Source organism: Somniosus microcephalus, chromosome 22 (assembly GCF_052327205.1).
Source record: "Somniosus microcephalus isolate GS21.2 chromosome 22, FLI_Smic_1.0, whole genome shotgun sequence".
NCBI lineage: Eukaryota > Metazoa > Chordata > Chondrichthyes > Squaliformes > Somniosidae > Somniosus > Somniosus microcephalus.
In genome coordinates, this window is record NC_141008.1 from 19,303,218 (window position 1) to 19,375,306 (window position 72,089).

Consider the following 72,089-nt stretch of genomic DNA (forward strand, 5'->3'; position numbering starts at 1 on the left):
TATGGTTCCTCAGCTGGTGGGCACTCTATGGCGCATCACACAAATGGCCACACTTCATGTGTGAGCCTAGACGGTGAACCCTTGGGGGAAGGGGGGCATCAAAGCCGAGGTCAGTCCCATACAGGCACAAGTCACTGAGGTCGATTTACCCTCCCTTCTCCGAATGTTAACGGGACAGTGACGACCTCAAAATGGCGTTGGAGCCTTACCGCCTCGTTAACACCGCCGATGTGGCAGGCCCCACTATTGAAAGGGGCCCACCGCCGTGTGTCCAAAGCACTGCCCGTTCCAGGCGACAAGCCCCTTTTAATATGGAAATTGCGGTGCTAACCCGTAAATAGGATCCCGATTGGCATTTTAGGTCAGAACTGGTCAGAGCCTGCTCCGTGCCCACCCCAACCAGTCCCACAGGCGATGGAAGCGAAGCGGCCCGCCAAAGGCAAGTATCAAGTTATTTTTGTGGGCTCCAGAGTAGCATGAGTTCTCCTCCAGGGCCCACAGAATGAAGCTGGGCCACAGCCGCCTCAGGAAACTTTCCTCCTCCCCCCCCCCACCCCTCAGGAACATTCCCTTCCCTCCTCCCCCACCCTCAGGAAACTTCCCTCCCCCACCCCCCGACTCAGGAAACTTTCCTCCCCCTCCCCCCGACTCAGGAACCTTTCCTCCCCCCCCCCAGTAACCTTCCCTCCCCCCCCCCCCCCGACTCAGGAATATTTCCTCCCCCACCCCCACCCCCCCCGACCAGTAACCTTCCCTCCCCCACTCCCCCCCCCCCCACACCACCAACCCCCCCCCCGACTCAGGAAACTTCCCTCCCCCACCCAAACCCCCACCCCCCAACTCAGGAACCTTTCCTCCCCCCACCCCACCCCCCCCAGTAACCTTCCCTCCCCCCCACCCCCCCTCAGAAACCTTCCCTCCCCCCACCCCCCCCCCAGTAACCTTCCCTCCCCCCCTCCCCCCCCTCAGGAACCTTTCCTCCCCCCCCTCCCAGTAACCTTCCCTCCCCCCCTCTCCCCCCCCCTCAGGAACCTTTCCTCCCCCCACCCAGTATCCTTCCCTCCCCCACCCCCACCCCCACCCTCAGGAACCTTCCCTTCCCTCCGCCCCCCCGCCACCCTCAGGAACCTTCCCTTCCCTTCCCTCCAATCTCCCCCCAATAACTTTTCTTGCTGGCACCCACCCCAGCCCAATACTGAGGCCTCAATGCGGTGAATCACACCAGGACGCCTGATTGGCTCTTCTCATCAAGCCTGCCAAATTGAAATGGGGGTCGGGGCCACAAAATGGCGGGGGTGGGGGGGGGGGACTTTTCGCCGCCAGAACGGGCGGCTGACCAAACGTCAAAATCAAGCCCATTGGGTGATTAGGAACGGGAGCTCTGGCTGAATTTCCCCACCCGAGCCCAGGCCAGGTGTGACACCCCCTACCATCACTGCACAGATCACCCGAGCCCAGGCCAGGTGTAACACCCCTTACCATCACTACACAGATCACCCGAGCCCAGGCCAGGTGTAACACCCCCTACCATCACTACACAGATCACCCGAGCCCAGGCCAGGTGTAATACCCCCTACCATCACTACACAGATCACCCGAGCCCAGACCAGGTGTAACACCCCCTACCATCACTGCACAGATCACCCAAGCCCAGACCAGGTGTAGCAGCCCCTGCCATCACTACACAGATCACCCGAGCCCAGGCCAGGTGTAGCAGCCCCTACCATCACTGCACAGATCACCTGAGCCCAGGCCAGGTGTAACACCCCCTACCATCACTGCACCGATCACCCGAGCCCAGGCCAGGTGTAACACCCCCTACCATCACTACACAGATCACCTGAGCCCAGGCCAGGTGTAACACCCCCTACCATCACTACACAGATCACCCAAGCCCAGACCAGGTGTAGCAGCCCCTGCCATCACTACACAGATCACCTGAGCCCAGGCCAGGTGTAACACCCCCTACCATCACTACACAGATCACCCAAGCCCAGGCCAGGTGTAGCAGCCCCTACCATCACTACACAGATCACCTGAGCCCAGGCCAGGTGTAGCAGCCCCTACCATCACTACACAGATCACCTGAGCCCAGGCCAGGTGTAGCAGCCCCTACCATCACTACACAGATCACCCGAGCCCAGGCCAGGTGTAACACCCCCTACCATCACTGCACAGATCACCTGAGCCCAGGCCAGGTGTAACACCCCCTACCATCACTGCACAGATCACCCGAGCCCAGGCCAGGTGTAACAGCCACTACCATCACTACACAGATCACCTGAGCCCAGGCCAGGTGTAACACCCCCTGCCATCACTACACAGATCACCTGAGCCCAGGCCAGGTGTAACACCCCCTACCATCACTGCACAGATCACCTGAGCCCAGGCCAGGTGTAACACCCCCTACCATCACTACACAGATCACCTGAGCCCAGGCCAGGTGTAACACCCCCTACCATCACTGCACAGATCACCCGAGCCCAGGCCAGGTGTAACAGCCCCTACCATCACTACACAGATCACCTGAGCCCAGGCCAGGTGTAACACCCCCTACCATCACTACACAGATCACCCGAGCCCAGGCCAGGTGTAGCAGCCCCTACCGTCACTGCGCCGATCACCTGAGCCCAGGCCAGGTGTAGCAGCCCCTACCATCACTACACAGATCAGCCGAGCCCAGACCAGGTGTAACACCCCTTACCATCACTACACAGATCACCCGAGCCCAGACCAGATGTAGCAGCCCCTACCATCACTGCACAGATCACCTGAGCCCAGGCCAGGTGTAACACCCCCTACCATCACTACACAGATCACCTGAGCCCAGGCCAGGTGTAACACCCCCTAACATCACTGCACAGATCACCCGAGCCCAGGCCAGGTGTAACACCCCCTACCATCACTGCACAGATCACCTGAGCCCAGGCCAGGTGTAGCAGCCCCTACCATCACTGCACCGATCACCTGAGCCCAGGCCAGGTGTAACAACCCTACCATCACTGCACTGATCACCTGAGCCCAGACCAGGTGTAGCAGCCCCTACCATCACTGCACTGATCACCTGAGCCCAGGCCAGGTGTAACACCCCCTACCATCACTGCACAGATCACCCGAGCCCAGGCCAGGTATAGCAGCCCCTACCATCACTGCACCGATCACCTGAGTCCAGGCCAGGTATAACACCCCCTACCATCACTGTACAGATCACCTGAGCCCAGGCCAGGTGTAGCAGCCCCTACCATCACTGCACAGATCACCTGAGCCCAGACCAGGTGTAGCAGCCCCTACCATCACTGCACTGATCACCTGAGCCCAGGCCAGGTGTAACACCCCCTACCATCACTACACAGATCACCCGAGCCCAGGCCAGGTGTAGCAGCCCTTACCATCACTACACAGATCACCTGAGCCCAGGCCAGGTGTAGCAGCCCTTACCATCACTACACAGATCACCTGAGCCCAGGCCAGGTGTAGCAGCCCCTACCATCACTGCACAGATCACCTGAGCCCAGGCCAGGTGTAACACCCCCTACCATCACTACACAGATCACCCGAGCCCAGGCCAGGTATAGCAGCCCCTACCATCACTGCACCGATCACCTGAGTCCAGGCCAGGTATAACACCCCCTACCATCACTACACAGATCACCTGAGCCCAGGCCAGGTGTAGCAGCCCCTACCATCACTGTGCCGATCTGCTACCTCTGTGCAGACAATGGAATGTATCCAGAGTTCACTAACTGATCTCAGAGTTTGAAACTTTGCAGAATGTCACAGCATTGTATGATTCTATCCACTGAGAATGGAAAAAACTTGCAGAGCGCTGGTGAAAGAGCAGGGGGGTTGGAACTAATTGGACAGCTCTCTCAGATGGGCCAAATGGCCTCCTGCTGTGCTCTACGATTCTAACATTTTATCAATCATTCATTGCGGAGTTTTTTTTAAAAGCCTTGTTGTACTCCGCTGTTCCTCGGCCACCTACTGATTTTCTTTCTGGGTCCAATATTGGACCACTTGCCTGGATGAGTGCAGCTGCAACAACACTCAAGAAGCTCGACACCATCCAGGTTAAAGCAGCCCACTTGATTGGCACCCCACCCACCATCTTAAACATTCACTCCCTCCACCACCGGCGTACCATGGCTGCAGTGTGTACCATCTACAAGATGCACTGCAGCAACTCGCCAAGGCTTCTTCGGCAGCACCTCACAAACCCGCGACCTCTACCACCTAGAAGGACAAGGGCAGCAGGCGCATGGGAACACCACCACCTCCAAGTTCCCCTCCAAGTCACACACTTAGAAATATATCACTGATCCTTCATCGTCGCTGGGTCAAAATCCTGGAACGCCCTCCCTGACAACACTGTGGGAGAACCTTCACCACACGGACTGCAGCGGTTCAAGAAAGTGGCTCACCACCACCTTCTCAAGGGCAATTAGGGATGGGCAATAAATGCTGGCTTTGCCAGCGACGCCCACATCCCATAAGCGAATTAAAAAATTATCTACCAGCAAGGTATCTGTGACAGGTTTACCAAACAGAATCATTCTACAGGGCCATCGATGGTGCAATGCCTGAAGCGTATTGGGATAGACTGGCATCACAAATTGAAGCTCAACAAAGCCCGTTAGTATCACTGCCTGTGGGAAGATAAATAATTCACCCGCGTGGGACTCAAAAGTGCTCGTTATGACCATACCAAAATAAAGCTTTAAAAATGGAAAGGAAAGCAGTGGCGAGCGAATGTGAGAATCTATCAGGAAAATCATGGAGGCGGCTATGGTCTTACTGGACAATTTGGAACTTGGACAGTTGTAAGTGATATGGGTATCCAACTCCTTTGGGGAAAATAAAACTAGTGGAGAAACCCAAGCGATTTTTTGTTCTGTTAAGAGTTCCTAAAACTCTTACCCATCTTTGATTGTGTTTTTCTGTACATGTGGACTGTATTTCCATTTATAAGTGCATATTGAATTATTCTTGCAAAAGTTTGTGTGAAGTGTACATTATTTTATATATCTCTCTCTCTCGATCGGTCAAAATATGAAATAAAAACAGAAAATGCTGGAAATAGTCAGAAAGTGAAAGACAGGTTAATGTTTTGAGTGAGATCCTTCATCAGAAATCTGCGCTCTTCTAAGTTTGCCCTCTTGAGCATCCCTGATTATAATCGCTCAACCATCGGTGGTCGTGCCTTCTGCTGCCTGGGTCCTAAGCTCTGGAATTCCCTGCCTAAACCTCTCCGCCTCGCTACCTCTCCTCCTTTAAGACGCTCCTTAAAACCTACCTCTTTGACCAAGCTTTTGGTCACCTGCCCTAATTTCTCTTTATCTGGCTCGGTGTCAAATTTTTTTGTCTTATAATACTCATGTGAAGCGCCTTGGGATGTTTTACTACTTTAAAGGTGCTATACAAATACACGTTTTTGTTGTTGTTGTATACAGGGTGTTAGGACTGATTTCCACTGATACACAGTCCTCAGTACAAAGGGGCCAGCATATTTAGTTCACCAAAGGCAATCATTGGATTCAGATAAACAGGAAATGTACAGCCAGAAACGCAAAGGGCGAGCATTATAAGTCAGGAGTGTGATGGAATACTCTCCACTTGCCTGGATGAGTGCAGCTCCAACAATACCCAAGAAGCTCGACACCATCCAGGACAAAGCAGCCCACTTGATTGGCACCCCATCCACCACCTTAAACATTCACTCCCTCCCTCACCGGCGCACCGTGGCTGCAGTGTGTACCATCTACAAGATGCACCGCAGCAACTCGCCAAGGCTTCTTCGGCAGCACCTCCCAAACCCACGACCTCTTCCACCTAGAAGGACAAGGGCAGCAGGCACATGGGAACACCACCACCTCCAAATTCCCCTCCAAGTCACACACCATCCTGACTTGGAAGTATATCGCTGATCCTTCATTTTCGCTGGGTCAAAATCCTGGAACTCCCTACCTAACAGCACCTTCACCACACGGACTGCAGCGGTTCAAGGTGGCGGCTCACCACCACCTTCTCAAGGGCAACTAGGGATGGGCAATAAATGCTGGCCTTGCCAGCGATGCCCAGATCCCATAAGTGAAAGTTCCACAGACTAAGGTTTATACTCCAGGGAGGGGCGGTGCCTTTCTTTAACCGAACACGTCCAGCGCTAGGACACAGCGGACAAGTGGCGCCTGCAATGAGACAGAATCCCAAATTTGTACATAGAAGATCGTTCCTGGGCTATCGGGCCAGGGGAACTGCGGCAAATCTTAGAAAAGCTTTTCAAAATATATATATATATACACAAGAGGACAACCGACAGGCTGCATTCACTGTCTTAAAACATCAATAGTCAGACGCTCGACAGCGAGAGGGTTTCCCAGCTGATCACAGGAACTCGAGCCTGTTTTAAAGAAACACACACCAGAATACAGCTCAGTCAAAGGGTACCTACCACTGGTGCTTCTAGCTGAAGATCTTTGCTGCCTGCAGTCCTCTCGGGTTTCTGGTCCACGGGTACACACGGGGTAGAGGTAAATAAGAGAAAAACGACACAGAGTATTTCCAAAGTTAGGAAGCGCTGGGGTGAACTTTCCAAACTCATCCTGCGCGCCACCCAGAAAAACAAGGTTGTTCAAAGGAGTCGATTTATTTCTAAACGCTTCAGTTGTTCCGCAGAGTGTGCAGTCATTGCTGAGAGAACAGTCTTGGCAGCACCTTTTTTTATCATCCACTCTCCTTAGGATAACCTAGAATCCTATTTCTCCCTTTCGTAACTCGGGGTTGACTTTTTAAGCACTCGGAAAGCCAGGGGTGTGTATTTTGGCTGCAGGGAGACTGTAATCAGAAAGAATATGAACCAACAGCAGTTATTAGCGCCACCCATCAGCCTGCCGGCTAACGGGGACCATAGGTAACCGCCCAGTCTGCATTTAAAAGGGCAATGCTTCAGTGTGTGTGTGTGCGTGTGGCATAACAACAGGATGTACTATAGCAAAATACTGCTGATGCTGGAAATCCGAAATAACAACAGAAAATGCTGGAAAAACTCAGCAGGCCTGGCAACATCCGTGGAGAGAGAAATAGAGTCAACGTTTCAGGTCGAAACCTGTAACTCATTTGGATCACAGTTATACTGCACATTGCGATCTGAGGCGGGTGCACTTCTGAGTTTACAGGTACGCAGTCATCCTGCTGCTCACAGATTTTTTTCAACTAGTGATTCCAGTTCCAAGTCCCTGGAAGGAGGCATACTAACACACCATTCATACCCACATCGGACCACATCATAAATTGAGAGTGAAAACTGAAGGAAGAAACTTTTGTTTCCTTCAGCCCTACAACCCTCTGCGATCTCTGCGCTCCTCTAATTCTGGCCTCTTGTGCATCCCCTAGTTCCTGCGCCCCATCATTCGCGGCCGTGCCTTCAACCATCTCGGCCCTACGCTCGGACATTCCCTCTCTAAACCTCTCCATCTTCCTTTAAGGCTCTCCTTAAAACCTGTCTCCTTCTAAGACGCGAGTTAATTTTTGTCTGATTACACTCCTGCAAAGCACCTTGGGACGTTTCACTGCGTTAAAGATGTTGTATAAATGCAAGTTGTTGATGTTTAACAAAGATGCACTGCAGCAACTTGCCAAGGCTTCTTCGGCAGCACCTCCCAAACCTGCGACCTCTTCCGCCTAGAAGGACAAGGGCAGCAGGCGCATGGGAACACCACCGTCTCCAAGTTCCCCTCCAAGTCACACACCATCCTGACTTGGAAATATATCGCCGTTCCTTCATCGTCGCTGGGTCAAAATCCTGGAACTCACTCCCTAACAGCACTGTGGGAGTACCTTCACCACACGGACTGCAGCGGTTCAAGGTGGCTCACGACCACCTTGTCAAGGGCAACTAGGGATGGGCAATAAATGCTGGCCTTGCCAGCGATGCCCACATCCCATAAAAAAAACGAATAAATAAAAACTTTAACTTGCAGTGCTGATGTCATCTCATCCTGATGTCACATGCAGCTACTGTATAACTGAACCCCAGGATATGATCACAGAACAGAATCACAGAAATCTCACAGTGCAGATAGAGGCCATTTCGGCCCATCGAGCCTGCACCGACACATATCCCACCCGATCCCCGTAACCCCTACACCAACACATATCCCACCCTATCCCCGTAACCCCACGTATTTAATCCCCCTAACACTAAGGGTCAATTTATCATAGCCAATCAACCTAACCCGCACATCTTTGGACTGTGGGAGGAAACCGGAGCACCCGGAGGAAACCCACGCAAACACAGGGAGAAATGTGCAAACTCCACACAGACAGTCACCCGAGGCCGGATTCGAACCCGGGTCCCTGGCGCTGTGAGGCAACAGTGCTAACCACTATGCCACCGTGCTGGAATAAAAACAGAAAATGCTGGAAACACTCTGCAGGTCAGGCAGCATCTGTGGAGAGAGAAACCGAGTTAACGTTTCAGGTCGATGACCCATGGTCAGAACTGGCCAATTTGGATTTGAAATCCCCAGCTCTCAGCAGTTTCACTCCTTGTGCTGCAGAGGGCGCTGCGGAGCCACATTACTGGTCTGATTCTGCAGTTACACTGACAACTTGGCAGCAATGCTACAACCACGACCCAGCGGCGGCCAAGGGCAGTTATGTTGTCACAGAAAAGCTGATCCCGGTGTTTGTAAAACGTGTGTTGGGTCACTGTTGTACAAGGCATCTGTACATTCAGTACATACTCTCGGTTCGCATGAAGTCGCCTCCGTGGAAAACGTGGCTCAGTCATCGGATTAAGGGAGGCGGATTTTGCAAAGTAAACACAGGGAGTCAGTCAGAGCACGGATAGTGATCTTCTGCAACCCAAACTACCAAAAGCACTAAATGCAGAACCGCTAACAGAATTCACAATGTTCAACGGGTTTTAGGTAATATTTTGTTTCATGTATTTTAAACAGCTCACGGGTGATTCTATCCATACTTCCTCTCGTGTTTTTTCCCTCGCCCTTCCCATTTTCCTGGTCCTATTTAAATGTTCATTTTTCAGTTCTGATGAAAGGTGATACACGAAACATGATCTTGTCTGTTTCCTCCACAGATGCTGCCTGTTAAAACCGGGATAATGCTGGAAACATTGCATGACTTAATTAAATAGACAACTGTAACAATGCCATCATATTTCCATGGCTATATTTAACTTTACAGTGTAAAGGAAAGTGTATTTAAATGTTAATAGTTCACAAGAAACTTACAACAGTAAGAGCTATTTTGATAAATGACTGGTCAGGGATGAAAGCCTTGCCCTTAAGAATCCGGAGTGAAATGAGTGTGTGGATTCTTGGAGCATGAGTTCACAGCACAATCTGGCCGTTGTGTTCTGCCCTCAGGAAAGTCCAAACTCAAGTCTCACAGAAGCCGAGTTCGTTTCCTGTTATCTTCTCTGGGTTTTCAAATCTTTGGAGCACCCATTTCTAAGTGGGCTGCAACCACGGCTAACAAGACCCACCTACTCCACACGCTGAGGAGGGAGGGTCACCTGCACTGGTCGGACACAAGTACCCCTGCTCGACACCCACCCAGTATTCAGAGCCAACGCTGCTTGCTGGGGTTGTCTGGATTGGGCCCAAATTCAACCCAGCCCTTCTGACTCAGAGGCTGTAGTCACTCCTTACAGACACTAGTACCCCGCTGGCTGTCAACCCGATGTTTAAGAGATCATACAAAAGCTGTAGGGAGTGAGCCTTTTGGGTCAGTAGTACCTGAGGGGAAAGGGTTCGACGAAAGGTCATCGACCTGGAAAGTTAACTCTGTTTCTCTCTCCACAGATGTTGCCGGACCTGCTGAGTATTCCCAGCATTTTCAGTTTTTATTTAAGAGATCATGGTCTAGTCTACGCACCAGGGCTGTCTGGCGTGGGACTGGAGCCCTTTCACCTCAGATACTGCTCACTCCCCACAGCACAGTGCTACCCCTAATTTGTCACAATTCGGTGTAAAGCTGGAAGTTTCAGCCGAGAAGCCAGATTTTTTTTTTGGCGGGTGGGTGGGGTGGGAAAAGAAACATCACACTGGTTGCCCGCTTGAGATTGCAGTGAAGGTTAAAGCGGGGGCAGTGTGAAGGCAACTGGTTATTCATTTAATCAGCACGCTACCTGGCCTGAGAGTGCACTAAAAAAGTTGTTTGCTCAGCCCTGAAATCCCTGCAGGGTAGAAAAGATACCACACGTCCCACCTTGCAGGACGGGAATGAATAGTGCTTTTATGTTTGCAAATCAAGAGCACTTCCAATTTCTGGACCGTGCCGATATTTCACATTTTACTGCCGTTTCTGGATTACTGATGCAGAACCACCGCTGCATTCCACGAGTGGGAGAAGTACTTTGAGACATGACAAAATGTTCTATAAATCCAAGTATGTATAATCTACAACTTCAAGTACAAATGAGGCAGTCTGCCGAGAGGGCGCAGTGGAGCTTCCCAGACGTATAATCATCGGTGCCCTGCAAATACGTGCAATCATCTCACTGTAGCCCCAGAACAGCAGTGGAAACAGGCTGTTCGAGGCTGGAGGGAGTCTCAACTTTAAATGATAGTGATTTTATTTAAAACACTCAATATATTGAATTGCCAAATTTAGTGAGCACCTAGCTATGTTAAAGGTGACCTACAAATACAAGTTGTTGATTGAAAGAATGCAGAGGTCCTGTGCCTTTAAGCTGAACTGGAACAAAAATAGCAATTTGTAATAGCAACTTTACAGTACACCTAGTACTATGCAGAATTATACTCTCAAAAAAGGGGGATATTCTTCAATGGGATCACAGGACCCAGGCTCAGTCTAAGGCTCTATTTATACTTCATAACCCTTAATTTCACTCCCCTTCACGGTGGCTCAGAGTAATTTCCCCATGATTTATACAGATTTTTGCCAATCAGGAATATCCAGTTGCCTATGGAAAACATAGTTATTCACGTTGAATGCACAGAGGATCTTTTATACCATCCTGATGAAACCTCCCATTACTAAATCTAAAGTAAATCGGAGAGGAAGAGGCGGGAGCTTTTGGTCCCTCGTCTGACAGGAGTCATTAACTCCCTCCTATTTACACTGGTATAGTTCTAGCATCCTGCTGCAATTTAAAGAGACCCAGAGCTGTAGTGCAAATATCAGGTTTAAACACAAATTGAGGAGGGGTGGAGGGACTGGCATCATCCAAATCTCTGAGAGTTTGGGGGCTTTGTAAAATATTTCACTACTTTACATCAGCTCACAACTTGGGTAGGGCAGGGCTTGGGGATATTTCAAAGTTTGCAAAACTAGAATCATGGAACAGTTATAACACAGAAGGTGGCCATTTGGCCCGTTGAGCCGGTGCCGGCTCTCTGCAGGAGCACCTCAGCTAGACCCACTCCTCCGTAGCCCTGCAAACAATGTTTCCCCTTCAGGTACTTATCCAACTCCCTTTTGAAAGCAGTGATCGAGTCTGCCGCCACCAGTGCATTCCAGATCCTAACCACTCGCTGCGTAAAAAAGTTATTTGTCGCCTTTGGTTCTTTTGCCAATCACCTTAAATCTGTGTCCTCTGGTTCTTGACCCTTCTGCCAATGGGAACAGTTTCTCTCTATCTACTCTGTCTAGACCCATCATGATTTTGAACACCTCCATCAAATCTCCTCTTAATCTTAACTAGCTCAACAAAAAACAATCTGAACATATAAATTGCTGTTATGAAACAATCATCCACAACAGCAAATCTGCAATTTCTGGGAATTTCAGTTGGGAATAGAATCAGTAGATTTGGGTAGGGGTGCTGAATAAGCAATAACACCCTCTTGCCTCAAGACTGCTGAAAATAGAGCATTTGTAAAGAGAAGAGATAGAGTTGACACAGCGAGTATAGACTTTGATCAGAACTAGAAACCGAATAAGCTCCTTTAAATGAGCTGAAAGAAAGTGTAGGGAATGCAAAATAAAAAATCACACCGCTGGGTTACACTATCCTATAGTCAGATATTGGCAAGGCAGGTCCAGGAAAATGCAATATATTTATGCAAGTGATTCGCACTAAATTTGTAATATTTGGTGGAATACTGAACTACACTTGACAAAGTGGTTTTTCAACTGCCGAGACAGGCCAACATATTGCCTAGTTCTAATTTATGGGGAAACTAAACTAGTTCTTAACTACCTATTGCCTTAGCCTTTCTAAAAGTGTTTCACAAGTTAAAACCATTAAAACAGTAGCTCTACCACCACCACCCACACACAACTACCAAGAAAAAGTCCCATGAAAAGTAGACAAGGTTATTTAAAAAAAAAATAAAAGTGAGTTTAAATAACCCAACACAAACTATTTTCTAGAAAGAGTGCAAGGGGAAAAAAAAAATCATAAAATGGGTTAGATTCCAAAGGCCTACTCATACCACAGAGGGTCTATTCCAAGAACAAAGGCATATGCATCTTCCAGGCACTCGACACCACATCAGGAAACATTTGAGCAACTTCATGTCGATGCATTTGAGTACAAGAAATACAGGTCCATCAGTCTATAGGTCAAAATAATGGCCATACCCCCAGTTGGCATACATTTCCACTTAGCAATATGAGCCTTTAAAGTAGAGGCTATCCCTGCTGATTAATAGCATGACAAAGCTAACGAGCATCAAAAGTACTGATGATTGATGTAGTAAATTTGGAGTTTCTGGGTCAGGTCTTTCTTCCAGTCTTCTCTGGACTGTTGGTAAAACTATTTAACTGTAGTGTAATTAGTGGGATTGATTGATTTAATTTAAACTCAATTAATTAAAGGGTAAATCATGGCAGGACCGTCCGGCCCCGTGATCTGCTCCTCCTGCGATATGTGGGAACTCAGGGACACTTCCTGTGTCCCTGACAACTACGTGTGCAGGAAGTGCACCCAGCTGCAGCTACTGACAGACCGCATTGCAGTGCTGGAGCTGCGATTGGATGCATACTGGAGCATTCACGATGCTCGCGACATCGTGAATAGCACGTTTAGGGAGTTGGACACACCACAGGTAGAGGTTGGACAGGAAGAAAGGGAACGGGTGACCAACAGGCAGAGTACTAGGCGCAGGCAGGTAGTGCAGGGGTCCCCTGTGGCCATCCCCCTCTACAACAGATACACCACCTTGAGTGCTGTTGGGGGGGATGGCTTATCAGAGGAAGGCAGCAGCAGCCAACTTCCTGGCACCAGGGGTGGCTCTGCTGCACAGAATGGGAGGAAAAAGAGTGGTAGAGCTATAGTAATAGGGGATTCAATTGTAAGGGGAATAGATAGGCGTTTCTGTGGCCGCAAACGAGACTCCAGGATGGTGTGTTGCCTTCCTGGTGTAAGGGTCAAGGATGTCTCCGAGCGGCTGCAGAACATCTTGGAAGGGGAAGGTGAACAGCCAGTTGTCATAGTGCATATAGGCACCAACGATGTAGGTAAAAAGCGGGATGAGGTCCTAAAAGCGGAATATAGGGAGTTAGGAGGTAAATTAAAAAACAGGACCTCAAAAAGGTAGTAATCTCAGGATTGCTACCAGTGCCACGTGCTAGTCAGAGTAGAAATAGAAGGATACTTCAGATGAATACGTGGCTAGAGGAATGGTGCCAGGGGGAGGGATTCAAGTTCCTGGGACATTGGAACCGGTTCAAACCGGACGGTCTGCACCTGGGCAGGGCTGGAACCGATGTCCTAGGGGGTTTGTTTGCTAGTGCTGTGGGGGAGGGTTTAAACTAAAATGGAAGGGGGTTGGGAACCTGAGCAGGGAGACAGAGGAAAGGGAAACAAGGATAAAAGCAAAAGATAGGAAGGAGAAAAACAAAAGTGGCAGCCAGAGAAATCAATGGTTTAAATCAAACATGGCCACAGTAAATAATAATTCTAATAGGTCTAAGAGCGTTAAAAAAACAAGCCTGAAGGCTTTGTGTCTTAATGCGAGGAGCATTTGTAATAAGGTGGATGAATTGGCTGTGCAAATAGAGGTAAACGAATATGATTTGGTTGGGATTATGGAAACGTGGCTCAAGGATGGCCAAGACTGGGAACTCAACATCCAGGGGTATTCGATATTCAGGAAAGATAGGCAAAAAGGAAAGGGATGTGGGGTAGCATTACTGGTTAAAGAAGGGATTAACACAATTGTAATGAAGGATATTAGCTCTGATGATGTGGAATCTGTATGGGTAGAATTGAGAAATACTAAGGGGGAAAAAACATTAGTGGGAGTGGTATATAGACCTCCAAACAGTAAGGCGGAGGTTGGGGATGGCATTAAAAGGGAAATTAAAGAAGCGTGCAATAAGGGCACAGCAGTCATCATGGGTGACTTTAATCTACATATAGATTGGGCTAACCAAATTGGTAACAATACTGTGGAGGAGGAATTCTTGGAGTGTTTACGGGATGGTTTCCTGGACCAATATGTCGAGGAACCAACCAGAGAGCAGGCCATCTTAGACTGGGTATTATGTAACAAGAAAGGATTAATTAGCAATCTTGTTGTACGAGGCCCCTTGGGTCGGAGCGATCATAATATGATCGAATTCTTCATTAAGATGGAGAATGAAGTAGTTGACTCAGAAACAAGGGTCCTCAATTTAAGTAAAGGAAACTACGATGGTCTGAGGAGCGAGTTGGGTAGGATTGATTGGGGAATGGCACTCAAAGGGTTGACGGTAGATAGGCAATGGCAAACATTCAAAGACCGAATGGATGAACTACAGAAGTTGTTCATCCCAGTTTGGCATAAAAATAAAACAAAAAAGGTGACTCAACTGTGGGTAACAAGGGAAATTAGGGATAGCATAAGATCCAAGGAGAGGACATACAAATTGGCCAGAAAAAGCAATAATCCTGAGGATTGGGAGCAGTTCAGGATTCAACAAAGGAGGACAAAGGGATTAATTAAGAAAGGGAAAATAGAATATGAGAGTAAGCTTGCAGGGAACATAAAAACTGACTGTAAAAGCTTTTATACATATGTGAAGAGAAAAAGATTGGTGAAGTCAAGCGTAGGTCCCTTGCAGTCAGAATCGGGGGAATTTATAATGGGGAACAAAGAAATGGCAGACCAACTAAATACATATTTTGGTTCCGTCTTCACAAAGGAGGACACAAATAACCTCCCAGAAATACCAGGGAACATAGGGTCTGATGAAAGGGTGGAACTGAAAGAAATCAGTATTTGTAGGGAAATGGCGTTAGGAAAATTGATGGGACTGAAGGCCGATAAATCCCCAGGGCCTGATAATCTACATCCCAGGGTACTTAAGGAAGTGGCCCTAGAAATAGTAGATGCATTGCTGGTCATCTTCCAGAACTCGATAGACTCTGGAACAGTACCCATGGATTGGAGGGTAGCTAATGTTACCCCACTATTCAAAAAAGGTGGCAGAGAAAAAGCAGGGAATTATAGACCGGTAAGCCTGACATCGGTAGTGGGGAAAATGCTAGAGTCCATTATAAAAGATGTAATAGCAGAGCACTTGGAAAGCAGTGACAGGATTGGACAAAGTCAACATGGATTTACAAAAGGTAAATCATGCTTGACTAATCTACTGGAATTTTTTGAGGATGTAACTGGTAAAATAGATAAGGGAGAACCAGTGGATGTGGTGTATTTGGACTTTCAGAAGGCTTTCGATAAGGTCCCACATAAGAGATTAGCGTGCAAAATTAAGGCACATGGGATTGGGGGCAAGGTATTGACTTGGATAGAGAACTGGTTGGCGGACAGAAAGCAAAGAGTTGGAATAAACGGGTCGTTTTCCAAGTGGCAGGCAGTGACTAGTGGGGTACCGCAAGGATCGGTCCTAGGACCCCAGCTGTTCACAATATATATTAATGATCTGGACGAGGGAATTGGATGTAATATCTCCAAATATGCAGACGACACAAAGCTGGGTGGGAGGGTATGCTGCGAGGAGGATGTCATGAAACTCCAGTACGATTTGGACAGGTTAGGTGATTGGGCAGAAACATGGCAAATGCACTATAATGTGGATAAATGTGAGGTTATCCACTTTGGTGGCAAAAACAGGAAGGCACATTATTATTTGAATGGCAATAGATTGGGAGAAGGGGAAGTGCAAAGAGACCTGGGTGTTCTTGTGCACCAGTCGCTGAAGGTAAGCATGCAGGTGCAGCAGGCGGTTAAGGCGGCAAATGGTATGTTGGCCTTCGTAGGAAGAGGGTTCAAGTACAGGAACAAGGATGTCTTGCTGCAGTTGTACAGGGCCTTGGTGAGACCACATCTTGAGTATTGTGTGCAGTTTTGGTCGCCTTATCTGAGGAAGGACGTTCTTGTCATGGAAGGAGTGCAGCAAAGATTCACCAGGCTGATACCTGGGATGGCAGGAATGACATATGAGGAGAGATTGTGTCGATTGGGCTTATACTCACTGGAGTTTAGAAGATTGAGAGGGGATCTCAGCGAAACCTATAAAATTCTGTCAGGCCTAGACAGACTAGATGTTGGAAGGATGTTCCCGATGGTCGGGGAGTCCAGAACCAGGGGTCATAGTCTAAGGATAAGGGGTAGGACATTTAGGACTGAAATGAGGAGGAATTTCTTTACCCAGAGAGTGGATATATTTCTTAAGGCTAAAGGGATCAAGGGATCTGGGGAGAAGGCAGGGATAGGGTACTGAATTTGAATGATCAGCCATGATCTCATTGAATGGCGGAACAGGCTCGAAGGGCCGAATGGCCTACTCCTGCTCCTATCTTCTATGTAACAGAGAATGGGTACAGGCCATCTACACAGGATGGAATTATTCTGATTCAATTTAAGTGGAGGTTTCCACTAGTCACTGGGTGGTGAAAATGGAAACAGCAAGCTTTTCCATCTGGCATAGCCAGTTCGTTCCCAAAAATAATGTCTTTGAACCAAAAAATACATATTGTACAGCTCCTTTTGAAGGATGCCACCATTATGGCCCACATGTAATTCCTGAAGCTTTTAGCATCTTGACGGGGTTGGAAAACAGGTCACTTCCCAAAGGGAAGCTCCAAACAAGTCTTTTTTGGTAAATGCCAAAAATTTAAGCCTGTTAAAGCAGGATAGGACAATAACAGGAGCCACCGATTTAAGTGATCCTTCCACACATCATTGTTAACTGTTGAAGCTTCTCTGACATTTGCTTGAACCATCTCAAATTTCAACTGAGTAGCTAAGTGAATCATGACTTAGTGTATAAACCTGACTCAATTTGCCTAGCAAAGGGCCCTATGCAGCCAGAACATTCTTTGGACAAAAAGCACCACTACTAACCGAGTCCGTGGACTGGAAATACAAATTAAAGGGTAAGAAAGTTGAAATGCAGTGGCGGACATTTAAGGAGATATTTCATAACTCTCAATCTTTATTTCTCACTGGAATATTTTTGTTAAGAGAAGGGAGCACCATCCGTGGCTAACTAAGGAAGTAAAGGATGGTATCAAATTGAAAACAAAGGCATACAATGTTGCCAAGATTGGTGGGAGACCAGAGGATTGGGAAATTTTTAAAAACCAGCAAAGGATGACTAAAAAATTAGATGAATTATGAGTGTAAGCTGGCAAGATACATTAAAACAGATAGTAAGAGCTTCTACAGGTATATAAAAAGGAAGAGGGCAGCTAAAGTAAATGTTGGTCCCTTAGAGGATGAGACTGGGAAACAGGGAAATGGCAGAGACTCTTAACAAATATTTTGCATCTGTCTTCACTGTCGAAGACACTAACAACATCCCAATAATGGATAATCAAGGGGCCACAGGGAGTGGGAGACTAAAGACAATCACTAAGGAAATAGTACTTGGTAAAATAATGGGACTAAAAGTCAACAAGTCCCCTGGACCAGATGGCCTGCATCCCAGGGTCTTAAAAGAAGTGGCTGCAGAGATAGTGGATGCATTGGTTGCAATATACCAAAATTCCCTGGACTCTGGAGAGGTCCCAGCAGATTGGAAAACCGCAAATGTAACACCCCTATTTAAGAAAGGAGGGAGGCAGAAAGCAGGAAACTATAGACCAGTTAGCCTAACATCTGTTGTTGGGAAAATGCTTGAATCCTTCATTAAGGAAGCAGTAGCAGGGCATTTAGAAAAACATACTGCAGTCAAACAGAGTCAGCATGGTTTTAGGAAAGGGAAATCATGTTTGACAAATTTGCTGGAGTTCTTTGAGGACGTAACAAGTATGGACAAGGGTGAGCCAGTGGATGTGGTGTATTTGGATTTCCAGAAGGCATTCGATAAGGTGCCACATAAAAGGTTACTGCATAAGATTCTCAAGGAGTTGGGGGTAATATATTAGCATGGATAGAGAATTGGCTAACTAACAAAGCAGAGTCGGGATAAATGGGTCATTTTCTGGTTAGCAAATGGTAACTAGTGGGGTGCCACAAGGATCGGTGCTGGGGCCCCAACTATTTACAATCTACATTAATCACTTGGAAGAAGAGGTCGAGTGTAATGTAGCCAAGTTTGCGGATGATACAAAGATGAGTGGGAAAGCAAGTTGTGCAGCGGACTCAAAGAATCTGCAAAGGGATATAGACAGGGTAGGTGAGTGGGAGCTATTCACAATATATATTAATGATCTAGACAAGGGAACTAGATGTAGTATCTCCAAATTTGCAGACAACACAAAGCTGGGTGGGCGTGTGCGCTGTGAGGAGGATGCCGAGAAATTCCAGGATGATTTGGACAGGTTAGGTGATTGGGCAAAAGCATGGCAGATGCAATATAACGTGGATAAATGCGAGGTTATCCACTTTGGTGGCAAAAACAGGAAGGCAGATTATCTGAATGGCAATAGATTGGGAGAAGGGGAAGTGCAACGAGACCTGGGTGTCCTTGTGCACCAGTCGCTAAAGGTAAGCATGCAGGTGCAGCAGGCAGTTAAGGCGGCAAATGGTATGTTGGCCTTCGTAGCGAGAGGATTTGAGTGCAGGAACAAGGATGTCTTGCTGCAGTTGTACAGGGCCTTGGTGAGACCACATCTTGAGTATTGTGTGCAGTTTTGGTCGCCTTATCTGAGGAAGGATGTTCTTGCCATGGAAGGAGTTCAGCGAAGATTCACCAGGCTGATACCTGGGATGGCAGGAATGACGTATGAGGAGAGATTGGGTCGATTGGGCTTGTACTCGCTGGAGTTTAGAAGAATGAGAGGGGATCTCATTGAAACTTATAAAATTCTGACAGGACTGGACAGACTAGATGCAGGATGTTCCCGAGGGTCGGGAGTCCAGAACCAGGGGTCATAGTCTAAGGATAAGGGGTAAGCCATTTAGGACAGAGATGAGGAGGAATTTCTTCACCCAGAGAGTGGTGAACCTGTGGAATTCTCTACCACAGAAGGCAGTAGAGGCAAATATATTAAATATATTCAAGAAGGAGTTAGTTATATTCCTTAAAGCTAAAGGAATCAAGGGGTATGGGGAGAAAGCAGGGACCGGGTACTGAATTTGGATGATCAGCCATGATCGCATTGAATGGCGGAGCAGGCTCGAGGGGCCGAATGCCCTACTCCTGCTCCTATCTTCTATGTAACTATTTGGCAGATGGAGTATAATGTGGGAAAGTGCGAGGTTATCCACTTTGGCAGGAAAAATGAAAAAGCAAACTATTATTTAAATAGATGATAAACTCTACAGTTCAGGGGGACCTGGGGTCCTTGCGCATGAAACACAAAAAGTTAGCATGCAGGTACAGCACGTAATCAAAAAGGCAAATGGAATGTTGGCCTTTATTTCAAGGGGGTTGGAGTATAAAAGCAGGGATGTCCTGCTACAACTGTACAGGGTATTGGTGAGACCACACCTTGAGTACTATAGTCTGTCTCCTTAAGGAAGGATATACATGCATTGGAGGCAGTTCAGAGACGATTCACTAGGTTAATTCCAGAGATGAGGGGTTTGACTTATGAAGAACGGTTAAGCAGGCTGGGCCTCTACTCATTGGAATTTAGAAGAATGAGGTGTGATCTTATCGAAACATAAGATACTGAGGGGGCTCGACAGGGTAGATGCAGAGAGGATGTTTCCCCTCATGGGGAAATCTAGAAATCGGGGGCAGTCTCAGAATATAGAGTCGCCCTTTTAGAACTGAGATGAGGAGGAATTTCTTCTCTCAGAGGGTCGTAAATCTGTGGAATTCTCTGCCCCAGAGAGCTGTGGAGGCTGGGTCATTGAATACATTTAAAGTGGAGATAAACAATTTTTTCCAAGGTAAGGGAGTGAAGGGTTATGGGGAACAGGCTGAGCCCTAGATCAGCCATGATCTTGTTGAATGGCACAGCAGGCTCGAGGGACCAAGTGGCCTATTCCTGCTCCTATTTCTTATGTTCTCACCAATCTACCTGTTGCAGATGCAACTGTCCATGAAAGTATTGGTAGCAGTGACCACCGCACAGTCATTATGGAGACAAAGTCCTGTCTGCACACTGAGGACACCATCATGTTGTGTGGCACTACCACTGTGCTAAATGGGACAGATTCAGAATAGATCTAGCAGCTCAAAACTGGGCATCCATGAGGCACTGTAGGCCTTCAGCAGCAGCAGAATTGTATTCCACCGCAATCTGTAACCTCATGGCCCAGCATATTCCTCACTACCATTATCAAGCCAGGCGACCAACCCTGGTTCAATGAAGAGTGTAGAAGAGCATGCCAAGAGCAGTACCAGGCATATCTAAAAATAAGATACCAACCTAGGAAAGCTGCAACACAACAGAAGCAGCATGCTATACACAGAGCTAAGCGATCCCACAATCAACAGATCAGATCAAAGCTCTGCAGTCCTGCCACATCCAGTTGTGAATAGTGGTGGACCATTAAACTGATGGGAGGAGGCTCTATCAACATCCCCATCAACGATGGCAGAGCTCAGCATGCAAGTGCAAAAGACAAGGCTGAAGCGTTTGCAACTATCTTCAGCCAGAAGTGCCAAGTGGATGATCCATCTCTGCCTCCTCCAGAGGTCCCCACGACAGAAGCCAGTCTTCAGCCAATCGATTCACTTCATATGCCATCAAGAAACGGCTGAGCGCACCGAATACAGCAAAGGCTGTGGGCCCAGACAACATCCCAGCTGTCATGCTGAAGACTTGTGCTCCAGAAATAGCCGTGCCTTTAGCTAAGCAGTTCCAGCACAGCTACAATGCTGGCATCTACCCGACAATGTGGAAAACTGCCCAGGTGTATCCTGTCCTCAAAAAACAGGACCAATCCAATCCAGCCAATTACCACCCCATCAGTCTATTCTCAATCACCAGCAAAGTGATGAAAGGTGTTGCCAACAGTGCTAGCAAGCAGCACTTATTCACCAATCACCTGCTCACTGCTGCTCAGTTTGGGTTCCGCCAAGATCACTTGGCTCCAGACCTCATTACAGTCTTGGTTCAAACATGGGCAAAAGAGCTGAAATCCAGAAGTGAGCAGAGGGACTGCCCTTAACATCAATGCAGCATTTGACCAAGTGTGGATTCAAGGAGCCCTAATAAAATTGAAGTCAATGGGAATCAGGGGAAAAACTCTCCACTGGCTATTGTCATACCTAGCACAAAAGATGGTTGTGGTTTTTGGAGGCCAATCATCTCAGCCCCAGGACCTTGCTGCAGGAGTTCCTCAGAGCTACTCCAAGGCCCAACCATTTTTAGCTGCTTCATCAATGACCACCTTCAATCATAAAAAGGTCAGAAGTGGGGACGTTCGCTGATTATTGCAGTGTTCAGTTCCATTCGCAACTCTTCAGATAATAAAGCAGTCCATGCCCACATGCAGCAAGACTGGGACTACATTCAGGCTTGGGCTGATGTGTGGTGCAAATGTTACTTGCCACTTAAGTGCCAATGACCATCTCCAACAAGAGCACGTCTAACCACCACCCCATGACATTCAACAGCATTACCATAGCCAAATCCCAAGATTCCAACATCCAGGCCGGGGGGGGGGGGGGGGGGGGGGTGGGGTGGTCACCATTGACCAGAAACTTAACTGGACCAGCCACATAAATACTGTGGCTACAAAAGGTCAGAGGCCGAGTATTCTGCGGTGAATGTCTCACCTCCTGACTCCCCAAAGCCTTTCCACCATCTACAAGGCACAAGTCAGGAGTGTAATGGAATACTCGCCACTGGCCTGGATGAGTGCAGCTGCAACAACACTGAAGAAGCGCAACACCATCCAGGACAAAGCAGCCCGTTGATTGACACTCCCTTCACCACCGGCGTACCGTGGCTGCAGTGTGTACCATCTACAAGATGCACTGCAGCAACTTGTCAAAGCTTCAACAGCACCTCCCAAACCCACAACCTCTACCACCTAGAAGGACAAGGGCAGCAGGCGTATGGGGACACCATCACCTCCAAGTTCCCCGCCAAGTCACACACCATCCTGACTTAGAAATATATTGCCGTTCCTTCATCGTCGCTGGCTCAAAATCCTGGAACTCCCTCCCTAACAGCACTGTGGGAGTACCTTCACCACACGGACTACAACGATTCAAAGCGGCGGCTCACCACCACCTTCTCAAGGGCAATTAGGGATGGGCAGTAAATGCTGGCCTTGCCAGTGACGCCCACATCCAAGGAACAAAAAAACATTTTTTGGACAAGGCCCCTTTACTAAAGAGACAAAATTCTAATCTTTAACAGATTAAAAATACGTTTTAAGTGGCTAAAAAGACAAAGGCTAGGAAACAGTGAGCTATAATGCACACACGTAGTGTATTAAGCCAATGGCTGCACAACTTTGCCATTCACTGACTAAGAGGGTAAACAGGTGATCACTACCAAGAGTAATCAACTCACTGCTCTTTTCCACACAGCATCTCAACACTACTCCCAAGGACTTGCTACACAAGTCCTAAACATTACTCATTTGCAGCAACAATATCATTTGGCAATTCTACTGCCAACTAAGCAGCATGCAAGAAAACATGCAACACTGCAAGATATGCAGTTGGGCCCAAACATCAGCCACTGATATTAGCTTTTATATTCAGAGGCCAGTTTGATAATATTTTAAAGAGAAGCCAAAGAATACCACCCAAGGAGAGGGGGGGACAGGGAAGAAAGAAATTGGACAAGTGTATTTTATCTCCAAATACAGCAAACCATTGGATTTTAGCACTCATTCATCTAGTTATCAGCCGATGGTAGTACTATACCCAATGATGGAGGCAGTTCCCTTATTCCCCCTGCAACAGTCAAAATGGTTAACATACGCACAAGTGAAAGGGACTGCATTCCTGAATTAGAATATACACCATGGGAGCAAATGAAAAGCCAGGCTCCGCTAAGGACTTAATTTAAAGATTTCTAAAGTCTCCGAGGATACTGATAATGGAGGGTCAATGGAACTAGCAAATTCAGAAGTTGTCATTAGCTAACACATTCATTGCTACAGGATATTAGAAGCCAAACCATTGGATACACACATTTTTATTGCAGATTTCAGGTTAAGAGAAAAAAGCAACATGTTTAGTATCCATAATTAAAACTCAAGACTAAACTTCAACTGAAAGTATTGCAGTCACATTTTTATACATTTTATGAATCCCCCTATACAGAAAAGGGAAAGATACCACCCAAAAAGACACGGTAATGAACCACAGTTGCATACAAGTGTACTGTTCACATGAAACATCCAGCTATGCTGATGCTACTGAACCAACTAGAGTAGTCAAAGACAAGTCACTGTACAGGCAATTTATTAAAAATTCATTTTAATCTTTGTCTTCAAATACATACTGTGAAAAAGTACATTACATTGCATCAATGTTAAAGCACCACTAAAGCAAAAAAAGAAAAGAAATCTTGTTCCCAGCATGCTGTCAGTAAGGCCTATCACGTCGATCTGATCTGTAATCACTTCTGAAATTAAAAACAGATCAAACATTTTCCACACGAACACACAATTAGACTTCAACATCTGTGCTTCAGCAAATTCTGCCAGAGATCTGACTAGACAGCAGTGTTTACGCACCAGGTGATGTGCAAGCTTTTTTCTTCGTCATGTGCCTGCGCACCATGGTGCCCCACAAAATCACAAGTTTAAAAATCAATTTATTTGCCTATACTCAAGATGTTGTTTAGTAATTATCCACCAATGAGGCAAGAACCTTCATGAAATTAAAATATGAGGCAAACCAGCAAGAAATAAGGGCTTTAACATTGTTTGGATAGCCCTGCACTAGTATGGCTCCCTTTCACACCAAAATAATAATAATCATAATCAACTTTATTGTCATTGTTAGTGCACAAGTGCAGTACAACGAAATGTAGGCTTGCGGCTCCCGAGAGTGTACATTTAGATTAAGACATTTAAACATTCAACATACATTTGGCTTGTAATACATTAACATAAACATAACCATAATAAAGTGCATTGGCAGATGTGCAGGCTTTAGAGTTTATTTGTGGAGTTCAGTAGGATGACAGCCCTGGGAAAGAAGCTGTTCCTAAATCTGGTCGTACGGGTGCGAATGCATCTGTAACGTCTCCCAGATGGCAGGAGGGCAAACAGACTGTGGCTGGGGTGGGTAGGGTCTTTGATGATGGACCGTGACCTCCGTAAACAGTGTTTCTGGTATATGTGCTCTATGGTCGGTAGCCGGGTGCCGGTAATGCGTTGGGCAGTTTTGACTACCCGCTGCAGGGCTTTCCAGTCATAGTAGCTACAGCTGCCATACCATTTAGATTAGCATAATTTGGTCACGGTATGATTTTCTAAATAGTTGCTTATGTCATTCAGAAACCATGCACGATTGATAATACTGGAGGGAGAAATAAAGATCAATAAATCAGTTGTATTTTAGTGCATACCTTCCTCCGCTCATTTTTCCAGAGCCACCATAACCACGTTCTCCACCTCTGCCTCCACGGAATCCCCCGCGGCCTCTGAATCCACCTCTTCCATGATGCTCTAAGAAAACAGGAAGAACCCGTTTAAAAAAAATAAAAAAATAAAAAATAAAAAAATCCTGGAAAAAAAACCCAAGCCTCGTCAAACACCTAGGTTTCAAATACAATAGCAAAATACTGCGGATGCTGGAAATCCAAAACAACAGAAAACGCTGGATAAACTCAGCAGGCCAGGCAGCAAATCTTGGTTTCAAATTTAGGGAAGGCACCAGGAATAAAATAAACTGGAAGCCTTGATATTTAAATTTAGGCATTCCAAGTGCTGAAAGCGGAGACCACGGCATTTTGGACTCTAGTAATTCTATACTAAAAATTCAGTACTGCAAGCTAGAACACCAGCTTCCAAAATAAGACCCAAGATAAGTTGGGGTGGACAGATAAATTAGAGACAGGGAAAGAGAAAGGGGAGGAGAGGGAAAAAAAACTCTAGCGTTCCCAATTCTAATACATACCACCGCCTCCACCGCCTCCACCACCGTCAGCTCTGGGCGTTTTACACTGGTTGCATTCATTTCTCCAAGCAAAGTTGACATTACCACATGTTCTGGAAAACAAGAAACAAAATTCAGTGTTCACCCAAACAGTTGGGCTGATTTCAAAGCGCTCTCTTGATTCAGTCTTTGTTGTGAAATTTAAAATATGTTAAATCATTTGTTTTCATAAGGTACGATGGACCAAGCCATCAATTTTATATGGCAAGTGTTGAAACTCAGTTTAATTACTTACAGATTCGGGCAAGCCCAGTCATCACCTCTTGGACCTCCACCCTGAAAACCACGGCCGCCATGTCCTCTGCCCATAGGAACAACTACAAAAAAAAAGTTCCCCATAAGTCAAACTTCACTGCCGATTTAGCTTGCTACCAATTTTTAAAATACCAGGTTTTGCCAAAAAGAAACATCCATACCTCCACGACCACCTCTGCCACCTCGTACGAACTCTGATCGCCTTGTTGCAAAGGAAACTTTTATTGTGTTTCCTTGGAATTCCTTTCCTATAAAAAGTTACATTAATAGTCACTTCAGCAGATCCATTGAACTCAAAATGTCAAGCAGCAAAATCTACATAAAGCTAAGGTGACACTTGTCCTGGTTACATTTTTCTCTAGTTCTACCCAGTGTGCATCAGCAATCACATGTAGAGGGATGATATATTCACGTTAAAAATCTTACATCTGCATCCACTGTCATTATAAATTCCCATGTCAACATTTATAATGTAAACTAGTCACTAATGACACCCTTTGGACAGTGGAGGTGCATCTGTTTACGAACTGCTTAGATGCAAGATTACTACCGATATATAAACAAAAAATAGGGGCAGGGAGAGTGGGGAAAATAAAAGACATCTCGATGACTACATTGCCGTGGAAGCAGCAAGTAAAGTTGACCTTTAGTACTACCTTCTGTATTCGTTTATAACGCATATACTGGCAATTTGCCCAATACTTCACATTCTATCACTGACTCTTGTTGCTCCTGATCTCATAATCTGGGAAGCGGAGTACATCACCCTCTCCTGGCTGCAGACTGGGTAAAGTCTTTTCCTGTTGTGCTTCTGCCCGATTTAGCTCGGCTACTTCAGTCCTGTCATCAGGTACTTTGAAAGTTAGCTTGGCTCAGTTAACAGTATTCCTATCTTTACGTTTTGTGGGTTCAAACCTCTCTACAGGACTTGACCACAACTTAGGCTGACAATTGCCTGCACTATGGAGTGAGTGCTACAATGTTAGAATTGTCATTTATGGTTTTGTGGGACAAATCTGCATAATTGACTGTCGTAATTGCCTAACATAACAAACACTTCAAAAGTAATGGGGTGCTCCTTAGAGTTCAAGTGTCTCTTTAAATTTGCTACCATTACACTTAAATGTGCAGACCACTTTACCACAGAAATAGGCCTACGGTGCTGTGGCACTCAGTGGAATACACAGTCAATATAAAAGGATCTTACCATCAAACCAATCAATTGCTGCTTTTGCTGATGGTGGGTCATCAAAAGACACTGTTGCTTCACCTTTCAGTTTGCCTGTAACTTTGTCAGTATAGAGGTTGATCATGGCACTTCCAGTTTTCTTATTAATCTAATAATGAAATGAAGCCCAGTAAGACAAGTCATCAGTAATCCATATCCTTCCCCAGGAAAAAAGTATGCAAAACTAGACAGTATGCACAAACCAGGTGGGCAGAGGAAACGCTTCAAGGACACCCGCAAAGCCTCCTTGAAAAAGTGCAACACCCCCACTGACACCTGGGAATCCCTGGCCCAAGACCGCACAAAGTGGAGAAGAAGCATCCGAGAAGGCACCGAACACCTCGAGTCTCTTCGCCGGGAGCAAGCGCAAGGAGCGCATGTCAACCCAAGCACCCTACCTACCCGCCCCTTCAACCACCGTCTGCCCCACCTGTGACAGAGACTGTAGGTCCCGCATTGGACTCAGTCACCTGAAAATTCTTTTTTTTTTAATTTTTTTTAAATTAAATGTGGAAGCAAGTCATCCGCGGTTCCAAGGGACTGCCTAAGAAGAAGATGCACAAACCTTAATCACACCAATTTGTTTGAAGAACTCAGCAACTTGTTCAGTTGTCACATCATCTCCCAGACCCTGGACAAAAATGGTGTTGTTATCCGAGTTATCATCAGAAGCTGTGGATAAAAAGACATGTTTTATAGTCTTGCTACTCTTCCTTGTAGATACTAGTCTAATTATTGTGATATAAAGCTCCAGAGCCAGAATATCAGAAAGACACGCTAAAATTCTGAAACTGCAAGGACTTGGTTTCCTTTGGGAGCAATCAGTAGCTGAAGCCAAATCTGACTGCAACTGAATTCAAGTGATTAAGGATACTCTCGGAACACCAGGATTACATGGAACTAGTCACAACAAAATTAATCATGCAAGTAGAGAAAGCTATGGTGCTCACAGGACATGGGCAATACCAAGGACAGTGCAAAAACAGCTAAATGTTTTTTTTTAAAGAACCAGGTTCCTGGGAGGATAAACAATAAAGTTGTTTATTAAAAAGCCAAGAGTCCAGGAATATTTATTCTCTCCAGGAGAGAGAATGAGAAACAACAGAATGGTACTAAAATACCAGCTAAGTCTCTAATTAACAGGTTATCAGATTTGTGCTTGCAGTCAGCAAGGCATATCATTTGAAGTGTGACCAAACTCAGTTTTAATTAGACCGAGTGGACAACTAGACCTCAAATAGTTCATGCGCATTCAAATTTTGCAAATTTCCAGCAGACAACTCTTTAGTTCTCTGTGGCATCTTTTACAGCAAGTAATGCCAGAGACATCACTAGTCTGTAGAATATTAAAGTTTGCCTACCAGGATTAGATCCTTGTTCACGGTCTCTTGAATCTGTATAGATGGAGAAAGGACAAGAGCTCTAATCACTTTAAAAAGTAATTTTAATGAAATACAAGACCAAGTTGCACTATGTTTAAGTAGAAACATTCATTCAGAAATGCAACTATAACAATGCTTCCACTTCTTTAGGTGCAACATTATCCACAAATACCAACCATTGAAACCACTCTGCTTTTCTATTTTTAAGCCCAGGAATTGACCTGCATACTGATATCCACATCAAGTATGTGTACTGCTTCATTTCCTCAAGGTGGTGTCCAAACCATCATGCTGATTGTATCCCAATACAGTCCCCACCACTTATAGCAGGCGTCTTCGTACAAACGCCATTTGCCCACAATATATGATGGCCGGCATAACAACAAACAAAAGCTTCTGAAACAGGTGTTTAGTGCCTAAATAACACCACCCAATTGTTCGAACACGTTAGGCAGACTTTATGGCAGGTGAGCGTCAGTACACAAAATCTTTACTGCACTTCGATCATTTACAGATGGGTGCAGCGTGCAGTTAATACATCATTTTAGGTATAATTTATGTCCCGAGCCTTATCTTTGCACAATGGATTGAGAATATTTCCCGCTCCTGTCTTGATATGTTGGTCTGGACAATTACACCAGGGGCAAATGCTTGTTTGGATGTAGTCAGTCATTCAGCCAGCTCCTATTACTAAATATCAGCTTCTTGCTTTGCAAATGATAATCTCAGCACGTGCTGAATCTGTTTACCTATCTGCACGAATAAGTCATATCAGCTAAAGAATTGAGTTTCACAATCCAAAACAAGTCTAGGAAAGGTAGTTAGACAAAAGAAAATGTTTTTCTTGATAAGCCCAGCCTGTGTGATTGAGGATTCCTCTCATGCAGGATATTTATAGTGAGTAAGCACTGCTGTTTCTGCCCAAAATAAACTGGAGCACTCAAGACGCTAGTTTCAAATTGATGTTACAGCAAAGGAATAATAGCTTTTTGGTCGGCATAAGCAACTGTCTATTTTAAACGTGGATGTTTTAAGTGGTGAGGACTGTAGTATCAAGTCCATAAGAATATGTTTTTCAGTTACTATATTGTGCATCTTTTAAGTACTAAACTTCGAAAGGCCATTTTTTGCCTAATTTCTCTCCACCATCCCCCAGGAACAAGTACATCTCAACAACCTGTTGTTGACTGAACAGAAAATCCCAAACCATTCGCAACCTGCATGCTTTATTTCCAGGTTTAATAAACTCATGGCACTTTATACTGAAAGTTACGAGGAAATGGTGGCTTGCTTTATGTCACAAGTTTCATACAGAATTTCGCCGAAACAGTTCCAATACTCTCAACTTACCAAAATTATCGAAGCCACCACGGTCACCACCACTGCAGAGGAAAAAATTGAAGAAATGATGCTTTCCTCATGCCAGTTACAGGTTGAAACCAAAAAGGCTTTATCTTGACTTGACCCAAGGTACAATGTATTGACCAACATTACTGACACATTCTAGTTTACTATTGGTGGCACAACTAGGTTATTCAAAAACCCAAGAATTTGCCATTATAATAAAAGTTGTTTGCAAAGCTCTTTACTTGGGGAAAAAAGAGAGAATGTCAAATTTTAGTGTCTTAGTGTTCGGGAAAGTGCAACCCTGTTTCAAAATTTGGAGTGCTACTGGAGTGTACCTGCTATTTATCCTTTAGGTGAAAGTTTCCTTGAATTTTTTTAACTGGCTTGTAGACTTTGACTTGTCTGCCTTCAATAAGTCAAAGGCTACTAAAACTGCCTTTTTTAAAAGCAATTTATGAATTTTTGCAGCTTCAGAAACCCACAGGTGTGTACAATGCATGAGCTTCAGTTAAGAGGTTGAGAAGTGTACTCATTCATTCACTCTGAAACCTGTGGCACACAAAATGCAGAGCAAGTTAACACACAAAACAATACTTTAATAATCTTACTTCAAACACGTACTTAGGCTCAAGATGAAGATATAGAAGTATGCTTGGCCGTTAGTACTTAGTGTAACAGATTGGAAACGTGCCTTTCAGCAACTGGCATAAGCCAAGTGCTAGAACTTCAGTTCAAAGTTCGGGTTCAAAAGCTTCCATTGTGCCACACTGACCAGAAACTGAACAGAGGTGAATCAAATGTCCACATTAACAAATTATATTTTATATCTATGGTAAAGTGGTATTATGTGGCGTGGCTTCAAAGCTTTCATTCAAATAGAATCGAAATATGTACATTCAGGAGCACATTCAAAACCATGAAAAGGATGGGAGGTTGAGGAAGGCTAACAAAAGGAACCAGAAGCCAGTGTTGATCAGCATCATGCTCAGTGTTTAAACGTTAAAAAACTTTGGAATGTTTCACCCTTCTCCCCAAATGGAGCCTTTACCTTTCCTCCCCAACTCTCATGAGAGGTGTACCTCCTCTTCATTCACCTCCTTCCAAACGTAGCCATGTTTATAAAAAAAAAATCAGCCTATCTAAGAAAATGCTTTGGTATCATACTCAGCCAAATCAGCAAATAGCTTAATTAGAAATATTAAAGCACCCCATGCCAATTCAGATGCAGTATGGAAATTTTCCTGGCTTAAAAGTCTCCCAAATAAACAGAAGGGCAGGATTAGCATCGTTCCACACGGAGCCACTTGCTGCTGGCTCGGCAACGGACATCAGCCGAGCAGCTCGGATTGAATATTGATAAATTCAGTATCTTCCTCTTCAAGTGAAGGTTAATGTGGATGATGGGGGGCCAACCCCAAACCATTAGCTGAAAGTTTCATATACATAGTACGTATTTTTGGCTAACTTCTAAAGTGAACTGATAGCAACCCATCACTGCCACCAAGTTCAACAGTGTTTATGGCAAGAGTAAGGACTGCAACCCCGAGTGTTGTGTTGCTCAAGGGTTACCCTTGGGAATGCTCCAACAGACCAGGGAGCTCTGTACCCATGATTGCCCCACACTGAAGCCAGGCATTTCCCTGCAGAGAGAAAATCCTAGAGTTTTAAAATAAGAGTCATTTGTCTTGTCTTATGCCATCCTGGTTTAGTTCCGACTCACTTTCTCCCATCAGTGATCAAGGAATACAGAACACAATGCGGAATTCTAGCTCTTGCAATAGCTCCCAATCAAGGAGATCACAAATAAAGAGAGAACTATCAAAAGGACCATTGATTAAAGGGTATAACAGGCCACCAGGAGGTTACAGTGTACCATTAGCTGAAGTGTTGCATTAACTAAAATGCACCTACTCACTAAAATGTTCTTAAGGCTGTCAAAGACTCCACAGTTTTATGGAAACTACTCCCTTTAGGAAAAAAAGTGAGAATGCTTAAAATACCATCTTGTTCTGTATCGAAACAGGAACTCCACTGTCCATTTTATATAGGTGGGGGTATTTGGTATCCTCAGCAAAAACGTTTCCGGTGGATGGTTTTGAAACTTACTCATGGCAGAATCAAGTTAAAGGTAATGCACGGTACTCTGAACATTTCAGGTATACATGTGCTTTTCCTAGATCACTGCTTGCATAGCAGAAGGCATTGTGCATTTTGTTCTGTTATTGGATGTGTTCAGTTATGAAAAGCAGTGCAAAATAAAACAGAATCCTTTTACCTCTTTTCCTTGTTCCACTCAAGTTTAACATAACTGTGACCATACTGCAATCTTGTAAAAGGAATATAAAAAGATTACCAAGGGAATGCATTGTGAGGCGTTTGTATACCATGATTGTAATGTACACTTACACATCCCATAATTCCTACGGTAGTCATTGAAAGGTGTGAGAATCAAAACAAGATAGTAGTGTTATTTGCAAAAAGTTGAAACCAACTTACTCCCAACTAGTGAATTAAGACCTCCTATCGTGAGGCGGAAAGTCACATAATAAACATGATGGCTGAATAGATCTGCAAGCAGTTATGGTCCTATATCTTAAGGCAATATCTTGTTTTAAATTAAGATTGTCAATATAGCATCACTATTCAACAGTGATGAATTTTAGAACAAAAATTGCAACAAAAAAAGGAAGTGACCAAAATCTTAGGATGCTCAACTGCAGAAATGATGACCATTTATATCATGCAGTTCACACAAGTCAGCCTGAGACACAACACCAGTTAGTCAGGGAGATAGATGATGGAATATTGACACTTGGAGGCGAGAGCACCACCCAATCCCAGGGCAAATTTAACAATGTGTTGGTCAGCATTTAATAAAACAAGGAGCCAGTTTACAAACTTGTTATTGTATTACATTATATAAAGAACTGCGCCAAGAACAGTTGCTATATAGTATGCAGCCAATTTAAAAAAAAAGGTTCTACACATTTGCATTCTTGAGCAGTCACTAAAATCCTATTTGAAGCACCAAGGTAGAAGAACATGGCAATCACCAGCTAAAGTGATGATGCTCTTGTTTCGCAGGTAGCAAGTCGTTTTGAACTCAATAGCTCAATGCATTGGGTAATTCTCTCAAATTAACACTTTCCCCACTGGCAAGAGAGCATGAACAAGTTTATACAGTACCTCAAGTCCCAGTGCTTGACGTTCAATTATTTTGAAGTGTAGCCACTGTTATGCAAGTGAATGGGGCAGCCATTGGACTTTTCCAGCCACCTGTACCACCATAATTTAATGTCTTACCAAAAGTGCAACATTTAACAGAGCAGCATTCACTCAGTAATATAATGAAGTGCCACTCCAGATTATATACTCATCTGGAGGTGGAAATTGAACCCACAACCTTCTGACTTTAGACACATTTGTTACCAACTGACCCAAAAGCAATTTCTATAGTGTACCTTTGCACAAAGGAAAAGGTTTCTGTCACTCATGCTGGGGGGGGGTGTATGCTCTTTTGCTGCAGCTGCCTTAACATTCAGATCAGGCTTACACAGATGGACAGAAAGCCACCTCAGGAGGCAAGTCTCCAAATAGGCAACTGCACCATATTTACAGTACCAAGCTCGAATGTTATAACTAGCAGAGGCCCAGAATGGTACCAACAATATGTATAAATAAGCGTTTTAAAAACTCAGTTTGGCATATCCTAATGGACAAGACGACCGACTGCTTCACAAGGTTAATGAAGTAATCTAGTAAAAATTTGGGGAATATATACAGTTATACTCCAAAAAAACAGAATTAGTAAATTACAATTCTGTTGCCTCATTTTAGATGAAATATTTTAGGTTCCAACACTTTCAATATATCTCTAAAAAGTCTGCACTTGGATAAGGTGGCGAGTTGAAGAATAGTTCACATTGCATTACGTTCAAAGGTCGAGTTAATAGATGCAGAGTTTACGGAGGAAAACAAGTTTGCATTCCATTCTTGAAAGCAATTTGAAGTAACTGGGAACAGAGACCGGGCAGGACCCAGGCTTTGGAAGCACCAAGTCACAAGAGTGTGGTGTGCCATTTGTATACCCTAGTCTACTCTAAATTTCAACGGAAAAGTTTTCCACTTACTGGATTACAACAGTTAAATGCTATGAAAATGTTTGAATTATATTTTAGGGTACTCTATTCAGTTCATAGTAGAGTTCGCAATAGAAGTATTACTGGTTAACAGCAAACATATACATCACCAAGCTGGCTAGAACACAGGCCCATTTGTGGTTGAAAAGAAGTTTAGATAATAGCTATAGCCATAATAGCTATGACAGACACTGAATTAATGGTAACTGATTAGAAACTAGTCTAAACAAAGTGAAATAAGTCAGCATCAGTGGATATTGGAGTGATCTATTAAAATTTAGAACCTAGCGTTTCCCTTTAAATGTATTACAGCTGCCTGCATTCAATCAATCAATCACTTATACAATATGCAGTGGCACAGATTTAGTGAAGCTTTTCCAGCCACGTTAGAATAGAAAATGTTTCTTAACTTTGTAGTGTGCCGAATGGTTCAAACTGCACTTAACCTTTTAAACGGGAAAATTGATTAACAAACTATATAGTACATATACAAATTAACTCCCATGTACAGATAACAGGGATTGTGTTAATAGTTGTAAAGGACAGGCATATAGGTTTTTAATTAAGCATAAAGAGAAGCACCTACCCCATTCTACCATGTCCCCCTCTACCATCACCGTCAAAGCCACCATGACTATATCCTCCACGGCCTCTATCCCCATTACCCTGCGGTCTGGCAAAGTTCCGGTTGTCATCTCCAAGTTTACTTCTGCCGGGTCTATCCTGCTCATAGTCATCTTTGGAAAAAAAGCACACACTGGTTATTAGCAATTGTCACTTCAAATCGCCTCCAGTTAAACTTTTGCTAGTTTTCAGACTTTTACTTAATTCTCATTTAGAGGATTTTGTTCTCCACAAGTTAATATATCAAAACAAACTCAACACTTTGCCTATTTGTCAAACTGACTTCCTGGCTAAGCAGTTATATAGCCTCCGAACCTGGACATGCTTCCTTTCTACACCCCCCCCACCCCCAACCATGGAATACTTTTACTGGCCTATGTAGATAATGAAAATTTGAATATTACAGTACACCTCCTCTCTACTGCTCTCCCACATCCACACAGTTTAGCACTGGTACATTAATCAGTGATTCTATGCTACCTACTGCTCTTACCTCCTGAGCTCTGCTGGCCATAGTTCTCGTGAGGTGGATGATACGAAGTTGGGTGGCTGTAACTTGGTTGGCTTGGCTGGGTGCTATATTCTGTCTCGGATTTTGAGCCATAGCTGCAAGAGAAGTAGTCATTAAATAGAACATCCAATGTTTTCCTTAGTAAGGGTCCAGGTTTGTCCAGTGGTCATAGGCACTGTAGCAGTTACTGGGGTCACTGCTCCTGGTTGAGGAAAGTGGCACTGGTTGAAGTGTTCAGTGGCTATCCAGTGGTTAGGAAAACCAGTATGTAGTTCAGGATTCAGGGCAGCTAGGCGGCCATGATTTGCAGGGTGCCTTGCGAACAGTGGTTTGAGGCCACCATCCATTCATAAAGCCTTTACTATCATGTTCCATAACTTTCCTGTTATTGACCATCAAGGGGGGAAAAAAATCAATAGCACAATTTTGTAATCCGAGAAACAGGGCAGGCAAGTTGGCAGCCTGACAGAACTCCAGGTCCACTGGATGGGTAAGCATCAAAACAGGCAGGCAAGTGCAAAGCAGTGGCTCTCTGATGAATACCACATAGCTTCTGTTGGAGAAGTATAGATAACTTAGTTTAAAAGTAATTCCAAGTTTGACACCCAGGAAATACGCACGGCAAATAGGAAGTCTCAATTATAGATACAGGAAACTTTGTGCTATCCGGCACCGACGGGACCGAGCTGTTGCCGTCCCATCAAAACTGCCGAACAAACCAGCGCTAATGTTGAAACATACGGAGATTTTGAGCTCCGTATCTGGCAACAAATCCTACAGCTTCTAAACAGCCGGCCGTACCTTGCAAGCGTCTCTGTAGCTTAGCAACAGCTTCAGCGAGACCTTGCAGAGCCTGACTGGTGGGAAAAAAAACCTAACAAACGGCTCCCGATTTTTGCCGGTGGCTCGAGCATTCTGGACAATTAACCTCCGGATAAACCAGTTTCCTGTACCTCAACAAGGTGCATCTCAACTTTTGTTTATAGATTTTTAAAATTTTTTTTTTTATTTTTTTTTTATAAATTGCAACACCGCTTATATTTGTGACAGCAAGTGTTTCTTATTGAGAATTCAGGAGATAGGGATATAGTCCTATCCCATGAGAAACCTGTGCTTGAATAGTAAAAACTGACCAGAAATTAAACTGACACAGACACTATGCTATGGGGAGCAAGTTAGAGTGCAAGCTGGTGTGGCAAAAAAAAGCCAGGAGTGAAAGAAAAAGGCAATGCTGGGAGTTCTATTTCTGGGAACAAAGAGAGGGGGAGCCAGGGCCCAAGAGCTATGGCTGCTGGAATGAAGTAGCGTAAGCTTGGCATCAGAGTCTCAATTGAAATGGAAACAGTGTCTGCTCCACAACCTGCTATCAAAAGTGTTTAATGGTTTATTAATACAGGAAACTTTGGTTTATCCGGAGGTTGTATGTCCAGAATACTCGATCTAACGGCAAAAATCAGGAGCCGTTTTCTAAGTTTTTTTTAGATCTCGTTCTTTTTTTCTTCCCCCACTGCAAGGTCTGTAGCTATAGCAACAGCTTCAGCTACAGACACTTGCAGCTGCCTCTTTAGAAGCTGTTGCTAAGCAACAGCGTTTGTTGTCAGATACGGAGATGACAACCTCCGTATGCTTCAATATTAACTTTGTATGTCCGGCAGTTTTGATTGGACCGAGCTGTTGCCGATCTGTCAGTGCCGGGTATCACAAAGTTTCCTGTACAGTTCATAACCTGAACTATAGCCAATTAGCAGTTAATTTTAAAGCAGAAACAGGTAGGTCAGCGCAGCAGGGCTGAGGTATCACTGGGAAAGGTGTCACTATATAACTAATGTGTATGTGGGTTCAGGATTATAGTAGATAGGAGCACTCTGCCACCCAAATACATCAAGTGTACTTTAACAATGGTCATGCATTAGTTGCAGGATGAAGATTTACTTACCGTTTGAGTTCTTGTGCTGCAGCTGTTCACAAAGTGGAAGTCGGGATTGGGAGGACCAGGGCTCGGAGTCAATCCCATGTTACAATAAGTCAATCAGGGGTAAGTAGAATAAATTTGCCTAGGCTAAAATAAATTTAGTTATATAATTAAGTGTGGCATTAAATGGTACAGGAAGTTGGTAAGGCATGCGCTATACACAATCTGGTAATGTATACAAGTAGACCTCCGATGCTGTTGCTCACGGTGACTTGGGATGTGGCAAATACTATGTGCTGTACGTGTGATCCTGGGATCTGACAGAAGGATGTAGTAGTGAGGGCCATGTGCTTTGGTAGTGTTCGGAAGATGGCATGGGGAACGGGTGGCAGGGGCACAGGGATTGTAATTTGCAAATACCGAGTAGTGGGTGTGAAAATTCCTAGGGATGAAGGAAGAGAAGGGGGAAATCTCCAAGAAATCCTGCCCCCACAAAGAAAAGCCACATTCCCCATGGTGAATTCAAATTAGTTAAGCACTTTCTAAAGAGGCAACATTCCCTGAAGGCACTGCACTCCCTTCACTAGTTAAGGATCTATCCTGCATTTATCATTGGGGGGTTCCAGCCAGTGGTAAATGGAGGGGTTGAATTGACTTTGGGGTGAACAGTGCCACTACCTTGGAGATGAAAGCTGGGAGAACTCCAAAATATGGCAGATAGGTATGAGTTAAGTAGGACACCCAGGTGCAACAAAATAGCATGATAGGAGGTAATTAAGGGCAACAATTTCTTCAATACACAATTACTAATGGATCTCCCATGTCACTGGGAAGTAAAGACCTGTACAATGGTGATCTTTTATTTATTTCATCAACCAGGGCCAGAGGGCTGAAGAGGACCAAATATTAATTTCCTGAAAAAAGCCATACATTTCATACAATGAAAGATACTTATAAACTCAAAAGACATTACCTACTATGGGAATCGGAAGGCTGTCCGTAACTTCCATACATCTGTTGCTGTCCGTAAGTATTCTGGGAACTCTCACTTTCATAGCCTTGACCACTCTGTCCATAGCCTGGTGTTGATTGAGAATTCAACCCTGCAAAATAGAAAATGCAATTTACATTGATATAGCTGCCCTGTTCTAGAGAAAGCTACAATTCAGACAAAAACATGATATACCTGACTGTGCTTGTCCATAACTTGAACCATACCCACTTTGGCCTTGTCCATATCCAGAAGCATCACCAGACTGCTCATAGCCACCATAACCCTTAGCAGAGAGATGTACATTAGTTACAAAACTGTTTCACTTATACATTCTGCCCCCCCCCCCCCCACCCACAGACATACTTCCTTCCTTCCCAATAGGGTATTCTAGTGGAGGAACACTATTTCCACATTTTTGCATTCTCCATGTACTCAATGTCAGCATAAAGCATTTGCTTTACCAAATAACTATGGGGTCTACCTCTAACTCTCTTTTCTATATGCACCTACCTCATAACTGCACTTAACAGTACACACAAGAAAGGCATTTACACAAGTTCTCAAAAAACCTTCTAGACTCTGAAAGGGTAGTTGCATGTTTCCAGCAATTTCTATTCAGATTACCAGCATCTGTATTTTTTTTTTTTTTTGTTGTTGCTTATAATGACAAGGAATTGGAACGGCGTGCATGGATATGGGGGTGGGAGAAAGAGGGGGAAGAAGGGAGCCAATCCAGGTCAGGTAATGAGCGCAGGGATTGGTGCATAACAATACATGCAGCAGGTTTTTAAATAATCTGGAAGTTTGTTTAGGGTGAAGTAGGGAGGCTGGCAACTACTAGTTTGTTGGAGTCAAGGGGTACTGTAAGCATGGACACAGGTTTCAGCAGTCAGGGAAAAGGTAGAAGGTGGTGGAGCAAGAGGATTTAAAGATATGGACAGCCTATGGAGTTTAAAGCTCAGGATCAAAAAGGACAGAGGCTGCATGCCCCACCACATACAGAGCACAATGCTGGGTCAGTCATTCACCACAAGTTCAGAGGGTAGATAGAAATACATTTTGGTACAGAAAGAATGCTGTATTTGAAAAATGTTACAGGAATCTGCAGTAGCATGTTGCTGGTGCAGTCCTAGATCTGTAGTCGTCATTGTATGGCTAAGTACCACATATGGGCTAGAATACCCTCACTTGTGGCTCAGTTGGGTTACTGCTCTCGACATCTCTTTCCCTCCCCCCTGGGAAGAGCAAGTGAATGCTACTGTACTCGGAAGCAGGACTTTCCAAACAAGGTTGATGCAGATCTTTTGACACCACGGAGCGTTCGGTCTTTATTGTTCTGTCTGTGGCTAAACATCTGACTTTCATTCAATTACCCAGAATGGCAGAGTAATGAATTCAGGATTTCAACACATGAGCGTGTCAATCCATGGTACAACATGTCGGAGCATTCCTATAAGCAGTCATCAAGCAAGACATTTGCTTAGGACTGCAGCTGGTGAATATTTATCTAGATAAAGAATCAGGAGTCAGAACAAGTCTGCCAACTTGCAAACTACTCAAACAATAATGGCCAATGAGAGGAAGGGGGCAAGGAACAAACAGGATAGAAAGATTCAAAGCAGCAAACCTGCTGTATCAGAGTTGGCTCACTTTTCATGAATAGCTTTTATCATTCAATAGCCAGGGCATTAAAAAGAACAGGACAGCAAGTCTCTTCTGTGGCATTTAATGTCAGAATCAAGAATGAGGCTTTTGACAAATTTCTTTCCTCCTCCAAACACGAAGAGTCTGAAGTGAAGGAACCCATTCTGACAAAAAATTATTTAGTATGGTATTGGCTTCTTTAAGCCCACCATGACACAAAAAGGTCAAATTATTATTTTTTTTTAAAAATGTTAACAGACTTGTCATTGTCTGAGGGAAGGGGAAAACCATTCTATTCAAATACAAACATTTTGTGGGATTAAGTGTTTGGGTCAGCTTTTTGAATTTGACAACTAAAATTGTTCAGTCGCAGTCATTTTCTGGAAAGCATTCCTCAAATTGGGGAGTCCTGTCTAAAACCAGGATATATATTCAGACCATAGCTTCTGTGGCTGGCAAGAGAACTGCACACAATACATTGTTTAGTGCAGTCCCTGCTTAAGTAAGTAGAAAGTAACAGTTAAATTTCACATTTGGGTCATTGCTACTATTCAAACCAGGAGGGCGGGGGTGGGGGGGATTTTTAACAAGGACAGCCGAGAGAAAATACAAGACAACATTAATAAACCTGCAGAATAGGTGTGTAATTGGCATATGAATTTCAATATAGACAAGTGGGATGTGGTGCATTTTGGTAGGAAGAATAAAGACACCACATACTCCTTGGAAAATGAGAGTCTGAATGGGGTAGAGGAGCAAAGTGATCTAGGGGTAGACGCAAAACAAAAATCACTAAAAGTAGCAAAGGTTAGTTAATAAGGCTGTAATGGAAACAAAGCACTAGGGTTCATTTCTAAGAGGGATAGAATTGAAAAGTATTGAAATGATGTTAAGCTTGTATAGAACCTAGTATTAGACCACACATGGGAGTACTGTGAACAGTTCTGGTCTCCATATTATAAAAGGATATAGAGGCACTGGAGAAGTTGCAAAAAGGATTTACAAGGACGATACCAGAACAGAGGTTAATACCCATCAGGAAAGATTGAGCAGGCTGGGGTTTTTTCTCTAGAAAAAGAGAAAGCTAAGGGGTGACCTGATAGGTCTTTAAGATTTTGAAAAGGTTTGATAGGGTAGACGTGGAGAAGATCTTTCCACTTGTTTGGTTGGGGCAGGGGGAGAGAGAGAAAATCGAAACCAGGGGCCATAAATACAAGATAGTCACAAATAAATCCAATACGTAATTCAAGAGAAACCTCATTACCCAGAGAGTGGGTAGAATGTGGAACTCGCTACCACAAGGAGTAGTTGAGGCAAATAGCAGATGCATTTAAAGGGAAAGCTAGATAAACATGGGGGAGAAAGGAATGGTATTGTTCATAGGTTGGGAGCAGGCCTGTGTGGAGCATAAACGCCAGCATGGACCTGTTGGGCCTGTTTCTGTGCTGTATATACTGTGTAATTCTATTCACTCGGGCTTTAACTTTTTAAACCAGCAAAAGAATAAATCACCGCTTACTGTAGCTTTATTCTACAGGAAACTTTCGATTTACCGGCACCTAAATAACCAGAAATGTCGGTTAACCGGCAAAATTCAGGAGTCGGTTGAGGTAACTTTTATTACTTGCACAGAAACAAATGGAGGACGGCAAGGGTGTGGCTGCAGCTGTTGCTAAGCTACAGAGACGCTTGCAACTTGTGGCCATTGTTTTGAACCTGCAACAGGGTTTGTTGCTTTATACGGAGCTCTCAGCTCCGTATCTTTTACTATCGCGCTTGGTTATCCGGAATTTTTGATGAACCGGCACCACGTCGGTCCCGTCTGTGCCGGATAAAAAAAAGTTTCTTGTACCATTAAGTAAAGCTAAGGAAGATCACAGGAACATAGAATAAAACCAGCAAGAGGATTCACTTGAATTCCTGGGCATGCTACAGGCTACCCAGAAATACATGGACAAGTGACAGCACTCAGACATAGGAAGTACAGGCTCAGAGAATGTTTGGACAAAAATGAGCCAGCAGACACCACACACTCAGAATTTGAGCTAATTTGGGTACAAACATATTGTACTTCCTCAACAAATAAGTTCTTTAGCCAATCAAGGAAACATCTATTTAATGTTATGGGTTGAAATTATTAACATGAACTCCAAGAGTGTGTCTAAAGCTCACGGCCAAGTTCAAAATATTCTTTCCTGTAGAAGCCATGTGACCACTGAAAAAGAAAAAAGTTTAAAATTTTGCAGGACTAGCAGATAATCAGCGACTCTTGTGACTGGATAGGGAAGTCATGGCAACCTGGAAACAAGACTGCACCAACCAACCTTGATGGTAGCAGTAAAGGTTCAGAGCACCCAACAGTACATTTTCAACTTGGACCAATTACAGCAATTTTTGGGGGGATGCAGAATCAAGAACATGACAGTAGTCAAAATGGCTTTTTAAATTAAATGGTCATGTGGTGCAGAATGGATGTCTATAGATCTAAAAAGCACAGCAGTTCTGCAAATCTCTCATAACAACCCAAGTCTACTCCTGCAAAAAAAAGTGAAGGAAGAATTCTCCATTTCCCAAAATTACTTTGAATTTGTTTCAGATAAATAGAATTGAGTTACATTGAAAGTTATACTAGAAAGACCCAGGAAGCTAGTGTGCAAATTAAAAAGAAATTGGGTTTTAGAAGTGGGAAAACACCACAAGGGGGCCTAGCTTGAGAATGAACCAAGTAACAAGTTAATAAAATGTTGGGCCTGAAATTATGGTGCCAATGGCAGCGTAGCATACGCCGTCGGAAGATTTGTAGAAGGCCCCGCATGCATGAAAACCCGAAACTTGCGAGTGGTCAAGGTTCGCCACGACACATCGTCCGCATGCGTCCCAAAAATCGCTGGAGCAGTGGGTTAATTGCCCAACTACCGCCCAGCAAATCCTGGGAAAGCAGGCATAGGGCCAGTGTTTACCAGCGTAAGGGTACATTTTAAAAATTATTAAAATATACAAAAACATTTAAAATTCGTTTATGCAAATTTTGGTCCAGATCAAAATGTTATAAAATTATTTTTCAAAAAATTACATTTTTATTGTAAATGCTTAAAAGGGACAATTAATTTTGAACATAGGAACATTATTTTTTATTTCAGTTGTGTTAATTATTTATTTATTTGGGGATGCCTCATAAGCTTATGGGAGATTCCCTTCGAAAACGGAATCCCCTTTTTAATTGGGTAGCTTGGCCCATGTGATCCCAGGGATGCTGCCAAACCACAGGCCGAGGACCCGAAGACTCCGAAACCCGAGAGCCAGCCGGTAGGTTCGGATTCCTCTTTGGGTTGGATGCATACTCCAGAACTATGCCTCCGACTGCAAATTTCGCCCCGTTATATATGCTTCTTGAGTTCAGAGAAACACAGAAGATGTCTTGCAAATAATTGAAATCCCCCCGCCCCACCAAAAAAAAAAGGAACAAGCAAATGCAAGTTGATAGAGTTGTTAATATGGACAACGATTGGAAGCGGACCGACAAGTATCATATTTAATCCAATCTTTTCAACATACGCACTCGGAGTTCATTTCTAAGACATCCAGAGTTGCGCAGTGAGATGAACTTAAGTTACAGTAATAAATACTGGTTACAATTACAGAGATCCTTGTTGCTAAGCAACTAGAGCTGGAGTTGAAAATAAACACCAAGACAACAAAATCAGTGGCATCACAAGGCAAGAGGACCGTCCAAAATTTAAAAAGGCCTGGGGTGAATGCGTGAATAAATTAGATTACTTGGACTTGGGTAATCCATTAAGATGGATACAGCATTGAAGTTAAGTGGTGGGCAGCAAATGCAAGAGGTAGATTAAGATTCTGCCAAACCATTAACAAAAATAAAGCTAGTAATAAGCAGACTGCGTAATGCGATGTCTGGTCAACAGTACTGCACAGATAGAAAAGCTGGACCTTGCACCAAGAGCAGTGGAGGCAAGGAGATGTTACTACAGATGCTGGCTGAAAATAATGACGACTCACGTCCCTTGAAACAGCATAAGGGATGTGATTGCATCTGGGGTCAAAACCAAGTGTAGTCTTCAGGTGAAGAAAGATTAGAGAGTGGGCAATAATTTGGCATGGGCAGACATAATTCAGTTTCCATTTGAGTATCTGCTCCTATTTAAGTACTTGAGATAAGTATCAAGACATGAAAACTTTGGAAGTTTGAAGCAAATGAGTTTTTCTGCTTTAGCTCAGCCTTGCTTCAGTAATAGTGCTCACGAGTCAAGATTGCAGGTTCAAACCCCACTCAACACTTGACTACATAATATAGACTGACACTTCAGTGCAGTACAGAGTGCCGTCTCCTGGAGGAGATTTTAAATTGAGGCTCCGCTGCTCAAGAGGACGTTAAAAAAAAAATCCCACACTGTTTGAAGAGCAGGACAGTTCCCCATGTGTTCTGAAATATTAATCCTTTAAAAACATGACTAAAATAGATTATCTGGTTATATACCTTATTGCGGTTTTGTGCAGTTGGCTGCTGTGTTTCTCTACATTACAACAGTGGCTACACATCAAAAGTAATTTGTTTCTATCTAGAGCCAGACAGTTGTAAGAGTGTAGAACTCACTTCCAGGGTTAGTGGCTGAGGTAGAAAATGTCAATGTTCAAAACTAGATTAGATAGGTGCCTGCAGGAAATGGGGTTGAAGAGATGCGGAAGCATTTGGGTAAATGTGATTAGAACTATTTGCTCATGTAGTGGGGTAAACCCCAACATGACAGGTTGGCCTAAATAGGCCGTTTCAGTATTGTAGCTTCTATGTATTTCCCACAGGGTGAAGAGTAGGGAGATATAAAACTGTAGTGCAAAACAGCACAACAATAATCAACTTGCATTTATATAGCACCTTAAAAATAGCAAAACGTCACATGGTGTTGCACAGGAGTGTTTACAATATTTGATACCGAGCCAGACAAGTAGATATTAGCATGGGTAAAGAGCTAGATTTTAAAAAAGGAGGAAAGAAAGGTAGAGGGGTTTAGGGAAGGAATTCCAGAGCTTAGGGCCTAGGCAGCTGAAGGCATGGCTGCCAATGGTGGGGTGACGGAAAGTTGTAGGACCAGCGGAGGCTAGAGATAGGGAGGGGCGAGGCCATGGAGGAGTTTGAACACAAGATGAGAATTTTAAATTCAGAGACATTGCCGAGCCAGGGGCCAATGCAGGGCAGCGAGCACAGGGCGATGGATTGAATAGGACTTGGTGAGAGTGGGAATATGGGTAGGAGTTATGGGCGAGCTGAAGTTTACCGAGGATGGAAGGCGAGAGGCCGGCCAAGGCACCATTGGAATAGTCAAGTCTGGAGGTAACAAAGGCATGGCTGATGGTTTCAGCACTCATAGGAGGGTGTAATGGAAAAGGTGACAAAAGTCTGTTTCAAAAATGCAACAAGAAACATGGCTGCGAACATCAAGTGTCTCGATAAGATTTTTATTGGACAGTTGATTAACAAATTGAAAAAATGCTACACACACCATTGAAAAGTCTGTAATTTACGAAACATTAGATGCTTTACACTATGCAATGTTAATACATTGCTGAAGTATTAGACGTAGTCAGAGGTAAAGCAGTGAAGTCATTTATATTACTAATGGCAATCTGATCCCTTTTACAAAGTTAGATCAAGCACCTAACAATTGATATCAGAATAAAACACGTTATAATTACTATATAGTCAAATGTAGATAAAATTGTAAGTCACACTTATTGTACATTGAGTGCATCAATATAGTGCACCACAGCAATATTACATCAATAATGCTCTCCAATGTAGTCCTGGTGCAAAGCAGGGGCAAAACACATACTGGACACAAACTGAGCAGTCACTTTTACACCAAACTCTTTAGAGCAGGTTGTCTGGGTGGCAGATGGTGAGAAGAAAAAGGTATACTAGAAGGGCTGTACTCCCTTGTTAAGAAGGTATCAGAAAAACTCAGGTAGCTGGACCTGCAAAATAGGGGTCCATTTACCAACAGACAGCAAATAGGAAAACTGAATCCTCCAGCTCCAAAGAAAGAGATTCAATGAAGAGCACAGCACCAGAAGCACTGGCCTTGGCATTCATTAGAACAGTTTGAGCTTAACCCAAGGAGGATTGCTTATCGAGTCACAATTGCATGCTAATTCAGTTGGTGGTTTATATAGAATATTGAGGAGATTTTTTTTTGCAGCAAAAGTATAACTGCATTATTTTTTCCATTTACAACCATGAGTTTAGATAGTTAACAAAATCAGGTTTGGTTCCCAGGGTTCAGTCGATGCCATAACAGCATATGAAGTATTTGTAGGGAAGCGATTTGCACTGCAGCACTTTGTGGCTGACTGAGACTCAAGTTTAGCTTTCGAAAAGATTACAGAAGCAATTTTTTTTTTTTTTTTTTTTTTTTTTTTTTTTTGAGAACCACCACCATTAAATTTTAAGCACTTAACATTAACATTCCAGGTCCATTTAGTACAGTCAGATGGTGGGCAGTAAACTAGCTCTTTTCACAAGTCAATACTTACATGAGAGGTATAAATACATTAGAAAAAGTTCACTGGCCTTCATTACAAGGCTGATTAGACCATGGCCACTGGCCATGGTCTCCATGTAGCTCTCAAACCTAAGTCACTTAGTTTAACACACCTGTGCAGCACGTCCATAACTTTGGCCCGACTGTGCATCATAGGCTTCTTGGCTGTAAGAAAGGGAAAAATGTATAAATACCAAAACAGACAAGATCATATTTTACAGACTTCCACTAAAACAAGTTGGGCTGTAAATGACATATTCACCAGAATTAAGCAATGACAAGACAGCAGGTATGTCAGTGAACGTTGCACAAGACCAAGCAGTGTGCTGAAACACAGCTCTACATGGTTTCAAAACACACCGTGATCAGCAACCAGCCTTCAAGCAGTGCTGCCTTTAGGGTTTTTTTTTTTTTTTTTAAAAAGTGGTATTTGTAATAAATCCTCATTTGGTACTACACTCCAAGTCAATGACTCAATTTAAAAAACAGCAAGCCAAGCTATGACTCCATGCTCAAAGCATGCAATAGTTTTACTACCAAGTTTTCTCTCCCCATCCTTGAAATTCCTACACAGCCCCCTACACCTGTAGCATTTCAGAATGTATTAAAAAGTTACAACCACTAGCAATATATTACTGACTGAAGACCCAATTCATTTAGCCCCATGATTTATCCCCTTCTCAGAACAGCTGTAGTTTACACCCAGCAGTCTTCAAAATGGACAGTGGCTTCTGCAAGTCATCTTTAATTACTGATCACTAGACACGGTGGCATAGCGGTTAGCACTGTTGCCTCACAACACGAGGGACCCGGGTTCGAATCCGGCCTCGGGCGACTGTCTGTGTGGAGTTGGCACATTCTCCCCGTGTTTGCGTGGGTTTCCTCCGGGTGCTCCGGTTTCCTCCCACAGTCCAAAGATGTGCGGGTTAGGTTGATTGGCTATGATAAATTGACCCTTAGTGTTCGGGGGATTAAATATGTGGGGTTACGGGAATAGGGTGGGATATGTGTTGGTGTAGGGGTTACAGGGATCGGGTGGGATGTGTGTCGGTGCAGGCTCGATGGGCCGAAATGGCCTCTATCTGCACTGTGGGGTTTCTGTGATTTCTGTGATCTTAAATGTTGCAGGGTCCAACAATTTGGGCCATTAGCCCAACATCCTATTTTGGTACTCTTAATTTCAGTCTTCTCGCTCAGGCCTAATTGTGCCTACATCATATGATAAGAACACACACCCAAGTTGAAGAGTTGTGCAATACACCTGCTGCTCAGGAAACTACAGAACTCACTTACTCCCATCAAAATGTACAGCAGCTATTAGCTGCCTATTTATGACAGGCAACAGTATAAGCATTAGGCATTCATTAGAGCATCAGATTTATAAAAGGCAAGAACCCTACTGAATGGGCACTGGTCGACTGGTGCAATTGTATTCAGTTACTACAAAATGTAGTTTAAATAAAAATACACCAAGTCTTATAAACACATAGCAGGCCAGTAAGGGTGTGGAAAGAGAAACGTCAGATTGACATTCCAGGTTTAGAACCTTCATCAGATAATTCTAACAAAGGAACTACGTCTGAAACATTACTGTAATTTGTCTTTTTACAGATGCTGACAACGCTACTGTGTATTTCTAGCGCTTTTCTTTGTATAGAAACTTGGTCCTTTAACTACTGACATGCATGCATACCTGTGTGCTTGAGCTCCAGGCTGGCTGTAATTTCCATAATCTGTTTATTTAAAAAAAAAAGTTGAAAATCAGTGATTGCTTCTGCAATCTGTTAACCTTGTTCACTTCTATCAGATTTGGCTGCAATAGATTTTAGAAAGGCAGTACTGTACTAGTTCCTTAAGGGAAAAGCACAGCATCAACCCAGTTTAATTAGGAGACCCCACGAAGTGAAGCTCACCCAAGAAAATGCAGAAATATGGAGGTTAAAATGGCTTTTCGGCTGTGCTGCTTGGACATCAGCCTGGATCTTCCAATTGTACCCAATTCAAAAATGAGTGAATTACTGTCAGCATTACAAGCCATTCTATCAAATGACAGCAAGTTGTCCAGGGTACAAATGCACTGATCTATTTTTTAAGCAACTGACTTAAGGAACACTGCACAAAATAGCAGTCTCAACTAAAAGGTAATTATGCTGAATGAAAAACTTCATAAAGGAGAGACATTCCTTCAACTCTCATTGCAGGAAATAAATCCACAGCTTTATCAGAAAAGCTTTTTTTTTAAAAAAAACTTTCAACCCCTTGCCCCATTTAAGTGTCAGTCTCACCCAACATACAGTACACAAGCTACATGTGGAAACAATAAAAGATTTAAAGTTTAGTAGGTGGCCCAAAATCAAGCTGCTTCAAGCATTTGATCCATTAGTAGATACACTTGTGCATTATATAAATGAACATAGCATCTAGCCTTTTATACAAACACTCATTTATAGCTTGGATTCTGGAAACAGGCACCCATGAGCCACTTCGGAGTTACCCTGCCAGAAGAATCAAATTCCTAATTTTGTTGCCAGAGTAGGTGCCTCATTTAGTACTGTAATCTCAGCCACCTAATGCACAGCAGGCTCTCAAAATTTAAAAACACCAGCATAAAAAAGGTGCTAATGATCAACTTTTGAAACTTTCCAAAAAAATCTTCTCACAAATCACACTGGCATTAAGCTGGCAAGACAGCAATCAGCAGCAGTCAATGTAGGTGTTATCACAATACTACATCACAGAAGCAGGCCATTTGGCTCATCCAGCCTGCACCAGTACTTTTCTCCAGCCCCGCTCATTTGAAAGAATTTATAGACACTTGTCTGCAGTATTTTGTAGCAGAGAACTTCACATTCTATCCACCTTTTACATGAAGACACTTTTAAATCCTTAACTTGTTTGGTGATTATCTTAAATGTGTGCCTTTTCATTACCATCTCACTCAGCTGTAAAATATTACTTCCCTTCTAACCATAATCATGAAGGCTTCCATTTCATGACAGACCCAAAATCTCAAACTTCTAAAAGGTCTTGTATAAGTTCAACATTACCTCCTTGCTTTTACATATACATAAGAAAACCAAGAAGCCATACAATTTTACAGCCTTATCTACTTGCACTGCCACCTTTAATAGTCTGTGTATCTATAGACCAAGCTCCCTCCACCCCCAACTCTATTTAAAATCTTACCATTTAAGGTAGTCTTCCCTATTTTTACCTTCAAAAAGGTATTACTTCACATACTTCTGCACTGCATTTGCCACCTATGCACCCGTCAAGTCTTTGTAATCTTAATTTATCATACCCCAAATTTAATTTTCAGTAGTGTCCCATCAATTCTAAATCTAGGACATTTTTAAGAACCTGTCCAAATCCTACAGAAGCTTCTACGGATTTACACTTGTTTCAGCTTTAATCCAGGAAGTAAAGCATGCAACCCAGAAATTCAAGAGCAGATAGTACTTCTGGCAGTACAGCAGTGCAAGACTTTCCCTATGCTGTTCTCAAAAGAGCCAAATTTGATTCAAAAAGTACCACTCCAATCAATTCTACTACACAGCACTCAGGAACCAACCACAGCCCCACCCCTTTCAATTTCCACTTTTTCAAACGTAGAATGCTAATTTTTAATCTATTAAAACTCCAGATTTCGCTGACCGTGTGTGTTCGACACAAGACAATATAAAAATGTTTGCAGGCGCGCACACAGGGAGCTCAGATACAGGACTCAGTTGGATTGCTGAAAGCAACCTTTAGTACACCGGCCGCACAGGGGGAGTGTGGTGCTCGGGCCCGTCCCTTTATAATGAATTGGGGAGGGAAGGAAGGGGAAGGAGGTTGATTTTGGAGGCAGTGCGAGGCCCGCCCGCAAGCTGCGCCTCAAAATGGCGGCCAACTGCCCCGGCACATTTGGAACTGCGTCACGCTCGCCGAAATCTTCCCGTCTCCCCAGCGGGGCTGGACCGGGGCCCAAGGCCGCCACACCCCGCCTGCCTCTCTTTAAAGAAGCCCAACTACCCGCTCACGGTGCCTCAGCACGGAGCGGCCTGCCGCCAGGCCACGCCCCGCCCACACCGACTGACCGCCCCACCTCTTCGTAAAGACGCAGGCTGCGTGCAGCCGGCCTGGGCCCCAGGCTGGCCCGGGGAATAAGACCGCGGGGTAGTTTCATATAAGTAGGGGGCGGGGAAATGGAGGCCGCGGCTGGGAGCCGGAGCCCAGTGCAGGCGGCCCGCGGCAGTGTGTTTTGTGGGGAGGCTGGTTGCCAAGTACCCGGGGCCTAGCTTCACTCGATCCCGCCTCTGCTCCTGCTACTTTCGACGCCGTCTTTTTCCCCCTTTCCCCTCCTCGCCCGGCCCTTACCAGACATTCTACCGTCTGCTCGGCTCGGCTCGCCACTCCACCACCGCCTGGCTCAGAGCTGATGGCGGCACCGACCGGGACAACCTGATGCCCGGCACCGGGGGGGGGGAAACAGTCAAACTGCCGAATGCAATCCACCAAACGGCTCAGACCCGAACCAATCCGACTGGAAACCTTTCTGGCGGAGAGAAAGAAACGCCTCACACGGCAGGCCGCCAATAACTAGCGCTCGGCCGAGGCAATGAGCGGGCGCAAGCTGTTTAATCCGCCCCTCCAATGCAGTGGTAGTTTCCGGGCTGACCCAGTCCTGGAGCCGCCTGCAACTGGTTCCTGAGGGCCATGTGACCCATTACAACCCGGGCGCCTCTGGCCATGCATAGGACACACCCCATCACACCTGGGCACAGGACACACCCCATCACACCTGGGCCCCGCACACCCTGCCACACCTGGGCACCACACACCCCATCACACCTGGGCACAGGACACACCCCATCACACCTGGGCACAGGACACACCCCATCACACCTGGGCCCCGCACACCCTGCCACACCTGGGCACAGGACACACCCCATCACACCTGGGCACCACACACCCTGCCACACCTGGGCACAGGACACACCCCATCACACCTGGGCACCGCACACCCCATCACACCTGGGCCCCGCACACCCTGCCACACCTGGGCACAGGACACACCCCATCACACCTGGGCACCGCACACCCCATCACACCTGGACACCGTGCACACCCCGGCACCGGGCACACCCCGCCACACCTGGGCACTGGGCACACCATCTGCCACACCTGGGCACAAGCCACACCTGGGCACACCCTGCCACAGCTGGGCACCGGGCACACCATCCGCCACACCTGGGCACCGCACACACCCTGCCATACTTGGGCACCGGGCACACCATCCGCCACACCTGGGCACCGGGCACACCCTGCCACACCTGGGCACCGGGCACACCCCGCCACACCTGGGCACTGGGCACACCCCGGCACACCTGGGCACACCCCGGCACACCTGGGTACCGCGCACACCATCCGCCACACCATGGCACCGGGCACACCATCTGCCACACCTGGGCGCCGCGCACACCCTGCCACACCTGGGCACCACACACACCCCGTCACACCTGGGCACCGCACACACCCCATCACACCTGGGCACCACACACACCCCATCACACCTGGGCACCACACACACCCCGTCACACCTGGGCACCGCACACACCCCGTCACACCTGGGCACCGCACACACCCCGTCACACCTGGGCACAAGACACACCCCGGCACACCTGGGCACCGTACACACCCGGGCACCACATACACCCTGGCACACCCGGGCACCGCACACACCCCGGCACACCTGGGCACTGCACACACCCCGCCACAGCTTGGCACCGCACACACCCGGGCACCGCACACACCCCGGCACACCAGGGTACCGCACACACCATTCGCCACACCCGGGCACCACACACACCCCGCCACACCTGGCACCGCACACACCCCGCCACACCTGGCACCGCATACACCCCGCCACACCTGGGCACCGCATACACCCGGCCACCACCGGGCACCGCACACACCCCGCCACACCTGGGCACCGCACACACCATCCACCACACCTGGGACTACACACACCCCACCACACCTGGGCACAGGACACACCCTGCCACACCTGGGCACCACACACACCCCATCACACCTGGGCATAGGACACACCCCGCCACACCTGGGCACCACACACACCCAGTCACACCTCGGCACAGGACACACCCCACCACACCTGGGCACCGCACACACCCCACCACACCTGGGCACCGCACACACCCCGCCACACCTGGGCACCGCACACACCCCGCCATACCTGGGCACCACACACACCCCGCCACACATGGGCACCGCACACATCCCGCCACACCTGGGCACCGCACACACCCCGTCACACTTGGGAACCGCACACACCATCCGCCACACCTGGGCACAAGACACACCCTGCCACACCTGGGCACCCCGCCACACCTGGGCACCGCATACACCCCGCCACACCTAGGCACCGCACACATCCCGCCACACCTGGGCACCGCATACACCCCGCCACACCTGGGCACTGCACACACCCCACACACCAGGGCACCGCACACACCCCGTCACCGCTGGGCACTGTATACACCCCTCCGCACTCTCTACATGGGAGTCCTCCCTTTATCTATTGGGGACTTTGCCTGGAGGGTGTTGCACGGAGCAGACCCGTGCAAAAAAGTTTTAAGTAGATTCACGGGCTCCCAGGCCGCCTGCCTTTTCTGCAGCCTAGAGTGTTTCATGTTTATACAGAATGGGAGAGGTTGCAGCCCCTCTTCTGCTATTTGAAGGGGCTGCTCCTCGATTTTTGGCTGCAGTTCAGTCCCACGCTTCTGATCTTTGGTCACCCAGTGCGGAGGGGAGCGGGCAGGTCGGGGGATCTCCTCGTAGGACTGCTCCTGGGCCTGGCCAAAGTGGCCATCAACTGGTCCAGGCAGCGGGCGGTCAAGGGGTCGTGCGGCCCGACTGCCTGCCTATCTTCCGTGACCATGTTCGCGCCTAGGTGGCCCTGGAGATGGAGCACGCGGTGTCCGCCGGCACACTCGAGGCCTTCCGCAACCGGTGGGCGCCACGGGGACTGGAGTGCATTACCACCCCTGGAAATACAATTTTAATTTAAGTTGTTAAGGTTTCTTTAATGTTTTTTGTTAAATTACAATTTATTTGTTCATTGCTTCCACCAAAAACAGTACACCCTTCCACAGAGAGAAGGGCTGCAGCTTGGGGACAACTTTTATGGAGGCTGCATATTATAAATGGGTACGCAGAGTGTTTCTGCTGTCATATTATTTCTGTACTTTTGCAAGTTGCTTTTATGTTTTGTATCAGAATTAGGAGCAGGAGTAGGCCGTACGGCCCCTCGAGCCTGCTCCGCCATCCAATAAGATCATGACTGATCTTCGACCTCAACTCCACTTTCCCGCCTGATCTCCATATCCCTTGATTCCCCTAGAGTTCAAAAATCTATCTATCTCAGCCTTGAATATACTCAATAACTCAGCATCCACAGCACTTTGGGGTAGAGAATTCCAAAGATTCACAACCCACAAAGTGAAAAATTTTCTTCTCATCTCAGTCTTAAATGGCCGACCCCTTATCCTGAGACTATGCCCCCTAGTTCTAGACTCTCCAGCCAGGGGAAACAATCTCTCAGCAGCTACCCTGTCAATCCCCTTCAGTATTTTATATGTTTCAATGAGATCACCTCTCATTCTTCCAAACTCCAGAGAGTATATGCTCAATCTCTCCTCGTAGGACAACCCTCTCATCATAGGGATCAACCTAGTTGAACCATCTCTAATACAAGTATGTCCCCATCCACCACCATCCTCCTCTGCCTGGCTGAACTTGTTCTCACATTGAACAACTTCTCCTTTGACTCCACTCATTTCCTCCAAATCAAAGGTGTTGCTATGGGTACCCACATGGGTCCTAGCTATGCCTGCCTTTTCATGGGATATGTGGAACACTCTTTGTTCCAGTCCTACTTGGGTCCCCTCCCTCACCTCTTTTTCCAGTACATTGATGACTGTATCGGTGCCATTTCCTGCTCTCGCATTTCATTCACTTTGCTTCCAATTTCCACCCTTCCCTCACCTTCACATGGTCCATCTCCGACTCTTCCCTTCCCTTCCTCGACTTCTCCATCTCCAAATCTGGGGATAGGTTATTGACTAACATTCACTACAAGCCCACTGACTCCCACAGCTACCTGGACTACACTTCCTCCCACCCCGCCTCCTGTAAGGACTCTATTCCATTCTCCCAGTTTCTCCGTCTCCGCCGCATCTGCTCCGACGATGCCACCTTCCACACCAGTGCTTCCGACATGTCTTCCTTTTTCCTCAACCGAGGATTCCCCTCTACTGTGGTTGACACGGCCTTCGACCGTGTCCGATCTATCTCCCGTACTTCTGCCTTCACCCCTGCCCCTCCCTCCCGGAACCACGATAGAGTTCCATTTGTCCTCACCTTTCACCCCACCAGCCTCCACATTCAACGGCTCCTCCGCCATTTCCGCCACCTCCAGCATGATCCCACCACCAAACGCATCTTCCCCTCACCTCCCCTTTCAGCATTCCGTAGGGACCGCTCCCTCCGCAACACCCTAGTCCACTCCTCTACCACTCCCAGCACCCCTTCCCGTGCAAGCGCAGGAGATGCAACACACGCCCTTATATCTGCCCCCTTCCCACTGTCCAGGGCCCCAAACACTCCTTCCAGGTGAAACAGCGATTTACTTGTACTTGCAATCTAGCATACTGTATTCACTGCTCACGATGCGGTCTGCTCTACAATGGGGAGACCAAACGCAGATTGGGTGACCGCTTTGTGGAACATCTCCATTCAGTCCGTAAGGGGGACCCTGAGCTCCCAGTGGCCTGTCACTTTAATTCACCGCCCCATTCCCACTCAGACCTCACCGTCCTTGGCCTCTTGCATTGTTCCACGGAAGCTCAGTGTACTCTTTTTGGTGGGTACATGAACAAATTAACTGTAAATTAAACAAACTTCAAATGAAACTTAAGCAAATCAAATTAAAATTTGGTTGTCCGGGTTGATGACGCACTCCAGTCACCGCAGCGCCCACCGGTCGCGGAAAAACTCAAGCGTGCCGGTGGACACCGCGTGCTCCATCTCCAGGGTCACCCGGGCGCGAACATGGCCGTGGAAGAGAGGTTGGCAATCTGGCTGAACGACCCCCTCGACCGCCCGCTGCCTGGACCAATTAATGGCTTTCTTAGCCAGGCCCAGGAGCAGTCCTACGGGGAGGTCCTCCAACCTGCCCGCTCCCCTCCGCACCGGGTGACCATAGATCAAGTGCGTGGGACTGAAGTGCAACCAAAAATCGAGGAGCGGCCCCTTCAAGTAGTGAAAGAGGGGCTGCAACCTCTCACACTCGGCGTAAACATGAAACACGGACTCCTCCAGGCCGCAGAAAATGCAGGCGGCCTGGGAGTCCGTGAACCTATTTAAAACCATATTGCACGGGACCGCTCCATGCAACACCCTCCAGGCCAAGTCCCCGATAGAACAAGGGAGGACTCCCGCATAGAGAGCCCTCCATTGGGGGCCTCCGCCTCCGCTGGACGGAAAGACGCCAAGGCGTGTCCGGACGGCAGGCGAAGATGGCAAAGTGGAGAGTGTGCAGGAGCAGCCCGTACAGGAAACACCTCCGCGCGGAATGAAAAGGCACGGAGGATATTTCCTCGAGACGGCTCAAGTTGTGAGGCGCCGGTTCCCAAGGGGAGTTTCGGGGCCGGGCGCCGATGAGGAATTCCGTCCAAACGGGGGAAAGCTCAGACGGGATCGCCCCACGTGCTTGAGCCACCTTGATACACCTAGTGGAGCCGGGGCCCAGTGCCACTTTCACCGACTCGATGGCTTAGACCGCGAGCCGGATGTTGGCCCAAGACAGGCGCCGCGCCAGCTCCTCCGGCGCCATCCAGCCCACTCCTGCGCCATTGAGCAGGTCCCCGACTCTGGTCACCTTGCCAGGCACAGCCCTGCACTCCGCCAGCCACCCGAACCCACGGTCGTGGAGGTGCGGATTCCTGAGCAGCGGCTCCCGAAGGACAGCCGCCACTCCTGACGGGGGAGAGCTCCGCCTGGAAGCGACGTAGTTCCAAACCCATAGCAGTTCCTGGTAGAAGACAGGCAGCTCCCGCAGGCTGGCACGCGTACCGCCCACTTTCACAAACAGGAGCTGCGTGTCGTAATTGAGGCCATGCAGCTGGCGGAAGAAATACGTCGCCAGCGCACACCATCTCGGAGGAAGCTCAGTGTACTCTTTTGAACAGTACTTTTAACAAATTTGACTGTAACTAATAAAACTTTAAATGAAACTTAAACAAATCAAATTAAAATTGTGTTGGCCGGGTTGATGATGCACTCCAGTCCCCGCGGCACCAACCGGTCGCGGAAATACTCAAGCGTGCCGGCGGACACCGCGTGCTCCATCTCCAGGGCCACCCGGGCGCGAACATGGCCGCGGAAGAGAGGCAGGCAATCTGGCTGAATGACCCCCTCGACCGCCCGCTGCCTGGGCCAATTGATGGCTTTTTTAGCCAGGCCCAGGAGCAGGCCTACAAGGAGGTCCTCCAACCTGCCCGCTCCCCTCCGCACCGGGTGACCGTAGATCAAGAGCGTGGGACTGAAGTGCAACCAAAAATCGAGGAGCAGCGCCCTCAAGTAATGAAAGAGGGGCTGCAACCTCTCACACTACATATATACGTGAAACACGGACTCCTCCAGGCCGCAGAAAATACAGGCGGCCTGGGAGTCCGTGAACCTATTTAAAACAATATTGCACGGGACCGCTCCATGCAACACCCTCCAGGCCAAGTCCCTGATGGAACAAGGGACGACTCCCGTGTAGAGAGCCCTCCATTGGGGACCTCCGCCAGTCGGCAAGACGCCACGCCAAGGCGTGTCCGGACGGCAGACGAAGATGGCAAAGTGGAGAGTGTGCAGGAGCAGCCCGTACAGGAAACCCCTCCACGCGGAATGAAAAGGCACGGAGGGTATTTCCTCGAGATGGCTCAAGTTGTGAGGCGCCGGTTCCCGAGGGGAGTTTGGGGGCCGGGCGCCGATGAGGAATTCCGTCCAAACGGGGGTAAGCTCGGACGGGATCGCCCCACGTGATTGAGCCGCCTCGATACACCTAGTGGAGCCGGGGCCCAGTGCCACTTTCACCGACTCGATGGCTTTGACCGCGAGCCGGACGTTGGCCCAGGACAGGCGCCGCGCCAGCTCCTCCGGCGCCATCCAGCCCGCTCCTCCGCCATCGAGCCGGTCCCCGACTCTGGTCACCTTGCCAGGCACAGCCCTGCGCTCCGCCAGCCACCCGAACCCGCGGTCGTGGAGGTGTTTTTTCTTCCTTCCCTTCAGCTGTCCTTCATTCTACCAGCGCAATTCACACCCCATCTAGAGCCATCCTTTGTTCCTTAATCTGTCCCATTTCCACCTCCTCTCGCCTTGTATATCTCAATGGCCTAGAAATTGGGTTGGTAGTGCCGGCACTGAGCACCTAAAGAGACCTAGAATTGGGGCGAAGCCCTATGTTGGGGCGGACGCTATGAAGATAGCGCCAACTCAGATATTGACTATACATTTAGCGCCTGCGCTAAGTGCTTGCGCGCGCCCACGAGCGCAAGCAGCTCATGACGTCATTTCAGTGTGCAATGCCTTTTAGGAGCGCCTGAGCGCATATTGGGTGGCGCCCGGAGCCTTCGCGCCCAGCGCTATTAGTGACAGTTTGAGGGAGGGCTAACAGGCCCTTCTCGGAGTAGGGGGGCGCTATTTAAAGGGGACAGCTCTAGTGCAGAATCTTCTGCCACTTGGCCTGCTCATTGCGACTGTTGCTAGAGAGAGTTGGCGAGCTAATGTGGAGCGGAGTTCTGGGAATTTAGCTTTACAGTACTTGGGACCTTCAACCCTGTCCGAAGCACTTGCAGCACTACACCTAAAAGCCTTTTGACCAACTGGCATCGGAATGGGAGCTTGTTTGGAGGGCGACGGCCTCATCGCCCAACACTGTGAAGGGGCAGAGAGATGGCAGGAGAGAGGGCCGGGATTGGCCAGAAGGAGGAGGGGCAATGGAGGTCGGCCAATCCGACGGGATGCTGCGAGGGTCTTTAGGCAGCAGGTGACAAGCCTTGACATGTCGGAGGAGCAGTGTTTGGGAAGGCTCCAATTCTGGAGGGACATTGTTACTGATCTGTGCCACCTGCTTGGTCAGGATCTGCAGCTGCGTGAACGCTGCAGAACCTCTCTGTCCGTGATGGCTACACTGACTGATGGCCTCCATTTTTATGCCAACGGATCCTTTCAGTCAGCCATTGGGGACAATGCGACTGTCGCTCAAGCTGCAGTCCACTGTTGCATCCAGCAAGTGACAGATGCCCTTTATAGGCGAAGGCGTCAATTCATTACCTTCCCTCGGACCCTGCACAAGCAGGCGGAGGAGGAGGAGTATGAGGAGGAGGAGGAGGAGGAGGAGGAAGAGCAGGCGGAGGAGGAGGAGGAGGAGGAGGAAGATGGAAGGGCTGCTGAAAGTGGAAGGTCCATACGTCAGAGGCTCCTCTGGACTCCTGTCGACACCCCTGTGGCGGAATGATGAGAGTCTTAACTCATGCGCACTTTGGATGTTTGAGGGCCTCTGAATGCCAGCATCACTGAAAGTAGTCACATGCACCATGCCACATTGAAACTTCTGTTTATTGGCACAGAAGTCTTTCATTACAGCTAAACAATGTAATGTCAACAGAAACCATAACTTTCAAAATAGGGCAGCACGGTGGCATAGTGGTTAGCACTGTTGCCTCACAGCGCCAGGGACCCGGGTTCGAATCCGGCCTCGGGTGACTGTCTGTGTGGAGTTTGCACATTCTCCCCGTGTTTGCGTGGGTTTTCTCCGGGCGCTCCGGTTTCCTCCCACAGTCCAAAGATGTGCGGGTTAGGTTGATTGGCTATGATAAATTGACCCTTAGTGTTAGGGGGGATTAAATACGTGGGGTTACGGGGATAGGGTGGGATATGTGTTGGTGTTGGTGTAGGGGTTACGGGGATCGGGTGGGATATGTGTCGGTGCAGGCTCGATGGGCCGAAATGGCCTCTATCTGCACTGTGGGGTTTCTGTGATTTCTGTGAACTGTGAACTGTTCGGAAAAGCCGCAAAACTCAACAAACCTTCTGCAAATATAACAACAGGTGAGGGTGTCCTTGAATTTGGACAAACAAACGTCTCAGCACCTCCCTCTACAACTGGCCCCTTGAGGGAGAACGACTTCTCTTTCGCGCCCGGCCCCTTCCCTCCCTGCTGCTCCTACGTAATTGGACCCCAGTGGCGGGCTCAAGGCTGGGGGACACTTGCTGACTGTCTGGAAGCGCAGAAGCCCCTGAGGGACGGCCTGGCCGACCTCTGGGCTTGGAGGGTGCGGACGCAGGATGCTTGCTGTGACCATGGCTGAAAGCAGTGTGGCCTGCAGGTGGTGGCAGCTGCAATGCAGGCGTCCCAGCGCTGGCATGTGCAATGGTCTCCTGCCGAGAAAGGACACCTGCACCATGGTCGGATGACTCACTGGCTATCTGAGGGGAGCGGCTCGGCTCATCCGCCACAATCGCATGCTCCACTGATTCCTGGCCTTGTACGGGAGTGGAAGGGCCCGGGGTGATCCTATCTGATGCAGAGAGGGTGGCTGCAGTGAGAGATCGCGTTGCATCAATCTGGCTGTGGAGGAGCCCAGCAAGTGACTGCGTGGCAACAGTGAGGACCTGTGTGGCAGGTGCCAGTGCTTCGGAGAAGGCCTGGACAGTTCTTCCCATTGCTTCGGACAAGGCAGGTGCCGACCGCTCCACTGCCTCGGACAAGCCCTGCACAGACCTTTCCAGGGATTGTCCGAAGCCCTGAACAGTCCTTTCCATAGCCGACTCAAAGCCGTGGACAGTCCTCTCCATTGTTGGGCCGAAGCCCTGGATAGTCCTGTCCATTGTTGCCCCGAAGCCCTGGATAGACCTGTCCATAGTTTCCCCGAACACCTGGAGAGTCCTCTCCATTGTTGCCCCAAAGCCCTGCAGAGTCCTCTCCATTGTTGGCCCGAAGTCCAACATACTCCTAGCCAATGAATCTATTGACTCAGGTATCTTCTCCACTGCAGCCATCAGCTCCGTGTGTCTGACCCGGGCCTGTTTGCTCATCTCAGCCAGGCGACGGACCTCATCTGCACTCTGTGCCACAGTCATGATGACCTGCCTTGCCCTGCGAGGAGACGGTGGCTGCACTTGCCTATCCCCCGTGCGTGGCTGCATGCCGCTTGGTCCGGCAACTGGTTCATCCTCAGAGCCCCCCCCCTCCCCTCCAGGGGACTACTATCCCCAGTCTGTAGATGTGTCAGCTCCCCGGATTCTGCAACGGCTGGGCCGGATTCCTCCTGGTCCTCGCCTCCGGTGGCACTGGCACTGGCAGATTCAGCGCGTGGAGCCCGAGTTGGTGCTGCTTCATCTGAAAGTGGGAGGTGGAAGAGTGGCTTTAGCAAAAGGACAGCTTTGCAGAAAGGCATGCCAGATTGCTGCAAGGCTCTGACATGGCTGCACACTGAGGATGCATGCTGGCGGGGGGACCAAGTGGAAGGCAACAGGTGAAAAAGGTGAGAGTCTTACCCTCGCTGTCGGTAATGGGGTCGGCAGATGCAGTGGTCACAGGACCAGACAGACGTCCTCCAAGTATCTGGTGCACTCTCTCCTCCAGATCCGTGAAAGTGACCACTTGTGGAGGTCCGCCACCGGTTCGACACTGCTCCTTTCGAATCATCGCCAGCTTGGACTGCAGGGGAAAGAAGGGGAAGTTCTGTAACATGATGCCTTGAGACCTCATCGCATGCCCCCCATGGTGCAAGAGCCCTTACATGAGGCCTTGAGACCTCATCGCATGCCCCCCATGGTGCAAGAGCCCTTACATGAGGCCTTGAGACATCTGTCCATGTGTGTGGCCAGAAAGGGTCATGGGTGCATGCTGACAGATGGCCATTGGTGCATCATTGCAGCAGGGTACCCGAAGTCAGCTGCAGATGGAGGGAAGCACAAGTTTGGTAAACCATCACTCACCCTAACGATCCGTGTGAGGTCGTTGAATTTCTTCCTGCACTGAACAGGGGTCCTGGTCGCCATGCTGCTGGAGTTGACCCTCACAGCAACCTCCCTCCAAGATCGTCGGTAAGCCTTCTGATTCGGCCTCTTGCCATTATCCGGATACAGGCCCTCTCGACGGTGTTCAACTGCAGCCACCAAGTGGTCCAGAGCCTCAGTGCTGAAGCGCTCTGCTCTCTGTCTAACCTTCTCCCTGATGAACAAGTTTGTACCGCCAGACAAGGGCGAGCGCCGAATCTGAGGCCTACAGGGCGTTGGGTGTTGAAGCTCAGGCTGACTGACCCACCCCTTTAAGAGCCGGCCAGCGCCTGGAGGTCTCGTGCTTTCCAGTAATTGAGATCACCTGCGCTGCGCCCGTCCGCGTCGATATTGAGTAGCGCCTGAACTTTTGCGCCTTAAGAGCACCGTGCAACGGCTGATTTAGCGCCTCAATCCCCTTTGGGGGCGATGCAACCCAATATCGCGTCAGGCGCCGATAAGTTTCGTCTGGCTATAAACTTTGCGCATCGCCAGTTCTAACGTCTCAAGCGGGGCTATACCCAATTTCTAGGCCAATGTCTCTTAATGTCTCTCAATCTCTCCTGCATTCTATCCTATCACTGACCTTCCCTTTTGTTCTTCCATCCCCTCCCCCTTTTCCCAGCCCCTAAACCTGCTTTCCATTTCCTGCTTTTTTTCCAGTTCTGACGAAAGGTCATCGACCTGAAACGTTAACTGTGTTTCTCTCTCCACCAATGCTGCCTGGCCTGCTGAGTTTTTCCAGCATTTCTGTAGTGTATGTACCTTTAAGAGAGAACTACTTTTACAGCTCCTGTATAATGTAGTACCGGCAGTGACCACACCTGTATATAAGCCCTGAGCAGGCATCTGTACTGTTAGTTATTAGACTACCCTCATCCAGTAAACACCTGTTGATTGTTGATCTGCAGTCTCCGTCTATTTATTGAAGAATACCATACCTTAAGAGTCACGGATTTAATAGTGGTGACGAGGTCGATTCGATCCTACCTGCAACTCTGCATTTCCTCCCAAGGATTCGCTCCTGGAGGACAGTGGAAGAAAGTCGAGGCCAGAAGCACGGGCGTCGACCACGAGCAACCGCCCAGTCATCCGGCAGAGAGTGAGCATCGCAGGGGAGGCTGTTGAGAGCTGGGCTTGGTTCTCCAGCCACGACGATCCAGCAACAGGCTGGCAACAGGTACAGCGCAGACCCTTCCTGGACAGCGGTGGCTGGAGCCGACTGATGGCACAGAAAAGGCCGAGCAGCGTCGACGGGGTAAGAGAGAGGGTAAAGCGCACAGGGCGCAGCCGGGGGTTGAAGACCGAGCGGCGTCGACGGAAAACAAAAAGAGAGAGAGGGTAAAGCACAGCCGGGGTTCAGGACCGAGTGGCGGCAACGAGAGAGGCGCACAGGAAAACGCGCAGAGCGCAGCCAGGGCTCAAGGGCTGAGCAACGTCCGCGGGGGAAGAAAGGAAGCGCGGGAGACGCCATTTGAGCCGCGGAGAAGAAGGGAGAGCGCGGGAGACGCCATTTTTGAAGCGGCAGCGGTGAAGAAGGGCGAGCACGGGAAGCAAGGGAAGCGTGGGAGATGCCATTTTGAGCCAGCGGAGAAGAAGGGAGAGCGTGGGAGAAGCCATTTTAACCAGTCTAACCACACCCAGGGATGCCGAAGAGTGGCAGTGTCACAGAGTTCGACAATGAAGTCGAAGATTGGGCGACATATGTGGAACGCATTGAGGTGTACTGCAAGGCGAATGAAGTGCCAGATGCCAGGAAAGCACTGGTTTTGTTGAATTCCATGGGTGCAAAAACATATGGCTTACTGCGAAACCTAATAACCCCAGAGAAGCCAGTGGATAAGGATTTCGCAAACATAGTGGAATTCCTACAGGACCACTTAAACCCCACACCGCTGCTGATAGCAGAAAGATTTAAGTTTCACAAAAGGAACCAGCATAAAGACGAAAGTAATGCTGAGTATTTAACGGAACTGCGCAAGCTATCGAAACACTGCCAGTTTGGAATGGGACTAGCAGTTACGTTAAGGGACAAGTTTGTGTGTGGGCTTCAAAGTGAAGGAACCCAGAAACGGCTTCTATCAGAAAAGGATCTTACGCTGTACAAGGCTTTCAGCATGGCAGTATCACATGAAGCAGCCGCACGGGGCGCTGCAGAGATACAACGGAGACCGCAAGAATATGGCACCAATGAAATGTCATATGGAGCAGGGAAGTGTTATCGCTGCGGCAGAACAACACACGACCAGAAGGATTGTTGGTTCAAGGACCAAGTGTGCAGACAGTGTGGAAAAGCAGGACACATAGCAAGAGTCTGCAGGTCGGGGAAGAAAACCAGCAGCAAGAAATCTCCACAAGAGAAGTACAAAAAGGTACATAAGGTGACAGAGAATAGTTCAGACGAACAGAAAAGTGATACAGACTCCGGAAGCAAGGAGCTGGGTTGTCTGAAACTACATAATGTAATCAAAATGGAGGATCACCAGACTATCTGGGTCACGCTCAAGATAGACGGAGTCCAAGTGAAAATGGAATTGGACACAGGATCAGCCCTAACAGTCATAAACCGAAGGGACTACAAGCGGCTATTCTCACATATACCCTTGAGAGCTACAGAGATTGTCTTGAAGATGTACACGGGGCAAAAAGTCTACCCCAAAGGAAAAATAAGGGTGAACGTGATATACAACGGCCAGGAAATACCAAAAATGGACCTATATGTATTGCCAGATGGAGGGCCACCACTGCTAGGACGTGAATGGATCCGGAAGATACAATTAGATTGGCATTCCATACAGGCACTGACGGTAAAGGCCAAAAAGGATGACGACGTCACACCTGGACGACTGTCAAAAATGCTAACTGACGCATAAGAAGTGTTCCAGGAGGGACTCGGAACACTAAAAGGCATAACAGCGACGATTAAAATAGAGGAAAATGCAAGCCCAAAGTTTTTTAAGGCCAGACCGGTGCCTTATGCGATCCGCCCAGCTGTCGAAGCAGAGCTGGAAGGTTTGGAACGTTCAGGAGTACTGTCCAAAGTGGACTGGAGCGAGTGGGCTACACCCATCGTTCCTGTAATGAACAGGTCGTTGAGTAATACGCCTGGGGAACCAAAGAAGGTTAGTATCTGTGGGGTCTTTAAGGTGACAGTGAACCCAGTCCTTCACACGGTACAATATCCGCTTCCGCGGATTGAAGATATTTTCGCCTTGCTATCTGGAGGAAAACGCTTCACTAAGATTGATCTGGCCCAGGCGTACCTGCAAATGGAGGTAGAAGAAGCCTCGAAACAATACCTCACGATCAACACTCACAAAGGTCTCTACCAATGCAACCGGCTGGTGTTCGGGGTAGCATCGGCTCCGGCTATTTGGCAAAGGGCAATGGATCAAGTCCTGCAAGGGATTCCAGGGACCCAGTGTTATTTGGACGACATCCTGGTCACGTGCAAAAATGACAGTGATCACCTCGCCAACCTGGAGCAGGTGCTCACTAGATTGAAGGAATATGGGCTACGAGCTAATCGCCACAAATGCGAGTTTTTCCAGAAGCAGATCTCGTATTGTGGCCACGTTATTGATGAAGAGGGGTTACATAAGTCCCCTGAGAAGATTGAGGCAGTAGTCAAGGCTCCAGCACCGGAAAATGTGTCACAACCGAGGTCGTTCCTCGGGCTGGTGAACTACTACCATAAGTTCTTACCAAATTTGTCGACAATATTACACCCACTGAACACCCTACTGCAGACGGGGGTACCATGGAAGTGGAATGACGAATGTAAACGAGCTTTCCAGAAGTGCAAAGAATTGATCACATCAAAAGAGGTGTTGGCCCATTTCAACCCAGCACTATCAATTCGGTTGGCGTGTGATGCATCACCCTATGGTATTGGAGCGGTGCTGTCGCACAAATTCCCAGACGGGTTGGAGAGGCCAGTAGCCTTTGCGTCTCGGTCACTAACCTCAGCCGAGCGCAACTACGCCCAGATTGACAGGGAGGCCCTCAGCCTAGTATGGGGAGTAAAAAAGTTCAACCACTATCTGCACGGGCAGAAGTTCACCTTGCTGACTGACCACCAACCACTTGTCTCCATTTTTAATCCAAAGAAAGGCGTTCCAGTGATGACTGTGCAATGGCTACAAAGATGGTCCCTTTTTCTAGGGGTGAACCAATATGAAATAGAGTATAAGGGCACGAAACAGCATGGAAACGCTGATGGGCTATCACGCCTGCCACTGCCTACTGTGGAGGAAGCACCAGCAGTGGACCCTGTCAAAATATTTTATTCTGTAGGAGTCTACGTACTCCTAACAAAATATACTGAACTCGGAGAGGTTCAACAGAAAAGGTTTAATTGTTGAGACCACATGTTGAACACAAAAATGGCGTCAGAGGCTACACCAAGTCCGACTGTCTTTAATCAGTCCACAGCTTCGACTGCCCCTCCCCCGCTCTGGGCTTAACTATGTTGCAGATCGAGTTTCTTAAAGGTGTGATCCTTCTTAAAGGCATGACGCCTGATTTATAGTCTACGGACTGAAAAGCGGATTGTGTCCTTTCTGTGATCGGTACGCCACAATTCGTCGATAATTGAACGCTTGCCAGTAACTAACGCGGATATAGAGAAGGAGACCCGAAATGATCCGACACTGTCTCGGGTATATGATTTGACGGTGAAGGGATGGCCAACACATGGCGACTCACTGTTGCCAGCATTCTCATCCAGAAGAGAACAGCTGTCAGTATGCCAGGGGACAGTGATGTGTGGATCCCGAGTGGTAATTCCACCCAAGTTAAGGGAGAGAGTGCTCAATGAGCTTCACGAAGGCCATCTGGGAGGGGTGAAAATGAAAAGCCTTGCTAGGGCTTATGTGTTGTGGCCGGGAATCGATCAACAAATCAAGGACCTAACAAAGAGCTGCTCAGGATGCCAGAAGGTCCAAAATGCACCACCACATGCCCCTCTACACCCATGGGAGTGGCCCTCCTCTCCATGGCAACGGGTGCATATTGATTTTGCTGGTCCATTCATGGACTCAATGTTCTTAATAGCAGTGGATGCGCACTCGAAATGGCCTGAGGTGATCAAAATGTCCTCCACCACTACAGAGAAAACGATTGCAGTCCTACAGACCATATTTGCCAGGAACAGCTTGCCAGAGCAGATTTGCTCTGATAACGGACCACAGTTTATGTCCGAAGAGTTTCAAAAATTTATGAGAAGGAATGGGGTAAGGCATTACACATCCGCCCCGTATCATCCAGCCACAAATGGATTGGCTGAGAGGTTCGTACAAACCTTTAAAAAGGCAGTAAGGGCCATGTGCGATGATGACATTCCACTGCAGCATAAGGTGGACAATTTCCTGTTGGCCTACAGAAATGCGACACATGCAGTTACCAACCAGACCCCGGCCATGATGTTCTTTAACCGAAGGTTGAGATCTCGTCTGGATTTGCTCAGACCAAATGTGCGAAGAAATGTTGAGAATAAGCAATTCCAGCACATCAATGAGAAGCCGACAAGGAGCTTCAATGTAGGACAACCAGTCTTGGCCCGCGACTACCGAACAGAGAACTGGCAACCTGGAACGATATGCACACGGCAGGGGCCACTAATGTACACAGTGGATGTCGGGGAGAACATTGTGAGACGCCATGTCGACCAGATCCTAGCGTCACAGTAACGAGTCAACCCCATGTCTAGCGTACCTGGTGATGAACCCGACATACCGGTAGCATCTACCCCAGAAACAGTAGCATCGGAAACTGATGAACTAACCGATGACAGGGAGCCAGAATCGCCTCCACACCAAGAACAAGACACTCAGGAAAGGCGCTATCCAGAAAGGATCAGGAAGCCGCCCCAAAGACTGAATCTATAAATGGACTATTTCAGTTAATGTGCATGTTAAAAGTGTTAACTGTTATTTGAATGTTATGGTACTGTTAATCTAAAAGGGGAGGAATTGCAGTGTATGTACCTTTAAGAGAGAACTACTTTTACAGCTCCTGTATACTGTAGTACCGGCAGTGACCACACCTGTATATAAGCCCTGAGCAGGAATCTGTACTGTTAGTTATTAGACTACCCTCATCCAGTAAACACCTGTTGATTGTTGATCTGCAGTCTCCGTCTATTTATTGAAGAACACCATACCTTAAGATTCACGGATTTAATAATTTCCTGTTGTTATTTCGGATTTCCAGCATCCACAGTATTTTGCTATCGTACAAGTATGTCAGCGACCTATAAAAGGTAAGCCCGAGGCTCAGGCAGGCCTCAGAGCGGCGGCGGGATCAGTCTGAGCGGCAGCGACCTATAAAAGGTAAGCCCAAGGCTCAGGTAGGCCGCAGAGCTTACCTATCTCTAATCTCAGAGGGAGAGAAGTAAAAGGTAATCGAGGTGTGACGTCACCACGAAGCAGGTAAGTGATTGGTTGGGAGTATTTCTCTCTTTTTAAACAACTTTAACTCTGTGGTTTATAGTTTTTAAGGTCTCTGTGGTGTAGCGGGACAGTTTGTAAACCAGGGCCCTTAAATATATCATTTAAAAATAATAATAATAATAAATTTAATTAATTACATAGAATGGGAGAGCAGGTGATGTGTTTCTGCTGCAATATGTAGGAGCTGGTGGACACCATTGATGCTCACAGTGATCACATTTGCAGTAAGTGTTGGCTGCTCGAGGAACTCCGGCTCCGTGTTGATGAGCTGGAGTCCGAGCTTCAAACACTGCGACTCATCAGGGAGGGGGAGAGTTACCTGGACTCTGTGTTCCAGGAAGTAGTCACACCAATTAGAGTAACTAATTCAGATGTAGTCCGTGGTCAGGGACAGGAGGGTGTGACTATGAGTGAGGCAGGTACGGGGATCCAGGAGGTAGTGTTGGAGGAGCCGCAGCCCTTGCTCTTGTCCAACAGGTTCGAGGCTCTTACTCCCTGTGGGGACGGGAACGGGGACTGCAGGGAGGATGAGTAACCTGGCTACAGCACCGTGGAACAGGGGGCCATTCAAGTGGGGCGAGTAAAAAGAAATGTTGTAGTGGTAGGGGATAGTATCATTAGGGGGATAGATAGGGTTCTTTGCAGCCGAGAGCGAGAGTCCCGAAGGCTGTGTTGCCTGCCCGGTGCCAGGGTTAAGGACATCTCCTCTGGGCTGGAGAGAGACTTGGAGTGGGAGGGGGAGGATCCAGTTGTTGTGGTCCATGTTGGTACCAACGACATAGACAGGACAAGGAAAGAGGTTCTGCTGAGGGAGTATGAGCAGCTAGGGGCCAAATTAAAAAGCAGAACCACAAGGGTAATAATCTCTGGATTACTACCTGAGCCACGAGCAAATTTTGCCAGGGTAAATAAAATCAGAGAGTTAAATGCGTGGCTCAAAGACTGGTGTGGGAGAAATGGGTTTTGCTTCTTGGGACACTGGCACCAGTACTGGGACAGGAGAGAGCTGTTCCGCTGGGACGGGCTTCACTTGGCCAGTGCTGGGACTAGAATCCTGGTGAATCGAATAACTAGGGCTGTAGAGAGGGCTTTAAACTAATTAGTGGGGGGGAGGTTTCAAGAGAGCAAAAAATAAAAATGTCAGCGGAGAAGGCAATAGAGCAGGGTAGCAGTGGGGGAATTAAAAACCAGAGCATGTCAGGAGGGGACAGAATGTATAAAGATAAAGGAAAAGCAGGAATAAATAGTCACAAAACATATTTAAAAGTTCTTTATCTGAATGCACGCAGCATTCGTAACAAAATAGACGAGTTGACGGTACAAATAACTACACATGGGTCTGATCTGGTGGCCATTACAGAAACATGGCTGCAAGGTGACCATGACTGGGAACTAAATATCCAGGGGTATTTGACAATTAGGAAGGACAGACAGAAAGGAAAGGGAGGTGGGGTGGCTATGTTAATAAAGGATGGAATCACTGCTGTTGAGTCTGTGTGTCCCAGTTATGCTTAGGATCAATCACTGGACACAGACAACAGGAATAACTTTTAACAGGTCTTTACTATTCGGAGGTCAGGGCTGAACTGCCCAGTAAATCACTACACAACGCTTATATACCGGTGTGGTCACCACCGGTATTACAGTATACAGCAGCCAAGAGAAAGTAGTACATCTCTTAAGGTAGTTCTCTTAAGGTGGAATAGGTTACATACACCACAATCCTCCCTTTTTAGCTTAACAGTTATATCCCCATTTAACATAACATAATAACATATATATATATACAACTTCATGCAAAACAGTTCAAAGATTCAGTCTCTGAGAAGGCCTCCTGATTCGAGTTGGATAACGCCTTTCAGGGGTCTCTGATTCTCGTTGCTGGGGTGACTCATCTAGTTGGTCTCTTATGGATTGGACATCATCATCAGGTACATTCACTTCTGAGGTAGATGCTTCAGGTTCACTAACTTCTTCCACGGTTGTCTCTGCCGTAACCATGGGTTCGACCCTTGTTCTCGATTCTACCAGTTGGTCAGCATGACGCCGTATTACATTTTCACCAATATCTACCATGTACATCAGGGGTCCTTGTCTGGCCTGAATTGTTCCAGATTGCCATTTCTCCTTTTTATAGTCCCGGGCTAACACTGGTTGTCCTATTTCGAAACTCCGAGTGGTCTTGTTATTTATATGCTGGAACTGTTTGTTTTCAACTTCCCTCCGCACATTTGGTTTTAACAAGTCCAACCTGGACCGCAACCTCCTGTTATAGAACATCATGGCAGGACTTTGGTTTGTCACTGCATGAGTGGCGTTTCGATATGCCAGTAGGAATTTGTCCACCTTGTGTTGTAGTGGAATCTGATCTTCGCTCATGGCCTTTATTGCTTTTTTGAACGTTTGTACAAATCTCTCGGCCAACCCGTTTGTAGCCGGATGATATGGGGCAGAGGTATAATGTGTCACCCCATTCTTCTTCATGAATTTCTGGAATACTTCTGACACGAACTGCGGTCCGTTGTCTGAACATATTTGTTCTGGCAATCCATTTCTTGCAAATATCGTTCTTAGCACCGCGATCGTCTTTTCCGAGGTAGTGGTAGTCATCTTAATCACTTCTGGCCATTTAGAATGTGCGTCCACCGCAATTAAAAACATGGAGTCCATGAATGGACCAGCAAAGTCAATATGTACACGTTGCCATGGGGTTGAAGGCCATTCCCATGGATGCAGCGGTGCAATCGGAGGTGCATTTTGCACTTTTTGGCACCCTGAGCAGCTTTTTGTCAGGTCCTCTATCTGTTGGTCGATACCCGGCCACCACACATAAGCCCTAGCAAGGCTTTTCATCTTGACTCCCCCCAGATGACCTTCATGCAGTTCCTTTAGAACTCTCTCTCTTAACTTAGGAGGAATAATCACCCTTGTTCCATACATCAATGTTCCTTGACAGACGGACAGCTGTTCTCGTCTTGCTGAGAATGCCGGTAACAGTGGATCACCATGTGCTGGCCATCCCTTCACTGTCACTTCGTAGACCCGGGACAGTGTCGGGTCGTTCCTGGTTTCTCTTTCAATACTTGCATTGGTGACTGGTAAACATTCGATGATGGTCGAGTGAAATAACTCAACAGGGTCAACCGTCGGTGCCTCCTCCTCTGTAGGTAGTGGCAGGCGCGACAGCCCATCAGCATTACCATGCTGCTTTGTACCTTTGAATTCAATCTGATATTGATGTGCCCCTAGGAAAAGGGACCATCTCTGGAGTCTCTGTGCTGTCATCACCGAAACACCCTTCTTAGGGTTAAAAATGGATACCAACGGCTGGTGGTCTGTCAGAAGCGTAAACTTTTGGCCCTGCAGGTAATGATTAAACTTCTTTACTCCCCACACAAGGCTGAGAGCCTCCCTATCTATCTGAGCATAGTTGCGCTGCGCGGAGGTCAATGATCTGGATGCGAACGCGACTGGCCTCTCCAGGCCATTTGGCAACTTGTGTGAGAGTACTGCCCCAATACCATATGGAGAAGCATCACAAGCCAAACGAATAGGCAGCGTTGGGTTGAAGTGAGCCAACACTTCCTCTGAGGTGATCAATGCCTTGCTTTTGCGAAAGGCCCTCTTACAGTCCTCGCTCCACTTCCATGGTACTCCCTTCTGCAAAAGAGCATTCAGCGGGTGCAGCACCATGGATAAATTTGGCAGAAACTTATGGTAATAATTAATCAACCCTAGGAACGACCTCAACTGGGATACATTATCCGGAGCGGGCGCTTTCACAACAGCTTCGATCTTGTCAGGAGACTTATGAAGCCCCTCCTGGTCAATGACATGACCACAGTACGAGATCCGCTTCTGAAAGAACTCACATTTCTGGCGATTAACTCGAAGTCCATATTCTTTCAATCTGGTGAGCACCAGTTCCAAATTTGCAAGGTGTTCCTCATCATCATCTCCTGTAATCAGAATATCGTCCAGGTAACATTGTGTGCCTGGAATTCCCTGTAATACCTGCTCCATGGCCCTCTGCCAAATTGCTGGAGCCGATGCCACTCCAAAAACCAGTCTATTATACCGGTACAAGCCTCTATGCGTGTTGATCGTGAGATACTGGCGTGACTCTTCCTCAACTTCCATCTGTAAGTACGCCTGCGCCAGGTCTATCTTGGTGAAGTGTTTCCCGCCAGACAACGAAGCGAAGGTATCCTCAATCCGCGGAAGCAGATACTGTACCGTGTGAAGCACCGGATTAACAGTGATCTTGAAATCTCCACAGATGCGAACCTTCCTCGGTTCCCCTGGCTTGTTGCTCGATGAATGCTTCATGACGGGAACAATGGGTGTAGCCCACTCACTACAGTCTACCTTAGACAGTACTCCTGAACGTTCTAGCCCTTCCAGCTCAGCTTCCACAGCAGGTCGTATCGCATAAGGTACCGGTCTGGCTTTGAAAAATTTCGGGTTTGCATGTTCTTCAACCTTGATGTTTGCCGTAATTCCTCTCAGTGTTCCCA

At 47.0% G+C, this 72,089-nt stretch overlaps 2 protein-coding genes across 5 annotated transcripts in view; both read right to left on the reverse strand.

Annotated features, from left to right (window-relative positions):
• The window catches only part of mmp28 (matrix metallopeptidase 28), a 181,939-nt gene extending 175,046 nt beyond the window's left edge, over positions 1-6,893 (reverse strand). The window contains exon 1 of one of the 2 annotated variants that reach the window (XM_085964242.1): positions 6,449-6,893. In XM_085964242.1, coding sequence (XP_085820368.1) covers positions 6,449-6,598 — 150 coding nt within the window. In that variant the 5' untranslated portion in view covers positions 6,599-6,893. The remainder of the gene's footprint in view (positions 1-6,448) is intronic. The other variant, XM_085964241.1, reaches the window with a different exon arrangement.
• A 16,811-nt stretch (positions 6,894-23,704) lies between these two features.
• taf15 (TAF15 RNA polymerase II, TATA box binding protein (TBP)-associated factor) lies at positions 23,705-50,638 on the reverse strand. Of its 3 annotated transcripts, XM_085964243.1 has the most exons (17): positions 50,363-50,638; positions 47,697-47,736; positions 46,117-46,168; positions 37,995-38,085; positions 37,782-37,911; positions 34,879-34,991; positions 34,348-34,498; positions 31,898-31,948; positions 29,626-29,657; positions 28,255-28,287; positions 27,459-27,565; positions 26,873-27,002; positions 25,827-25,913; positions 25,646-25,727; positions 25,372-25,463; positions 24,821-24,920; positions 23,705-23,869 (listed from the first exon to the last, which is right to left on the reverse strand). In XM_085964243.1, exons 1-17 carry the CDS (start codon positions 50,367-50,369, stop codon positions 23,830-23,832), a joined length of 1,338 nt encoding a protein of 445 aa, XP_085820369.1. In that variant the 5' UTR covers positions 50,370-50,638; the 3' UTR covers positions 23,705-23,829. The 3 variants fall into 3 exon arrangements, with proteins under 3 accessions (XP_085820369.1, XP_085820370.1, XP_085820371.1); XM_085964244.1 differs by lacking the exon at positions 31,898-31,948 and having other exon boundaries at positions 50,363-50,636; XM_085964245.1 differs by lacking the exons at positions 37,995-38,085; positions 47,697-47,736 and having other exon boundaries at positions 50,363-50,636.
• Positions 50,639-72,089: the final 21,451 nt, after the last annotated feature.

What these genes read in the sequence shown, in the direction of transcription:
- taf15 (XM_085964243.1), bottom strand. An exon ending in GTTATGGACGTGCTGCACAG is followed by an intron (nt 38,086 to 46,116) that starts GTGTGTTAAACT and finishes CTCTCTGCTAAG; the next exon opens with GGTTATGGTGGCTATGAGCA. An exon ending in GACTGGGCTTGCCCGAATCT is followed by an intron (nt 25,464 to 25,645) that starts GTAAGTAATTAA and finishes CTTGTTTTCCAG; the next exon opens with AACATGTGGTAATGTCAACT.